Genomic DNA, 72,089 nt, shown 5'->3' on the forward strand with positions numbered 1-72,089 from the left:
TCCACTGAAAGTCACTCATGACCAAGTTGTCTGATCCACCACCAGTGTTCTAGACTGACCCCTTTGGCTTATGAAAAAGTTCTACGGTGTCACGTGTACCTTATACCAGTGGCAGATCACAGGCTGTTTCAGGTAGCAAGAGCATCCAGATTTACTCCATTGCTACACCCATCAGCTGACAAAATAAGCAGTGTTCAGATGAACAGCCTCCTGTGTCGATGGAGGAATGAGATCGCATCTAGTGACTACACCAGCCATACTGGTGACTACACAGAGCACTGGCACACACACCAGGTGTGCCCCCCACCAGCCCTGCCTGCAGCCAGCATCTGTGAAGCACACCGGCCTTTACACATGCAGTACCGCTATGTAAGGACTGCTGTTGGACCGACTGGGATTCCTCTCATGTTGAATGCTGCTTCTCACACTGGTCCAATTCATGCCTGGAGAGAATGGCTTGCGTGTGTCGCCCTACTCATGCATGTTCCTATGGACACCCATAACTTGGATCTGCTTCAAAATCACCAATAAGTGTTGAAAAATGTCTCCATTTCTTTAGATCTCTGAAATCAGGAAAATGTCTCTGAAACAAAAAAAGGTCTCCATTTCTATAGCTCTCCTCCCAACCAAATTATACTATTGTAAAGACTACAAAATAGTAATTCTACATGACATTTTTATTACCTGCTTAACATGTCAAGTGAAACATTTTATTGGATTTGGTGTTATTTAAACACTTACCCTGTACTCTTCAGTCCCATGATTTCAAATGTGTATTCTGGCTATATTAAGCAAACATTGAAGATAGAGCTGGAGTATGTGTTGGTTCTTTCCGTTTTAAGTGTTTAATCTGTAATAAACATTCAGTATGCTGGAAATGCAGTTCATATATATTATTTTATGTCTTAAATACTGAGTGTATTTTTTAATTCCCTTACTTTGGTTGGTCAGGCTTTCCATTACAAACTTTCAATTTTCAGTTTTTAACTTTCCCTCATGAAAAAAGTCTTGGCATATAATTTACTTGCCCAGAAGTAGTTGAATGTTAAGAAAAGATTGTTTCACCTTCCTACCCATTTTTCCTTTGCAGATTAGAAAAGAAAAGCTTAACAGTCTGTATCTGCTTTAAAAATGGATTATGAGGAATTGTTTAATTTTAGGCAGAGAGGTACAATTGACATTTCAAAAGGAGGAACTGGCCCCAATATATTGAGGGTCACATTTGCTAAAGAAGGTTCATTAGTATAAGGCAAAGTCAGAGCAAAGTCTAAGAGTTTAGAACGTATGGTTTGGCCCAAAATTTGGTCCCTCAGAAAACTGCCCCCGCCTCAGTACAAAGCACCCACTAACCATTGGGATTTTTTTAAAAAATCATTTAACAGAAGTGACTAAAATTTGCAGGCACGCTAAGCCCCTAAAGAATGAATAAAGCCAAATTATAGATGAATAGGTTCAGGAAATTAAGCAATAGTGCTAGTGTATAAAACACATAAAAGAACAAATGGCATAGTTACAGCACAAAACCTTTTAAATAAAAGGCTTTAGTCAGGTCAACAGTAGAAAAGAAGGCTCTCTAGGAAGCCTGAATTCTTTACTGGCAAAGCCTGGACTTTAGTATCATCTACCCCAGTGCCATCTACCCCAGAAACCAACTGGAGAATCCTGGGCCAAATTCTTCCCCAAGATCTATCATCTCCTTCCTGGTTTCCATAGTATATGGAGATGGAATCATACCTGGCCCAGAGAAGTAATAATAGGGGCTTTGTCTTCTTCCTTGTTTCTTCCCACAAGGTGCTGCTCATCTGCTCATGGCTCAGAAATATGTCGGAGGCCTGTTACTTGAGATCCTGCCAGAGAATGAATGAAATTTTACATATTTTACATAATGAACAGATCTGCATGCAAATATTTGCACAGACAGCTTAATTTTTTAAAATTTTATATGATAGGGTTTTGGTTATATATATTTTTCTGTGCCACATGTCTATAGTGCCATCTTTCGGCCTCACTCTTGTTTTTTGCCATGGCTTTCTGCTCAGTCTCCTCTTCTTTCATTGTAGCTTTAAAGGCCACCCAATTAAAAATGAATCATACAAGTACAGCTTTCAAAACATGCAGGGAGAAATGACAGATCAGCAGCTGGTGGGAGGTAGTGGCAGTAATTTCACAGAGTCTAATTTCAGACTTTTGATCTATGTGCTCATGTAGGGGGTGAAACTTGCAAGGCCTCCTCAAATGTCCAGTCTGAAACCATATTTTTTTTAAGGCTGGTTCAATATCATTCCCTTGCATTTCAAACACAAGTTTGGCATCTTATTGTTTTACATAATCTAATGTTGTACTACACACACACACACACACACACACACACACACACACACGCACAAAATTTTTAAAGCTTACATGGCATATATTAAAAAACAATGACCTAACTCCCTCGTTCAAAATATACTTTAATTCAGTTAAAATTATATGCATCATTTTGTAGTCAAAGTTTTAGAGATACAGAAAAAGCATCTGATGACTTCCACTTTTTTATTGGTATGTTAAATATTTCTGTGGAAGATATACTAGAGGGGAGGTAAAATAGTAGGTTTCCATGACCATTTTACAGGGACAAATATCCAACAGCTGTTTATTTCCCTGAAGTTCTGATAGAATCTAAACCAGGAAAAACTGGAAATATGGCATGGGTGTGCAAAAAATGGACACAAGCACATGAAGACTCCACTTCAGAGATTGTTGTTGTTGTTGTTGTTGTTGTTGTTGTTGTTGTTAAGTGCTGAATCTCTGCTGTTCTTTCTTTATGTAGCTTTATAGCTTTCACTCTGCAGAGCCTTTGCCCATGCTTGTCTTGCTGCCTCTAGCAATGCCCCAACCCACACATGAAGGTGTGAAGGGGGTTCTAAATGCGCTTGCTTGAATCTTCTTATGAACATCTTTGAATCATGACGAGGGCTTGAAAGTGAGATTGTAAAATTATAAAGAAATATTGGGAAATGATTTATAATGAAAGGAAGAAGATGTTTAAAATAACCTTTGTTAAAAAACCCAGAAGCTTTTCCTATTAGGCATTAAAGGAGGGGACATACCAAAATCACAAAAAACTTGTTTATGTATGCAACTATGGCTGCATGAACATTACTAGCACAACACTGGAAAGAAGGAGTCCCAGCTAAAGAAGATTGGCAAGTTAAACTAATGGAATATGCTGAAATGGCAAAACTGACAATGAAACTAAGAGGAAGAGACGACAACGAATTCAAGGAAGAATGGAAGGTGTTTTGTTGGCATATTTACAGAAGCATTGCAGAATTACTTGTAAGTTTGTTATGACTGGATAATAAGTAATTTAAATAAGATTGTAAACTGAGCAATGACATGCAGTACATTGATAAATAATGGAACCAAGGAAGACACTAGAGGGAAGTCAATCTGTTTTGTTTTGTTGTTTTTATTTTGTGTTATCTTTGGAAAATTAGTAAACTGTTATTTAAAAATAATAATAAAGAATGTGTTTTCAGGCAGTCACACTTCTCAGTTCTTCTTTGGCCTTTATGCTATACAGTGGTACCTCGGGTTACATACGCTTCAGGTTACAGACTCCCCTAACCCAGAAATAGTACCTTGGGTTAAGAACTTTGCTTCAGGATGAGAACAGAAATCGTGCTTCGATGGTACGGCGGCAGCAGGAGGCCCCATTAGTTAAAGTGGTGCTTCAGGTTAAGAACAGTTTCAGGTTAAGAACAGACCTCTGGAACGAATTAAGTGTAGCCGGGTCAGCTGGAACCCATGAACCCTCATTTTTTGCCCGAATGTGTCCTGGTGGAATGCCTGAAGAATGCCTGGTTTCCAGCTGCTCCTGGCTCTGTTACAGTAATCCCTGCTGAGCTGGAATTGGGTTGGGTTGGGTGAAGCTGCCTTCCAGCTTCCCAGATGCATTTGGCCGCTGGCTACTGCTGGAAGCAGAATTTGGGGCCAAACAGACCATCATCCTGATCTTCTTACATACTTATCATGGAAATCACGCAGCAACGTATGAAGGCCAAGCAAATTGTGTCTCGTTGTGACATTGTCGACAACAGGCCCACAGATTCCCAAAGTGCTTGTGTTATCAAGAAGGTACTCTTGCAAAGAGGAAATAACACAAAATGTATATCCAAGAAAGGACCTCTTCTCACATTATTTGACGCACTGGAGAGGTAAAGCTTGCAAATGATTAGGCTTCACATTTTGTAACGATTTGTAACAAAATCCTTGTTTATGAAAAGTCCGGCCTTTGGTGGTTAAACCATTACTAATTCTTTGCAAGCCACAATTATAGTTCGGGCAAGAACAACATTGACTCCCGTCCTACAGACTTACATATTGATGTTTTTGTGGAGAAAATAGATATTTAACAGCAAAATATTCCCCTTTTCCTCATTCATTTTTTACATCTCTGAGGCCTGTTACTGAAGCATGTCTAATGGCTGGAGTCTGAGGAGATGAGGTGTTGAATTTCATGAAACACAAATATTTGCTTTTATGCTTCCCTGGAAAAAATGCACCAAACTGTTTTCGGTGTGAAACATTTAGGAAACCGACGGAAATTTAGAAGGGATGTGCAGGGTAATAAGGGCCTCTTAGAGAATCATGTTGTGTTCTTTAACTTTCTGTTTGATAAACAAATAACGTACTATTTTTGGACATGGTTCCAAACTGTGAATTTTTTTAATGTATTAACAATGTATAAAATAAATGATGTATTAGGGTATTCCAGCTTCCAAAATGCAAGTTGTATTCAAAACCTGCCAGGCTTTTATGAGGGAGCACCTTCTCTTCTTGCTTCTCACATTCCCCCAGTGGTTCTTTGTTCAGTTGAGAACTTGATCTTCAAAAGATGCCACATGTATTGCTACATGTAGGCACAACATGTCTTAAGAACTGTTGGTTTCATAGAGAAGAGTGTGCATGTTTGTGTGTATCATATCATGATGGTTAGAGACAATATTTATTTTTCTTGGAGTTCTTTTCCTGAGGGCTGGTTTGTACTTCCCAACCACAGGCCCATGAAGACATGGGTGTGTTCAAAACAGAATTTGGAAGCTCTGCTTTTATTATCAAGGGAATGTAGTAGAGATGAATGTGCCTACATTATGGCGGTCTATAGATAAAGTAGTATAAAATTGATATACCGTATTTTTCGCTCTATAAGACTCACTTTTCCCCTCCTAAAAATTAAGGGGAAATGTGTGTGCGTCTTATGGAGTGAATGCAGGCTGCACATCTATCCCAGAAGCCAGAACAGCAAGAGGGATTGCTACTTTCACTGCACAGCAATCCCTCTTGCTGTTCTGGCTTCTGAGATTCAGATTTTTTTCTTTCTTCTTTTCCTCCTCCAAAAACTAGGTGCGTCTTATAGAGTGAAAAATACAGTATATTTCCTCAGTAGACAGGTCCACTGCCAGCTTGAACCCCATAGCTACATAGCCAAGTTTCATGGGACACTGAGCCTCAGCAGGTCCTAAAGAAACAAGTCACCAACATTAGCTATTCCCCATGGATGTTGGGAACATTGTAGAAACCTGGCCCTGGATGTCAAGAACAATACAACCAGTTCCCCACACCCAGTAGAATTTTACCCCATGCTGCCCCCAAATGCTGAAAAGTTGATGGGAATTTCAAAATCAGTTTGTGGTATGCTATTGGAAGAGCTGGGCTGTTCTTTGTTCATTATCAGACTCTTTTGGAACTCATGGTGACTTGAGCTTGATATATTCCAGATTATTTTGATTTTTAAAATTAATATTTATTACATTTTAAAACACATAAAAATGAAACAGCATTATACATGTCAAAGAAACAAACTGACACAACATAAGATTGGCAGATAATAAAGTACTAAAGAAAGGGAGAAAAGGTAACTAAAACAACAGTAGATAATTATTTAAAACCAAAATCAATAAATCAAGAGCTCTGTAATATATGCCTTATCCAAAACATAGCCACCGTGCAGGTAAGTTTGGTATTTATTTCTCTTTGAATGGATGAATTCAAAATAAATTAGAAAGTTTATACATAAAAATTCGAACTTTTTTTGCTATTTTCAATACATCATGTGAGAAGGAAAGAAAAAGCCTATATCAATCAAACCTGGAAAAGGGGATTGTTCATGCTCTTCAATATTAGTAAATATTATAAAATCAGACCACACCATTGTAAGTCTAGCTTTCCTAGTCTGACTTTGTGCAATGCTCAACTTATTTGTTAATTTTTCTAATAATACAATTTCCCATTCTAGTTTGTACCAGTTTTACAGATTAACACCAGAAAGTTCTTTCCATGCCTAACTAGAACAGTCCTTGCTCCTTGGAGCATACGTCCAGCCATTTTTGTGTTTTGTTTTGGAGATGATAGTAAAGGTTGTGATCCAGATGTATTTTTAGATATTTTTTACTATACATGAATTTAGTTTATTTATTTGGACATTTCTTGCCTGTCTTGTGGTCAGTACATAATATGATACAATGATGAATGACATAAATGGGCAGCAGACTGCAGAAATGTCAAATAAGGCTCTTCTGTTCAAAAAGTTAACCCACAGGGTGTGCCCTTTGCTTCCCAGTTTAACAAAGCATGGGGCTCCACGAACAAGTGCATCTACTTGGCAGCTTTCTTCTTTGTGTCTCTCTGTGTGACCTGTTTTATCATGATAAAATGCTTTTTTGCTATTTGTTTTCATCTAGTCCACAAGTCCACTAGACTCTAGCAGTGATAGTTACCAGAATAATTCTCCACACTCATGTTCACTGTAAATGGGCTCCTGTGCCTTACTGTGAAAAATTACCTTTGGACCAGAAGCTAGACAATCTTTTTTGATTATTTATTTAAAGCTAAAAGCAGGAAATGATTCATTTGATTTCTGCCAATACTGGAGTGTTGCCACTTTTAGCTCAGGAAGGGCAGGCTTCCCTTGGCAGTCTTGGCTTAGGTGATGATGAATGAACTTCTATGTTTAGTGCTAGCTAGAATGTTAGAGAGTCAAAAAAAGCAATCTTTCTAAGATGCTGTAGGAGAAATGGCTGTTGCAAGATTTTTAACTGGTGTCAGAGCAATGCACTTGTGTTTACAGACATACAGTTTCCAAAAAGTTACGAAATACACGAATATTTTCTGTTTATCATAATTTGTGCCGAGCTCCTCGCACACTGTTGATTTCATTTTTGCTTTTGCCCAAAGTTGTGTGGGGTGAAGTTTACTTACATTTCATGGCTTAAAAAACACCATTTGTTTATTTTTGTTGAATTCACTGCACTGTCTGCCAGTAGCACATTGACACCATATATAAAACTAGAATGGTGTTGTATGTGCTTCAGATTGCCTTGCATGCTAGTCTGGCCCACAGGTAGGGAGACCACAAAAAAGGATAAATATCAAAAAAAGAAGGGGGAAAAGAGAAGAAACTCATCACCAAAATGAGGTCAAAAGATGACACAGATTGGCAGGTGCTAACTTATATGTACAGATCCGAATTTAGAAACAATCACTATACAGTGGTACCTCGGGTTAAGTACTTAATTCGTTCCGGAGGTCTGATCTTAACCTGAAACTGTTCTTAACCTGAAGCACCACTTTAGCTAATGGGGCCTCCTGCTGCTGCTGCGCTGCTGGAGCACAATTTCTGTTCTCATCCTGAAACAAAGTTCTTAACCTGAAGCGTATGTAACCTGAGGTACCACTGTAATTTAAATGCATATACAGTACGTCTCATGGTACATGGGGTGTTATGAGAGGGATAGTACCTCTGGGTGGGGGGCACATTGTGCTCTTTCTGGGGTAGTTTGTCTACCTTTGGTCACTACCCTGGACTCAGCTCTCCTAGAAGCTGTCAGCATGCAACAGCGGCCACACTCTGGGAAACAGCTTTGATTGGCCAACTAAACCAGGTGAGGGTAGCCGATAGGTCTCAAACCCTCACTGAGTTAGGGGCTTCGCCTGCATACAAAGAGAGCAATAGTGGGTCCAACAGTCAAGAAGGCGGTTTCTGCATGTGCTATAGAGGGAGATGTAATTTGGACGTGTGTGTGCTGTAAGCTCCTTTCCATTCTACTCTGGATTGAGCAGTGATGAACCAAAAGAGATCCATTTCTGATCAGCCCAGACTCTGATGAGAGATCAGTGCCTGATCCAAAATGGATCTGGAAGGCAGATCCCATAAATCCAATATCCAACAACCAGCGCTTTTTTCTGGGGCTACTCAGGGTACACAGCACCGGCACCTTTTCTTTCCAAATGTTAAACATGCAGCACTTACTGCAACAACTTCATGGTGAGTAGTAGCACATTTTTTTCTTTTAAAAACATGGAACAACACTATACTGTATTGCCCTTTGCTGCAGGTGGAAGAGAGTAGTGGAACAGTGACTTGTGAAGATGGACAAATGGACAAATGTGCCCCCCCCCCCACATTTTGGACTTTGCAACGCTTGCGCATGTGCAGGGAAATTTGACGAAGTGTATCCACAAACACTGCATCAACCTCCTTTTCCTTCAAAACATTTCTGAAGAACCACCTATTCCCTTAAGCATTCCAGCTATGAAAACCAGAGCCCCTCTTTATATATTTGCTCTCCTTAGCACTGTGGCTGTGAAGAGGGAACTATTTTGAGCAAGGTATGCTAGGCTGGGTACATTTAACTGTGTAAAGTATGTGGCACAGTTGAAAAACATGCTGCCCATTTCCAATTACCTGCGCATTCCACAAAACCAAGCGTGTATTTCCAGTGTGCAGAGATGAAGGAACGTTAATTCAGTTTAAAAGGCAGTCTTTATTAAATATAAAGAATGTAAAACTGCCACAAGCACCCCCTCCTGCTTTAACAGCAACGGTAAAATTGTTAAGGCTTAAAAGTATCTTCCTGACACAGTTACGTCTTACTTATTATCTTTTCCAGATACAATCTGTTCTGGAGCTATGTGGGCCTCGCAGTAAAATTGCTGGCAAATGTGCCTGTGTTGTAAACAAAAAGAGAGAGAAAGCGTTACAGACACTTTCCTTCAAATATTGTTGCACTGTCTTGCTGTGTATCTGCTGGGTTAATCTGCACTGTTTTAATAAAAGAATTCTATCCCATAGATTTTCCCAGATGCACAGAGGGGATTTTGAGATGCCTCTAGAGAAATCATACTAAAAACATAAAGATAGGCAAATGGGGAAAGCCAAACATTATTACTACTGAATCCAGAAAGTCTGACAGAAACTGAAGAACAATAAACCACTCAGTTCATAAAGAGCTAAAGGAGACAGAGCAGGAGCTGGAAGGAAAGAGGGGGACACAAAATATTTGGCAAGAAGATCCATTTGTCACCAGACAAGCTCTTTTTGGATAGGACTCCAGTCCTTGTTCTGGAAAATTATGGGAAGTCCATGGTATCCATGGGACAAAAGGTGAAAGATCAGCCAGAGCCTTTCCTTGTATTTTCATGTGTGTTGTGCGCATTCAGGACGTCAATAATTTCCCTGCTCCCTCATTTTACCTCCCTCCTGCCACGCTTTGTTCAAATTTCTCTGTGTCGCAAAGGAAGTGTTCTGTCTGGGAGAAATAGAATCACATTGTAGTATAATTGATGGAGGTGTAGATTGCACACTGCACAAATAAAGACCAATAGCTTAATGCAATCCATAACCAGTGAATATCTCATTTGTAATTTGTTATTAATGCACAGGGTACATGAATCCCATGTGCAAGACCACATATACTGTCAACCACTTAGAACTTGTTTCTTATGGGAAATAACTCATGGTGATAATAATAAAATGTGCTCTTCCTAGCTGTGTTTTCACTTAAAACGGATAGGGCACAAAAATGTTAATACAGGCAACTCTCAATTTCCGCACTTTCAATGCACATGTGACCGTCTTTGGCACTGGAAGAGGGTGAAACAGGGGCGGAATGGGGCGGCCTTATGCACCCTCCACTGATGTGTGCAATGACCTGGAGTTTAACCCTCACATAAATAGGGGGTTGCCTGTAGCCCAAAACTATTATGGGAGATGGCAGCTCTTTTTCGAAAAGCTTTTGAAGTCACAGAAGCCCTATGGGCAATATTTGGCAAGCCTGCTATGCCACAAAACAGCAGGGCTTTGTGGCTTTTAGGAGACCCTGAGCCAGGTTACCTTTAGGAGGGCACTGGGCAAGGCATCTTATTCACCTGGCACAACTTCACTTACCGTATGCATTCCATGTGAATAATGCCCCTTGCTTTCAAGAGTAGTGAAAGAAAAGTGCTGGGGAATTTTATGACCCAGGTGCCATGCGATTCAAATAGTCATTGCGGATACAAGGAATTCACAGGAAGGTGAGGAGGGGGGCAGGAGACCAGCCACTGATTTACCATGTAGTTGGCATAACCAGACCATACATGCACAGGGCAAACTGCTTGCCTGTGCTCTATGTGGACAACAGGGGTTCCTGCTTCTCATGATGATGTTAACAAGCCAGTGTGCGCGAACACTTTCTGTACATATGTAGGGCCTGTTGCCACAGCCAACTGAACACATGTAGAGCAGAGCAGGGCCAGCTCTTGTAATCCTACTCTCCCCCCCCCCCCAGTATGTACATTCATTGAACCCAGACGAAGGGCTGCTTGAGTCTCCTGGCTGTCCCTCCCCCTCAGCAAGAAGTTAAAAACGGGGGTGGGTAACTGGACCGTTCATAAGGGTGATCAAAGGAAACATTTAAAAAGCAGGTTCTGGGCACTCATGAAAACATTAAAAGTCAACACACAGAAAATGGGTGAAATAATGTAAGCTTCATTTTCATTTGCTGGGCAGTATGGCACTCTGGAAAATAGGATCGGCACAAGAGCTTTACGTTCTTCTTTGTATTTCCCATTCATTTTAAAGGAGTTCTCACAGGAGATCTTTCTGCTGCCCATAGAAAATAAAAAGTTATTTTTCAAACAAGTCCGTTTCCCCCCTCCACATCTGATATCCCATCACACAAACACACACACAGTTGCATTCAATGCTAGTCACACTGAGAACAGATCCATAGAAATTAATAGACAAGAATAGCTTGGGTCCATGCATTTCAGTGGATCTACTCAGAGTAGCTCTTAGCTGGAGACAACTCCTACACTTCAAACATTCCTGCCCATGTAACTTATATTTCATAGTAGTCACTATGGAGTCTTTGCAGTTTGAATTGTTGCTTTTACACAAGGGTTCTGCTGAACGTTCACTGTTATTGTTGCTGAGTGTGCTTTACTGTGGTTTTATGACTGTTCCATCAAAAGAAAAGTTAATATGTCACAAAGGTTGCTATTTATTTTTTATTGCTTGTAGATATATTCTGTCATCCCTGTCGTGTTAGGACTAGGCAAACTGCCTAAAACACAACTTACCATTGTTATTAAGCTGCTAACTTCTGCGTTTTCTTTGGCATTCTGAAAACACAGCACATGGAGAAGCAGAACCAGATGGTAAGCAGAGTGCAACCTGCAAAACCATTTTGGGAAAGAGAGCGGCCATGAGATCATGCACCTCTGCAGAGAGCAGATGTTCCAGCAAGCCTGTGTAAGCTTTGGAGCTATCATGTCCATAAGGAATTTCCATATTAGTTAAAATGCTCTTGCAGAGGTCTCATTCATTTTAATGGGCTTTGTGCAGGAGAACTTCCAAGTGGATTGCATATTTGGAAAATTTAAGTTCCTAACAACTAACTAGTAATTAAAATAATAAAAGCAATCTATAGCAATAGCTTCACTTAAAATGTAGTTTCAGCATCTAGGATGACATCTTAATAATTATTTATTATGCTGGAATAGTGCAGAAATAGTCTGATATGGATGTACAGACTGTTTTATCATGCACTGATGAAGATGTTAATTATTATCAGCAGGCCTTTCCTATTTTATTGAGTTTGCCATTTGAAACATCAACACAATACAAGGTGGATTTTTTCTCTTGATACATACCATATATACATTTCCAACATCTTTAATGGATCTTCAGAGCAATAGCAAATATATTTGTGTTAAGATAATTGTTTGAGAACTCTCCTTTTTAAAATAATTTTTTATTGGGTTTTTGATAATTTTATACATATAAAACATAACCATTTCAAACATTAAAATACAAGGTTATTTTGAACCTTTGGACCACCCTCCTTCCCTCCATGGGTTCCATATTTAAGTTTGTATTTCCTGCATCTTTTATTTGCTGCATCTTTTACCATTATCCATCTATTATATAGCCATAATTACCATAAATACCAGTAATTCCACATTACAAGTGCCATTACATCCCTGCCAAAGATTTTAACTGTTTACAGTGGTCTTTTAAATAAATTACAAATTTACTCCAGTCTTCAGAAAATACTTGATCTTCCTGTTTCAGATCTTCTCCATCAGTTTCGCCATCTCTGCTTACTCCATCAGTTTCATCTGCCATTCTTCTTTTCTCCTTCCTTCCATCTCATTCTTGCTGCCGTTGTTTGAGAACTCTCCTAACATATCACAATGCAGCCTTCCCCTCTGGGATTTTATCCTTCTCTCACAAATCCTATTCTCTCATGGCATAACCTGAGAGAGTGAATGTTTGTGTGGATTATTGCAGGAGCTGCTATTTGCATGTTCTCGTTCTCTCACTCTCTCTATACGCAATAGGCAAGGGGAGTGCTAACGTTTCTGTGTGAATGTATGTGTAGGAAAGAAGTCCAGAAGCGGATGTTCTCCCGAAGAAGCAGTAAGGAGGAGTCTCCTGGAAGGTGAAAGTGGAAACTTCCCAGAAGGAACTGCATGGCCAAGCTGGGTCATGTGCAGAAGGCTGAGTGCAAGGACTGGGAAGAGAGAAAGACTCTGTTTGTTTGAATGCTGAAGGAAGAAGCTGAAATCTTCAAGTAAGAAAAAAAACTAAGCCCATGCTTGGATAAGCATGTGAATGTAAATACGTTGCACATAGAATCATAGAATCATAGAGTTGGAAGAGACCACAAGTGCCATCGAGTCCAACCCCCTGCCAAGCAGGAAACACCATCAGAGCACTCCTGACATATGGTTGTCAAGCCTCTGCTTAAAGACCTCCAAAGTAGGAGACTCCACCACACTCCTTGGCAGCAAATTCCACTGTCGAACAGCTCTTACTGTCAGGAAGTTCTTCCTAATGTTTAGGTGGAATCTTCTTTCTTGTAGTTTGGCTCCATTGCTCCGTGTCCGCTTCTCCGGAGCAGCAGAAAACAACCTTTCTCCCTCCTCTATGTGACATCCTTTTATATATTTGAACATGGCTATCATATCACCCCTTAACCTCCTCTTCTCCAGGCTAAACATGCCCAGCTCCCTTAGCCGTTCCTCATAAGGCATCGTTTCCAGGCCTTTGACCATTTTGGTTGCCCTCCTCTGGACACGTTCCAGTTTGTCAGTGTCCTTCTTGAATTGTGGTGCCCAGAACTGGACACAGTACTCCAGGTGTGGTCTGACCAGAGCAGAATACAGTGGCACTATTACTTCCCTTGATCTAGATGCTATACTCCTATTGATGCAGCCCAGAATTGCATTGGCTTTTTTAGCTGCCGCGTCACACTGTTGGCTCATGTCAAGTTTGTGGTCAACCAAGACTCCTAGATCCTTTTCACATGTACTGCTCTCAAGCCAGGTGTCACCCATCTTGTATTTGTGCCTCTCATTTTTTTTGCCCAAGTGCAATACTTTACATTTCTCCCTGTTAAAATTCATCTTGTTTGTTTTTGCCCAGTTCTCTAATCTGTCAAGGTCGTTTTGAAGTGTGATCCTGTCCTCTGGGGTGTTAGCCACCCCTCCCAGTTTGGTGTCATCTGCAAATTTGATCAGGATGCCCTTGAGTCCATCATCCAAGTCGTTGATAAAGATGTTGAATAAGACCGGGCCCAAGACAGAACCCTGTGGCACCCCACTAGTCACTCTTCTCCAGGATGAAGAGGAACCATTGATCAGCACCCTTTGGGTTCGGTCAGCCAGCCAGTTACAAATCCACTGAGTGGTAGCATAGTCAAGACCGCATTTTACCAGCTTCTTTACAAGAATATCATGGGGCACCTTGTCAAATGCTTTGCTGAAATCAAGGTAGGCTACATCCACTGCGTTCCCTTCATCTACCAGGCTTGTAATTCTGTCAAAAAACGAGATCAGGTTAGTCTGACATGACTTATTTTTCAGAAATCCATGCTGACTATTGGTGATCACAGCATTCCTTTCTAGGTGCTCACAGACTGTTTGCTTAATGATCTGCTCCAGAATCTTCCCTGCTATTGATGTCAGACTGACTGGGCGGTAATTATTTGGGTCCTCTCTTTTCCCCTTTTTGAAAATAGGAACAACATTTGCCCTCCTCCAGTCTGCCGGGACTTCGCCTGTTCTCCAGGAATTCTCAAAGATGACTGCCAGTGGTTCTGAGATCACATCTGCCAGTTCTTTTAATACTCTTGGATGCAGTTCATCTGGCCCTGGAGACTTGAATACATCTAATCTAGCCAAATATTCTTGTACTATCTCCTTAGTTATTCTGGGCTGTGTTTCCTTTGCTGAATCATTTGCTTCAAATTCTTCAGGTCGGGCATTGTCTTCTTTATCGGAGAAGACTGAGGCAAAGAAGGCATTGAGGAGTTCAGCCCTTTCTGTGTCCCCTGTTTGCATTTCACCATCTTCTCCTCTGAGTGACCCCACTGTTTCTTTGTTCTTCCTTTTGCTACGAACATACCCATAAAAGCCTTTTTTGTTGCTTTTAACCTCTCTAGCAAGCCTGAGTTCATTCTGTGCTTTAGCTTTTCTGACTTTGTGTCTACACGTGCTGGCTATTTGTTTGAATTCCTCTTTGGTGGTTTCCCCCCTTTTCCATTTTTTGTACACATCCTTTTTAAATCTTAATTCAGTTAAAAGTTCTTTAGATAGCCACCCTGGTTTCTTTAGGCACCTTCCATGTTTTCGTCTCATTGGTATTGCCTGACGTGCTTTTACTATCTCCGTCTTAACAAACTCCCAGCCATCATGAACTCCCTTTCCTTTTAGTATTGCTGTCCATGGGATCTCACCCAGCACTTCCCTAAGTTTTATGAAGTCGGCTTTCTTAAAGTCAAGAAATTGAGTCCTAGTATGCTTGGCTGCTACTGTCCGCTGTATAGTAAACTTCAGAAGAGCATGATCACTCGCGCCTAATGATCCTTCCACATCTACCCCACTAACCAGGTCATCAACATTGGTTAGGACCAGGTCTAAAATGGCTGTTCCTCTTGTTGCTTCTCCCACTTTCTGGACAATGAAGTTGTCTGCAAGGCCAGTGAGGAATCTGTTTGACCTTATGCTCTTGGCTGAGTTTGACGTCCAACAAATATCCGGGTAATTGAAGTCCCCCATTACTACTATCTCCCTTCCTTTTGCATGCTTGGCCATCTGTTCCAGGAAGGCATCATCTATGTCCTCCGTTTGGCTTGGGGATCTATAGTAAACTCCCACAATGAGGTCTCTGTTATTCTTCTCTCCCTTAATTTTGACCCAAATGCTCTCACTTTGGCTTTGAGGTTCTAAATCTTGGATCTCTTCACAGGTATACACACCCCTGACATATAACGCCACTCCTCCTCCTTTCTTGTCTGGTCTGTTTCTCTGAAATAGATTGTATCCCTCCATTATTACATTCCAATCGTGGGACTTATCCCACCAGGTTTCAGTGATGCCTATTATGTCATATTTAGTTTGCTGTACCAAGAGCTCAAGCTCATCTTGTTTATTTCCCATGCTTTGCGCATTAGTGTACACACTTCTACAAAGACCCCCACACTGTATATTCAAAGAACATTTTAATGTAATATTCAATAATGGTAACCAATAAAAGGTTAAAATAATATAAAGTCTAGGGTACATATTCTTCTTTAACTATAAAAAGCAAGTAAAAGCTTCTGAATATTTTAACAAGTGTTTGGACTTTGTTTTAATTTCAAGGGCCACTATTGCACTTGATTTGGCTTCCAGTTTAGCTACTCTGCCAACACTCTTGGGAGACTCAGATACATATCAAGTCCCCTTCTTTCAATAAAGAATGCAGGTCCTTGCTTGTCACAGTGACTGAAAGTACGCTATCTCACTCACCACACCAGCCGCCAGAGTCCTGTGACTTTTGGGAATTTCTTCTGGGTTTTACAGGCTGCAGCTTCCTTTAACGTTTCCCACAGGAAACCTCTGAGTGCCACAGTTCAGTACTAAGACTGCACACCCTAAGCCATTTGTAGCTCAAAAATGCAGGTTTTTTTGCAACATGGCATCATTTGTGCTCTTCCTCATCACACTGCTTTCAGTCTTCAGATGGGTGGCTGTGGTTTATTGACATGTATTTGAAAACCCTCCCTTTGATTAGAGGACACATTTGTTAGACCTTCTCTTGGTTTTGATATTTGCCCACTCACAACATAATGGACATTGCTGGGAATGCCTACATCTGTTCTCTACAGGGTAATGCAGAAGCAAATTGCAATGTGACTTTATTTTTGGAACGAAACCAGTGAAGAAGCACTTTTCAGGGGCAAAAAATATGAGGTAGTTCTAGAATGTGTGTGAACCAGGTAGAAAGAATAACTCAGTCTCCCTTGATTCTAGAATAAACTGTCCTGTGTATGCAGGCTTAGTCTGATCCCCAAGACAACAGCAGAATATTCTTCATCTTCAAAGGAAAGTGAAAAACTCCACCAATCTATGCAGCAACACGGGGGGGGGGGAGGCACCATGAAAGCTATAAAATGACTTGGAAGCTCACCATATAAACAATTGTAGCTAAGCAGCAACGCATGACATGACATTATCTGTCTTTCCTGTACAGATGTTTAGCCATACCTCAAAAAACTGTATAGCCAATGCACACATATAAAGCCAGTCAAAAACGTCAGTGTGTTGAAACCTAGAGAAGTCACTTAAAACAATGATGTAGCACCACCAAAAGCCTGTTAACAGGAGTTTGGTTGAGACATATATTTTTTTGGCATGCCTCAGTATACACTTTAACTCCAGCAGTGTCCTTCCATTCAGTAGAATGTAGTCGGTAAGTGACTGATCTCATGAAGGTGGGGCAAAGCTTGCCCTCCGTGTCAGAGGCCACTTTCAGAACCCCAGGATGAAAACCCCAGGTGTCAACCCTAAATGCTTGCACATGAGAAGAAGTGCTGCATTGTAATAGAAAGTCTGCATTTTGCTCAGTAATTCAGCTGTAAACCAATTGTGAATAAAAGGAAGAACGGGGGACTCAAGCTGATCTGGAGCAGCAGGAGTGCAAAGCTCAGGTCAGTGTATAGAGCACTTCAGCTCTGTGTTTAAAACAAGAAACAAGGACATGGGGAACGACTTCTCTTTGCCCATCAAAGCACTTCGCATATTCACACTGTGATTTACACAAATATTTGTTTAATGAAGTATTGCAGTAGCAGTTAATATTTGTTGCTCTCCAAGCGGGCGGAGGAAGCAAGGATGAAAACCAACACCTCAGGCAACGCGAGCAAACCTTTTGCCTCTAACAACCTCCATTTTAAGGTTCCCCATTGACAAGGACAGAAACTGAGAACTCTGAAGCCCATGGCAGTTTTCTTACATCTATGTAAAAAAAGGAGGAATCAGGAACAACAAAAGCACACTTCTACAAAGACCCCCACACTGTATATTCAAAGAACATTTTAATGTAATATTCAATAATGGTAACCAATAAAAGGTTAAAATAATATAAAGTCTAGGGTACTAAATTCTTATTTTCACTGGGCTTTGAGTACTGGACAATTGAAGTGAGGCATTTGGCTTGGTGGTCATCCTATTTAGTTTTAAGTTTGTTTTCTTGCCGTGCAACACTTTAGTTGAAAATGAGGTATTGCAATGAAATTTGGTACACAGAGCAGAGCACGTCTGGATTTTGAAAGTGAGGGGATACGAATGTTGACACATTAGAATGAAAGCCAATTTGCGTTTTCAATATTTCCAGTTTGAACACCAGGTTCGTCCCCTGGTATATATTTCAGTGTAGGGGAAGGAGTTGTGTAAAACGCATTGTATTGTAAGATCTCCCCTGAAGTTCGAGATATCAAAAGTGGATGTGCATCATTCATTTAGGGCATCATTCTATGAATCCTGTTCGAACCCCCATTGCAATCTGTCTGTCCATTTTAAAAGGAGCTGGGGGAAATGTGAATAAAAATTCCCTGGGTGTACACCCTAATGAAAGGGCATTGCTACCAGGAGGAACATGAATATAGTCACTACCTGTCAAGTTTCTAATGCTATAGTTCGGAAACAAGTAGCATGAAAAGTAGCCTTTGGCAACTGTGTCACATGCGCGGGGGGGGGGACACTTTTTCTAAACTGATTCTAGAGTAGGGTAACAGAGGGACACAGACTGTTCAGGTGCACCAGTGGAGTACCAGAGTGAATCCTATGGTGCACCTGGGCAGCCTTGACCTTCCTGCAACCCTGCACCCATCGTCTCCTGACTGGCTCCTGCTAACCAGTTATGGCCGCCTTCTCCTTCAAGCGCTCTGTTTAGTCAGGGCCAGCCCACCTGTGGGTGGGATGAGGCAGCCACCTTGGGCTGCAGAAGCCCAAGTGGTGGCGCCCCTTTGTGTGGCCCACCACCTGCTGCCACCAGCGAGATCTTACCAAATTCTTGCGAGATCTTGCAGAGAACACGAGATCTCACCAGAAACCACTGCTGCCTCTTTGCAAGTACCGCTGCACGACCCAGGTAAGGGACGATTCAATGGCAGTGGGATGGCATATTACCATTTTGCCTCAGGCAGTGAAATTGGATACTCCGCCCCATATTTCGTTTGATTCCTACTGCTTGATTCTGTAAACTAGACTGTAAGCCCATTGGGCAGGGCGTCTCTCCCATATCCTTTGACTGTGCATTGTATTTTCAGGCTCTTCAATAATAAAAAATATAAATATATTATATGTGTTACCTTATGCTGCAGGTAAAGGGAAGGGACGAGGGGGATTTCACTTGATCCTCATTTTTAAATGAACTCACCTAATCTGCATCTCCTGGATTGGAACATACTGTAATTATCCTTTAGATTTTGCATTTCTCTAAATTATGGAATAAAGATCTTGAATATATTTTTTTAAGTGTAAAAAAGTGCATACTTTAGGATAAAATATTTTAGAAATGTATACATTGAGATAAATTACACAAAAATGCATTAGGTAAGTATTAGGTATGTGTATAAATGCAATATTTGTGGGTCTCTCTCTCTCTCTCTCTCTCTTTTTAAATGGATTTATGAATACACATGCAAAATTGACACAGACCAGAAGCAGCATGATATGCCCTTCCCTAGTTATAGGCCTGAATTACAGTAAAAGTCTGCTTGAATGATGATTTTATATCTGAAACTGAGGGTCTGCAAACTTCATCGCTGGGCATTGATGTAAGCCTAGTTTAATGCCCACCCAAGTTATCACTTGCGTATCTAAAGCTAGTGCAAGCCTTTGGGGACTACTAAGATTTGACTGCAGGCTGACGAACAAACTGATACTTGAGCAAATTGGAAAATTAGAGACAGCTGCTTAAAATAATCTCTGGTGTTTGGCACAATATAGACTAGTCACCATAAAGCGCTTAATACCTGCTTTAACAAATTTCTCACATCTTTTGCATTGTTTCAATGCCAGCTTCAAATTAACAAACCATGTTCTTTGTGTGCTCTTGGAAGTCATCAGCATGCCATTATATTCTGCATCGCAAAACCTAACTGCCTAAACAATATCCATTTTTGCTCCAGAATTCATTGTGCAATTCTGTGCATGCATTTTTCCTTATTTGCCTAGCTCTTGTTGATGGACCAGAGGACTGCCGTGTTGATGGGAGAGTTTCTCTCCAACACGAACAGCAGCTTTGGAATTATGTTTTGTATCAGGAAAGAAAACTTTCCCTGCCTGCCTGTGATCCCAATAAAGATATGAATGAATGAATAAATAAATAATTTTCACCATAACCCCACAATTTGTCAAAATGAGTCCTGCCAATTTCAATTTCTGCTGCTGCTGCTGTTTATTTGTGTGTGTGTGTGTGTGTGTGTGTGTGTGTGTGTCCGCCCGCCTGCCTTGCATCAGTTTTTTTAATCTCCCTCTGTGACACTATAGAACTTGCTTAATACAGTATTGTATACAGTGCAGAAATTTAGGAAGACACCTTAATCTACAATGTCCACACCTAGATCCCATGGGAGAATTTGTAAGTGCTTTAACTCTTCTGTAAACCAAAGCGTTGTAAAAATATTATTTATTTAGAATATTTCCAGACCATTTTTCATTAAAAAAAGAAAATCTCAGGGGGTTTTACAGTGAACCAAAACAGTACAACAACACCCAGATTGCAGCATAAAAGTCAGTTAATTTGGGAATGTCCAGGCAAAAAGATTAGTTCTTAGTTAGACTATAATAGGGTTGCCATATTTTGAAAAGCAAAAAAAAAAAAAAAGAAAAGAAAAGAAAAGAAAAGAAAAAGGACACATTTGCCTAGAGAGGCATGAGGAACTTAAACAACAACAGCCAACCTGCATTTTAAATTCTCTTTGGCCACTTTGGAAGGTATTGCTTTGAAAGTCAGACACTCTCCGCCCCCCCTCCCCAAATATACTGGGCTTGCCTGCCGACTTTCGACCCGGGTTATGTCTAAGCCTCCCCACCTCAGCCTTCCAGAAAACCACCGCTCCCTTTAAAAAGCGAGGCTACTTGGGGAGAGGAAGCGGCATGGGGAAATTGCTGATTAAGCATTCACGATCTGATCAATGGTGCAATGGAAGGGGTGCATTCAGTGCCTGGGTATATATGGGAGTGGCGGGGTTAGTATTTATTTATTTTATTTATTTATTGAATTTATGTACCACCCTATACCTGGAGGTCTCGGCGTGCTTCACAGAACAAAATCACAATACGAAACCACAAAATATATAATCAAAATAAAAACAACCACCCAATAACCCCCCGCCCAGCAAAAAAAACACATTTTAAAAGTGTCAATAAAATCAACCAAAGGCCTGGTTAAAAAGGAACATTTTTGCCTGGCGCCTAAAGGTGTATAATGAAGGCGCCTGGTGAGTCTCCCTGAGGAGAGCATTCCACAGATGGGGAGCCACTGCAGAGAAGGCCCTGTTCTCGTGTTGCAACCTCCAGACCTCTTGAGGAGGCAGCACACGAAGAAGGGCCTCAGAAGATGATCTCAGGGTCCAGACAGGTTCATATGGAAAGAGGCGGTCCTTGACGTATTGCGGTCCTGAGCCATTTAAGGCTTTCTAGGTCAAAACCAGCACTTTGAATTGGGCCTGGAAACTAATTGGTAGCCAGCGCAGTTGGACCAGGATCGGTGTAATATGCTCAGACCGTCTTACTCCGGTGAGCAACCTGGCCTAATATAAGATTTATTCACTTCAGCTTTGCAGGAAAAGCCCGATTCCCTGAGCATGCACATGAAAAAGGGGGAGGCATGCAGGAGAGACATGCTCCCTCCTTCTTTTATTTTCCTTCAATAAAGGTAGTTTCCCAGCGATCAAGGCCTTGGACGTCTCACGCTCAATCTCAAAAGCACCATCCACCATGGTTGCTCACTTGCTCGTGGAGACTGTGGACCAGACGTACTTGGACAGCAACAAAAAAACAAACCTGGACATTTTGCATAATTTAAAAAATCCACTTTAAACCTTATAAAGAGGACGTATCTGGGGGAATGCAGACATATGGCAACCCTAGAATATAAGCCTCAATTCAGGTGCACCAAACTATCTAAAATGAACAGCTCTGATTCTTACTCTTGTGATGTAATATCATTTATATTTAAAGCACATTTGCGATGTTGCTTCCTCCTATCCTTACGCTGCCATATACTCCAGTTTTGTTTTATAGGAAGATTTTAAACTGATAAAGAAATAATGGTTATCTAATGGGAAGATTCTTAAACCTGAATGGCAAAACACTTGGCAGATTCTTTTTAGCCTGAACTGAAGACAGCACAAATGAAAAATTGACATGAGGAAAAACACAGGGATATTTATTCTCTTTTCTGAAATCCCTTTGATATTTGTGGTTTTAAAAGCTTAACTCTTTCTCTCTTGTTTCCCTGAGATATTGTATAACTCAATGCATCTATTCTCCCAGATCTCAAGGGCCTGGATTTACCCTAATCCTTAATAGAAAACGAAGTTGTTTTCATAAACCAAGGTGTACACTGACTCTTTCATGCTATACATCTTTCTACTCCTGTGGTCAACTACCTTGCAGTTATTATCGCTTATTTGTTCAAGTGGTGAGGAAATATTAAATATCACAAGTTCTCAGCAGAGACTGGACAGTAATTATCAACAGATGGCTAGCAGCAGCAGAGCAAGGGAGATGGAGGGTGGAGGAGAGAGGCCTTCTCCCTCACGGACGCACTCACTACTCATCTGGCTAAGTCAAGAGTCACGTTAACTGCTCCACTATGCCTTTGAATTTACAAGTCTTTATTTTGAGATTAAGTAAAAAAAAAAAAAAGTAGTGCTGTATTACTGGAGAAACCCAAAACTTAAGTTATAGAACAATACAGTTCCATTGTTATTGTTATTATTTTTATTTTTAATAATGGATAGAAGTTACAAGACAAGCCCTAGACAGTGAGATAAATATAAATATATAAATATACACACTGTATGTGTATCCCATATGCATGGTGTATCAATATAGTGCCTTCTGAGTGTGGGAATGTTCTGGGGTGCAGGAGAGGATATATTGACTAATTATATCCTTATCCAACTTGTGCTAACAAGTTCCCAAAATATCAGCAGAGTTTATAGACATTCCCCTTCAAGTTCGCAACGGTAACATGTGCACAGGTTCGCTAGAACCTCTATAATAATTACTCTGGTAATTTCCCCTTTGTTCCCTCTTAAAATGCAAGACACAACACAGTCTTTATAAAAGTATAAAAGAGTTTACTCACGTCCCGTTCACAATATGATCCCGGAAGGCAGGCAGGCTTAAAAAGTTACATACATTTAGAATCTATCTTGTAGCAAGATAGTCCTTATCTCCTCTCTTGGCTGGGAGCCAAGAGAGCATCCTTAGATGTTTCCTCATTGAAGAAAAATGGCAGAGAGAGAGAGATGGCTGCCTGCCCTGTGCTTTTGTCATTTACCTGCACAGGTGAGGCCACACCCACCTCTGGTCACATGTGGAGGAAGTCCGTCCCCAGGAAGTTTACCTGCTTGCTGGACAGACATCCCTCCCCATGTTCTAACATGTACACTGTGATGGCCTGGGATTCCGATTCGGAGGATGAAACAGAGGAATCCCAGCCTGCACAGGAGTCCCCGCCTCCAGGGCCGGCTGAACTGGGGCAAGGTCTAGATGCTGAGGAGCCTGCACCTGTGGCAGTGCATCAGGAGCTGGTCCCAGGTGAAGCCCTTCTGGCCCCAGAGGGGCTTGATGACTCAGTGGCCACAGGTGAGCCTCCTCCAGGGCCCAGTAACCCTTCGGCCTCTCCTGGTGTAGTGGTTAAGAGCGGTAGTCACGTAATCTGGGGAACCGGGTTTGCGTCTCCGCTCCTCCACCTGCAGCTGCTGGGTGACCTTGGGCCAGTCACACTTCTGTGAAGTCTCTCAGCCCCACTCACCTCACAGAGTGTTTGTTGTGGGGGAGGAAGGGAAAGGAGAATGTTAGCCGCTTTGAGACTCCTGAAGGGGAGTGAAAGGCGGGATATCAAATCCAAACTCTTCTTCTACTCTTCTTCCTGATCTGCAGAGGCTTAGGGCAGAGAGGCGAAGGGAACTGGTTGCCCCCAGGAGGAGTGCTCACCTTAAGGCCAGAGGAGGCGGGGCTCCTGGGGGTCGGGACCGCCCCTGACCTTAGAAGAGGATAAAAGCCCAGTCAGGCCGGTCCCAGGTTGCGGGAGCAACGTCGTTGTTGACTACGGACCTTCCTGTGTTCTTGATCCCTGCTCGGCCTCCTGTTCCTGACTATCCGGTACCCCGTCCCCTGCTCGGCCTCCTGTTCCCGACCATCCGGCGTTCCTGTTACCTGCTCAGCCTTCTGTTCCAGCGATCCTGTTCCCCGCCCGGCTCTCTGCATCGGACCTCGCCCCTCTTCGTGTGGACTCTGCTACACTCACGGTACCTTACCCCCGGGACCAGCACAGTTTGCTCCCGCCACACCCGCACTCCCCCTTCGTAGGGGTGCGTTCGGGAAGAGCCAGAGGCCATGGCTGACCAGGCGGCTGCACTGGTGACTTTGGCCCAGGAGAACCAGGCCTTGACTCACACCGTGCAGCAGCTCAGTGACGCGGTTGTGGCACTTCAGCAACGCTTGGAAGCCCTACCGGCTCCTGGGGCCGACGCCCCGGTGCCTGGCAAGTACCCAGTGGCTTTGCCTGAGAAATTTGATGGAGCCCCGGCCAGCTTTCCCATGTTCCTGGCCCAGGCCAAGCTGTATATCCAGGGGCGAGCCCGGAACTTTCCTGACGACCGCACCAAGGTGCACTTTTTGATTAGTTTGTTAAAGGACCAGGCGGCCAAGTGGGCGTTGCCGCTACTCAGGCAAGACCCCCCCTTGCTGGCAGACTATACGGGGTTTTGCAATCGTTTGGAGGCCGCGTTCGGCAACCCCCAGAAAGGGAGTCAAGCCAACCGGGCGATTCGGCGTTTGAAACAGGGCAAGTCCATGGTGGCCGCATATACCACGGAGTTTCGGCTGTTGGCACAGGACTTGACCTGGAATGATTCGGCACTGCGGGACCAGTATCTCGAAGGGCTTTCGGACGAGGTACTGGATCAGTTGGCCACAATGGAACGCCCCACCACGCTAGACACTCTCATTCAACGGAGTCTACAAATAGACGACCGGTTGGAGGATCGTCGTCAGGCCCGGGATCGCCGACACTTCCAGTTCACGGCACCAGCTTTTTCCGGCAGCCCCACGGTCACAACTGATTTAACGGAGGAGCCTATGCAGCTCGGGGCAGTGTGGCCACGCCTTTCCCCCGCAGAGAAGGCGCGGCGTCGGGAGGGAAATCTCTGTCTTTACTGTGGCGGAAGTGGACACTTCGCTCGGTCTTGCCCTGAGAAACGCCAGCCGCAGGGAAACCGCCAACCCCAGTAGCTGATGGCCCTAGCTACCGGGGGTCCCAAACCGCGCAGAATGGGCCTGCACCAATGGACTTGCAACATCTTATGGTTTCGGTGCGTTTATACCCTCCAGGTGGGCCCTGGATCCACACCCATGCTTTGGTGGATTCAGGGGCAACCCGCTCCTATATGGACGCTGCTTTTGCCGCCCATCATCAGGTGCCACTTCGGAACAAGCCAGTACCAGTCCAGGTGGAAGCGATTGACGGACGACTTCTGTGTTCAGGTGCCGTTACTCAGGAGACCCAGCCCCTGGTCCTGTGTTTCCAGCAGCACCGGGAGTTGCGAACTTTGCCTCTATGCCTCGCTTCCCCCTGGTGCTCGGGATGGACTGGCTGGAAGCCCACAACGTTCAGATTGACTGGGTCAAACGGACCGTGCACTTCCCAGACCCATGTTCCCATGCTCAATCCGGGACGCTGGCGGCCGCGCCCTCAGAGGAGGCAGCACCCACGCTCCCAGCCGTGTATCAGGACTACCAGGACGTGTTCGAGGAACGGGGGGCAGACCAGCTGCCGCCGCATCGGCCTTTTGACTGCGGCATAGACCTCCAACCCGGAGCGCCTTTACCAGTGAGTCGCTTATATTCTCTAACAGAGCCAGAGCGCGAGGCTTTGCAGGACTTCTTGCGCAAGAACTTGGAGCGTGGGTTCATTAGGCCTTCCACCTCGCCTACCGTGGCACCAGTGCTTTTCGTTAAGAAGAAATGTGGGGAACTCCGCCCTTGCCATGATTACCGAGCCCTGAACAAAATTACCGTCCCAGATCGGTACCCCTTGCCCCTTATCTCGGAGCTGCTGGAGCGGGTGCAAGGGGCACAGGTGTTCACCAAGCTGGACCTCCGGGGGGCCTACAACTTGATTCGGATACGAGCCGGGGATGAGTGGAAGACAGCGTTTGGGACCCGGTACGGGCAGTTCGAATATTTGGTTATGCCGTTCGGTTTGTGCAACGCGCCTGCTGTGTTCCAACGCTACATCAACCACGTGTTTCAGGACTTGTTAGACAAGTACGTGGTGGTGTATTTGGATGACATACTGATTTACTCCCGTGACCCGGCTCGCCATGAGGGACATGTCCGGACCGTGCTGCAACGCTTGCGTGAGCACCGTTTGTACGCAAAGCTCAGCAAGTGCGAGTTCCATCAGCGGACTGTGGACTTCCTTGGTCACCGGCTCTCTCCGGATGGGGTGCAAATGGACCCGGGGAAGGTGACAGCGGTTCAAGAATGGGCGGCACCCCGGAACCGCAAGGACCTACAACGTTTCCTGGGGTTCGCCAATTACTACCGGACCTTCATCGCTGATTATGCTCATCGCACCACCCCGTTGACCCGGCTACTGCGCCCAAAGACGCCGTTTTCTTGGGACAAGGAGGCAGAGGAGGCGTTTCAGGGGTTGAAGGCCTGTTTCCAGAGGGCACCAATCTTACAACATCCTGACCCCTCTCGACCCTTTGTGGTGGAGACCGACGCCTCCAGTACGGCTCTCGGTGCCGTCTTGTCTCAACAGATTGGTCCTGAAGCGCCACTCTTACCCTGTGCCTTCTATTCCCGCCAGCTCCTACCAGCGGAGCGTAACTATACTGTGTGGGAGCGGGAACTACTGGCCATCAAGGTAGCCTTTGAGGTCTGGCGCCATCATCTTGAGGGGGCACGACATCCAGTGGAGGTGAGAACCGACCACCGGAACCTGGAGTACCTCCAGACCACCCGCAAGCTGAACCAAAGACAGATCCGGTGGGCGTTGTTCTTTTCCCGGTTCCAGTTTCGGATCCGCTACATCCCTAGCTCTCAGAATCAGAAGGCGGATGCCCTGTCCCGGAAACCTGAAGACAACGCAGACACGGTACAGCAAGCAGAACCCACCACGATCCTACCTCCGGCTGCATTCCTGGCCACCCAGGAGGCGCAGCCACTGCAGGTTCGGGTGCGGGAACAGCAGCGGGTCGACGCTTGGGCCCAGGATCGTCTCCGGGAGCTGGCTGAAGGGTCCAGCCCACAGTATCCGGGGCTGGTCCTGCATCAGGGCCTTCTGCTGCACCACGGTCGGCTGTACGTCCCGCCAGGGCCACTACGGCTGGAGGTTCTCCGGATGGCCCATGATGCCCCAGCAGCGGGGCACTTTGGACGGTATCGGACCACCCATCTGGTCAGTCGTGAATTTTGGTGGCCCCGCCTGAAGGCTGACGTGGCTCGCTACGTTGCTGGTTGCGATGTCTGTCATCGCGCCAAGGGTCCTACCGGGCGACCCCCCGGCCTACTTCAGCCATTGCCAGTTCCACCGCGCCCTTGGCACACGGTTTCGTTGGACTTTGTAGTGGACTTACCCTCGTCTCGTGGCTGTACCTGCCTACTGGTTTTCTCCGACCATTTCACCAAGATGGTACACTGCGCTCCCTGTCCATCTGTACCCACAGCCCAGGAAACTGCTCAGCTGTACCTTCAGCATGTCTTCCGTCTGCATGGACTACCTGAGCGCGTGGTGTCCGACCGGGGAGTTCAGTTCACATCCCGGTTCTGGCGAGCATTACACCAGACCCTCGGGACAGAGGTCTGCCTCTCGTCAGCCTACCACCCACAGACCGATGGCCAGACGGAACGGGCGAACGCGGTGCTGGAGCAGTACCTCCGGTGTTACTGCAGCTACCAGCAGGATGACTGGGTCGACCACCTGGCATTGGCGGAGTTCGCCTATAACAACGCGGTGAATGCGTCCACCCAGCAAACCCCGTTCCAGGCCAGTTATGGTTATCATCCACGGCTGTTTCCAGAGGTGCTGCCGGCATCCGCGGTCCCGGCGGTGACGGAGTGGCTTCAAGAGCTCCAGTCCCAGCAACAGCTTTTGGTGGAGCAACTGCACCAGGCCAAGGAAGCGTACAAAGCCCAGGCCGACCGCCACCGCCAGGTGGGGCCGGAACTTCGCGTCGGTGACCTGGTTTGGCTCTCCACTCGCCATCTCCACCCCTCTCGACCTTCGCGGAAGTTGGACGCCCGCTTCACCGGCCCGTTCCCTATCGTGGATCAAGTCTCTCCTGTGGCATTCCGTCTCCGGTTACCCGCAACCCTGAAGGTTCACCCGGTCTTCCACAGGTCCCTTTTGAGTCCGGTGGCCCCACCCGACGAGTTCCACCCGAACCGTCCCCGACCGCAGCCAGTGTTGGTTCGGGGAGAGCCTGAGTACGAGGTGGAACGCATCCTGGACTCCCGATACCGCAGGGGAAAGCTGCAGTATCTCATTGACTGGAAGGGGTACGGACCGGAGGACCGTTCCTGGGAACCAGCGGCCAACGTCCACGCACCTGCCTGCCTCCGAGAGTTCCATGCGACGTACCCCGGCAAGCCGGGTCCGGACCCTCGGTTGAGGGGGGGGCCTGGGAGGGGGGATGGTGTGATGGCCTGGGATTCCGATTCGGAGGATGAAACAGAGGAATCCCAGCCTGCACAGGAGTCCCCGCCTCCAGGGCCGGCTGAACTGGGGCAAGGCCTAGATGCTGAGGAGCCTGCACCTGTGGCAGTGCATCAGGAGCTGGCCCCAGGTGAAGCCCTTCTGGCCCCAGAGGGGCTTGATGACTCAGTGGCCACAGGTGAGCCTCCTCCAGGGCCCAGTAACCCTTCGGCCTCTCCTGATCTGCAGAGGCTTAGGGCAGAGAGGCGAAGGGAACTGGTTGCCCCCAGGAGGAGTGCTCGCCTTAAGGGCAGAGGAGGCGGGGCTCCTGGGGGTCGGGACCGCCCCTGGCCTGACTATCCAGTACTCCTGTTCCCTGCTCGGCCTCCTGTTCCCGACCATCCGGCGTTCCTGTTACCTGCTCAGCCTTCTGTTCCAGCGATCCTGTTCCCCGCCCGGCTCTCTGCATCGGACCTCGCCCCTCTTCGTGTGGACTCTGCTACACTCACGGTACCTTACCCCCGGGACCAGCACATACACTCTAGGAATGTTGTCATTGACTGCTCCTGTGTTTACATCCCACACTGAGCCTTGAAATCCTTGAGCTGCATGAAGTATTTCAGTAATCTGCACAACAGTCCTGCAAAGTAGGTCAGTTTTAATATCTCCATAATGCAGAGGGGAAAGGAAACAGAGGGGGGGGTTTGCCTCAGGGTAATGGCTGAGATGAAATTGGAAGCACTCTGTGGTCATTTCAGTGCTTTCCATTTTGCGTGGCTTTTAAAATCTTGTAGAATTTGCTCAGCTTTGGTTCTGCTTCAGAGTTTTGTTTTATTGATTTTCATCCTTTGCTGCTTGAGTTTTAGGCGGCAATTCATTTCTTCTTTCTGTCTTGTCAGTTACATTTGAGATCTTTTACCTTTACTGTAAACCACTCATACAGGTGGCATATAAATGCTGTAATAAATAAAAACAAACAAGCAAGCAAACTGCATATTTCATAGCTCATATGACTCTGAACTAAAGCCTCCAAGATGGATGGCCATCCAACCTCTGCTGGTTCTTTCTGCCTATGTGCAGAACTTTACATTTGTCCCTACTGAAATTCATTTTGTTAGTTTGGGCCCAGTTGCCCAACCTGTTAGTCGGACCCCGAGATCATCTTCTGAGGCCCGTCTCCTTAAGAGGTCCAGAGGGTGGCAACATTAAGACTGGCCTTTTCTGCAGTGGCTCCCCATCTGTGGAATGCTCTCTCCAGGGAAGTTTGCCTGGCGCCTTCATTATATACCTTTAGGTGCCAGGAAAAAATGCTCCTTTTTAATCAGGACTTTGTTTGATTTGATTGACATCCTGTCCTATGTCCTTTTAAAATGTGGTTGGGCAGGGGAAGGGGAGGCGTTATTGGGTTGTTGTTTTTATTTTGATTATGTGTTTTGTGGTTTTATATTCAGTAAACAACAATGGTTTTTCCAAGTCATCTTTCAATGGGTTATTATTTCAAGCTTGGATGGAATTCCTCTAAAGATCAGTCATGTAAGACCAGCTTCCCTGACATGATTATTTTCACCACAACTGATCTCCTGGGACATGCAGTCATAGCAGTGTTAGGTGAAGTTGTGGGATAACCATTCTCATATAACCAACATGCTTAAATCTAATGCATGAAGGGGTTAATGCCATAGAGTAAGCCAGTGTTTCCCAACCTTTTTTGGGCAAAGGCACACTTGTTTCATGAAAAAAATCTCGAGGCACACCACCATGCCAGATGGGGAAAGGTCACTTTTTACTTACGTAAAAAAAAAATATAAAAAATAGTAACAGCATAGAAGGTAATGGTTAGGCTAGCATCCCTCTTCCAAATATGCTAGGTTTTTATTTGCAGGGACTGTTCTACATGGGAAGGGGAAAGGAAAGTTAATAGAAGGAAAGGCGGGTGGGAGAGAAAGAGAAAGAAAGAGGGAAGGAAGGGGGGAAGAGAAGTGGAAAGGAGGGAGACCGAGGCGGGGGAGAAGCATCTGGAGAGTTGCTCCAAAGTTTGGGGGGCCGCGGGGGTGGGCGCGCGTCCCAGGAGGCGGAGGCCAGCCCGGGCTGGGAGCCGCGCCGCGGCCCGGGGGCGGAAGGCGGACTGCGGCTCCTAGGATGTGGAAAGGGGACGGCGGCGCAGGGGGAGGAGACCCGCACGGCTAGGGCAGCGCGCAGGGGGAGGGGAGCGGGCCAGAGGCGGGCGAGGGGGGCCGCGATCCCGCGCGCCGCGAACATGGCCTCCTTCCCCGCGGGCCCCGCCGAGCCCCCCGGCCGGGGAGGGCGGCACGCCCCCACCGCCGGAGGAGAGCAGAGGCAGGAGGAGGAGGACAAAGGCGCTGCCGAGGAGGCGCGCCAACTTCTGCCAACTTCGGCCCCCGCCCCGTCGCCACAGGCTCCTCCCGGCCGAGAGCCAGAGGACGGCGGCGGAGCAGGAGGAGGAGGATCGGGTTTGGTGACGGCTGCTGCGTCCTCTCCAAGCGTGGGGCTGGCCTCTGCTGCGCCCGATCCTCCGCGCTCGCCGCGCTTATCGGCGGAGCAGGTCTCGTGCTTGTGCGAGGCGCTGCTGCAGGCGGGCGACCCTGGCCGGCTGGGCCGCTTCCTGTGCTCGCTGCCGCCCGACGCCGAGGCGCCGTGCCTGGAGGCGCAGGCGGGCGAGAGCCTGGCCAAGGTGCGCGCGCTGCTGGCCTTCCAGCACGGCGACTTCGCCGAGCTCTACCACCTGGTGCAGAGCCGGCGATGGGATGTGGGAGGGAGCTCGCTCGCCCGTTACAGCCCCGTGACGTCAGCGCCACGCAGGCAGCCAGCAAGAGCCCCGTGCTGGGCGGCCTCTCCTCGCTGCCGCCGCCCCGCCTCTCGCCGCCCGACTCGCTCGCCTCCCTCCCACGGCACACCACGCAACTTCTCACGGCACACTAGTGTGCCGCGGAACACCGGTTGGGAAACACTGGAGTAAGCTGTCCTGCCAGGCTTAGTTCACCTTAGGAAGGACAATCCTTCGATTCTCTCCAGTCTGAGACTACATGGCCCTTCAAGTCTTTCTTGTGATCCTATACCAATAATTTGGGAACTTTCAGCACTGTAACGAAGCCATATTTTACTGCCTGTGTCTTCTGGCTGCTGTATGGGAAAGCACATGAATCTGACTTTTGGAGAGTTTGTAAGTAAACCATTCTAAACTTCCCAAATGTGTGGTCTTTTTCTATGTTAGGGGAAGAGGGGAACTTTGGAAGGAGATTAGAAGGGCATATATTAAAGGTCTAACAGCCTATGTTTCCACACTTCACTTTGCTGCATGTTTTGTGATTTTAAATCTGTTTGTTGCATGCTGTACACAGAATACTGAGCTGCCCTTAATCCTGACATGAAGTTTCACAATTATATAAAATTGTATTAGAAATGTACATAGACACAACAAATGTAGTGTACCTGTGTGCAGTGGAAGAAATGCAATAATTATGATATTATTATTATGGCTCTTCACAGCCACCACCCCCAGTTCAACCCGTGTGGGAAAAGGGCTTTGAAGCTGAAATAGAGGAAACAAGAAGGAAACTGTGTTGCTTCGTTCCTTTTGCTAGTCAACCAGCACCATTGGCTTCACCTCTAACTTACTTTCTTTCCACTCTTCCCTTCCAACCTCATGAAAGGAGCTAGCTCTCACACTTTGAAGCCATTGTGCAGAGTGGTGTGTGATGATAGAATGGCAATAAATAAATCCGTAACCTAATAATTCCCATTTATTTCAATGGAAGAAAGGACTGAGGCATTTGGTGGCTCTGCTTAAGACAACTGGCTTCAAACCTGCTTGTGGTAAAGCCAAGTTTGTGGTAACTCTCAGCAGTTTACCACAAGCAGAAGCTGCCATTTTGCTTGTCACCATCCACTCATCATCTGGCATGTTTGTGATGCAAAAAAGAATCCAGTTTTCTCACATTGAGTGATTTAGACAGTGGCTTTTCAATGAGAATGGAGCTGAAAATATCCACCAAAAGTAAAGCAGCTTCATTATAATATTTCTGTTATAATTCAACTTCCACCCAAGTACAAGAATGCAATTATGTTCTGGATGTAGCTGCAAAGACTTTTGGAAGAGTCAAATACTCAGACTATGATATTGGTAGCAAGTATATGGGACAGAGCAGGTGATAGGCAGAACTGAATGCTTTCACAATCAAGTAACCTAGACTGAGGGAGTGCAGTAAACCTTAGAGTTTTGCAGATGGAATTACCAGATTCACAGACCAGAAGGATTCTGGTCCAGAACTTGAACATTTGTCATGGTAAAGTGGGGAATACCGAACTGGTTCGATCCCTGCTGGGCCTTGCAGGAAGCTGCACGTAGGTTTGTTTCACTCACTTGTTTCATAGAATTATAGAATCATAGAATTGTAGAGTTGGAAGGGACCTCGAGGGTCATCTAGTCCAACCCCTGTTATGCAGGAATTTCAGCTAAAGCATCCATGATCGATGGCCATCCAACCTCCAGTTCCAACCTCCAAGGAAGGAGAGTCCACAACCTCCTGAGGGAGTCTGTTCCACTGTCAAACAGCTCATGCCGTCATCAAGTTCTTCTTGATGTTTAGTAGGAATCTCCTTTCTTCTTACCTCCCTTGATTCGAACACTAGACTTCTGTTGATGCAGCCTAGAATAGCATTCACTTTTTTTGCTGCTGTATCACACTGTTGACTCACGTGAAGCTTGTGGTCTACTAAGACCCCTAGATCCTTTTCAAGCCGGGTCCCTGGTCCCCCATCTTATATTTGTGCAGCTGGTTCTTCCTGCCAAAGTGAAGAACCTTACAGTTGTCCCTATTGAAATTCATTTTGTTAGTTTTAGCCCAGTTCTCCAATGCGTCATTTTGAATCCCAATTTTGTCTTCTGTTAGCTACCCCTCCCAGTTTGGTGTCGTTTGCAAATCTTATTATTTGGAGAAGAGAAGATGGAGCTAAATGATTTGGCTGCCAGACAGGCAAGACAATTATGGTTGTCAGAATTGTATTCCTCCTTAAACTCTGAAAAGTCAGTTGTCTAACCAAAGGAAATCCATTGCCTCTCTTGTGAAAACGTAGCCTTGTGCTGGTTTTCTCTCCCCCTTCTATTCCTCCAGGCGTGGTTTAATGACTGTTGTTCGTCATAAGGAGAGAAAACCTATCTTGGGAATTTTCCAGTTTAACAAAAGTAATGCCACTTTCTAGGAACTTAGACTGCAGTATTTGATAATGGCAGATAAACTAACTGCACTGGGTCCTTTGAGGAACAAATGTATTCCGAGCTGTTCAAGAGAAACAGAGCAAAAGAGGGAGGGAGGGAGGTCTTTAAATCTGTGGCACTTTGGGAAGAAAATATTTTTTGTTTCAGGCATAAGCATCTAAATTTAATTTTCAGTGCACATGCAACAGGTCTAACACGATTCCTCATTAGCGGTACACAAAAAGGAATACAATTCCTAAGCATTTCATGCCCCAAAGAAATAGCAGGCTGTCACAATTTGTTATTATCATAACCAAAAAACATTAATCATTCTAATGGCTAATCGGCTGGAAGAAAAAGAAATACTAACTGATTACTGGTGTAAAGGAAAATAAATACCACACATACAAGGTCTGATTCCCCCCACAAAAAACTGAATCGCTTTTGTCAGGTATTTAACTTAAACCAGCAAAACAGACCGTCAAGATGGAGCATTTAAATGGATGCCTGCAGCAATGGGCCATCAAAGACCTCTTTATTTGTTAAATATGGATTATTTAAAATAAATTACAGGGCACTTTCACTGAATAAACAGAGCCTCAGTGGCTGTGGCGTGCTGTACATGCTTAATTGAGCCACAGAAATTCAAAATGTCTGTGAGGCTATGTAATCGCCTTTGACTCTGCTGATAGGGCCTGATTCTCTTCAGCAAAAGCCAAGCCATTGAGAGCTGTGAGGCAGGATCGTCGGGAGGAATGCAGGCAGTTTGAATGTGGAATATAGATTTATAATCTCTCAGAAATTACAGGGACGGAGTGTTCCAGGATGAGCATACAAAGCACATTCAGAAGAGAAGGGGCCAGTGGCCTATGGCATTTACTCCAGCTCAGTAATTTTAATGTGGGAGGTTTTCAAGCAAGATACGTTGCAGCCTTTAAAAAATCAAAAGTGTATGGCTGGGGGAGGTGTTGATGATGGGGGTGGGGGAATTCAGGAGCTTTCCCACTGCTTCATTGCAAAAGGAAGTCTGGATGAGCCCAGAATTTCACCAAAGCAACAAGCCTGAATAAATGATGCCAGTGGTTTTTACCAAGACTGGAAAGAGATATATAATATACTTTCATAAAAACTGGAAAAAGGGGACCAAAGCGACAATTTTCAGAACTTTTAACTTGTGGTATCTATGACCTTTTCTTATCTGTGGCAGTTTGAAATTTGACACCTTTGTAGGTATATTATGTATGCTAAAGTTCAAGTTATTAGCCCAACGGATGCTATTTTTAAAAGCTAAAGAGGTTTGAGGCATATATTGATGAAAGCATATTTTTGCTACTCACCTTAACTACAGGAGCAATCATGTACTCCTATAACAAAGGCGTGGGGGGGGGGCTTTTGCCAAAGTTTCTCTGAATATACTGGGAAGATTTGCCATTTTCTCTTCCATAGGATATATGGGAGTCAGTTGGCTCTTCAGCGCTGCTGCTTCGTTGTTAATTTCTCCCTCAGTTGAAAATACAGTTAGAAAATAGTTGCCAACCTGAGGTTCAGATGTCAAGACTAGTCAACAGAAAATGGCTGAGTACTTGTATACGAAATGCATAAGAAAAAGATAGTACACAAGAAAGAATATCAGCTCCTGAGGGAAGAGTTTTGCCCCCTGAGGCAATGGTTTGTAAATAAGATGTGGTTCTCTTTACTGATACTATTTCAGATCTGGCTTATAATGGGTAGACTGGGAGCACATATTTCTTTGAAGTAGATTTACGCACTTGGCTAATTATAATTGCAGGATTAGTCCCTGGTTTACCCTGGCATTAAAATATGACAAGTAAAATGGGTGCATGCAGAACAAATTCTGAATTACTATTTTAACCTTGGACATGTGGTACTCATTTTGACAGGAGCTATGACCTCAAATAATATTACTCCCATTTGTCAATATCTTGGAAAAATGGTTTGACATTGAGAGGCAGCGCCAAGGCTCTTTTAAATAACAGCAATTACTAGAAAGAATGATGTAGTCAACCACTTTAATAATGGCTGGGTACCTGGGTTTTCTCTTTGGAATTTCAACACTTAACAACTTTCTCTTTAAGTGAGCTAGAAATGTCTGGATTTGAAAAAGTCCTTTCTGCACAATATGACAATGAATTGCCTCAGGAGGCCATTCTGTCATTTTGTATACGAAACAGAGGTGTGAATGTCATAAATTGCAATAATTCAACAACATGTTTAAATCAGTAAGTTATTAGTTCACAATAATTCAGCACAGGTAAGAAATTACAAATGAATATGAGGAAAGAATTGCCTTGGACGGATACTAGAGGGGTTTGCAGTGGCTGGAAGATTCCATTCAGATCCCACTTCGCTGCTTCAGAAAACAGCCCACGCAAAAGGCTCTCCAGTTCAGCTCACGGTCTGAGCCTCTTTCAGAATAATGAAGCTTTGTTCCTCCTCCCACCCCCACTTCATAATGGGAAAAGCAAAACACCTATAACTTCTTTTTTGTTGTAACAGAAGTAGTTAAAATTTGCAGGCACAGTCGCTCCCTCAGAGTAGATAAGGCCTGGCACATTACAGGGGGATTTGCTGGGCACCTTGTTTGCTTGGTTTTGTTTTTAAAGGGAACCACCTATAACATTTCCATTTTGGGCAGAAGTGGATGAACTTTGTAGGGCTGATTTAGCTTCTTGGGTGGATAAATTCTCCCAAATTACAGAATAATAACAGCATCCCAGGGAGGTGCCAGTAAGGAAAGATCAGGAAAAGATGGGCAAATGCCTTGAGGCATCAAGGGTAGGATGAAAGGGGTGTTCTTTAGACCAGCCTGAGTTAGCTGGCTTTGAGGTGTGTGTGTGTGTGTGTGTGTGTGTGTGTGTGTGTGTGATTTAGCTGTGGCACACTGAAACTCCTCATATTCCAAACTGTGTTGTTAGGGGCAGTAAAGACTGTTTCTTGACGATTTCTGCTGTGGCTCCTGTTGTCCAAAAGCTTCTACAACTGATTAACACATAATTTCACAAGGCCAAGCTTTTACTCTGTAAAAAGAGCAGGAACAATATTTAGAGGTAGGGATGTTGCATTGATGAAAAGAAAGAAAAAAGAAAGAACGCAAACTTCATTTCCCAGGCAGACATCCTAAATACAGGTTAACAAAACATAAAACTGCAAGACATGAAATATGATATAAATGGTTGATTTACCTACATCAGGAAACAGAGTTGGACATTAAAATTCTGGGACACAGTTTATGGAAAATAGAGGTTCAAAAGGACACCAGGGGATACAGTGCTATAGGGGCAAGGAAGCCCATTAATCCCAGCGAGAGGAGAGACATGGCTATCGAACGGCTACAGGAAAGGCAACTGATCGCACAGGGAAGGAACCTGTGAAACAGTTACGAGATGCTTACTGGCCTCCAGAGGATGATGACAAAAGGAAATCAGAAAACAGATAAGGAAAGCCTGTGGAACTGGTTGGAATACATGATTATAAATTGGGAGACAGGGGAGTATCCATTTACAATGTAACAGAAAAACCATCTGTGAGATTACAGCAGAACATTGTGTGTTCCTAATTTGCAAATTACCCCAAGGCCAGTCTTGTCCCCCCCCCCCTTAATGGCAAATCATAGAAATACAGTAAGGAGAATTCTGCGGTGAAGGTCTGAAGGTCTATTACACATATGGCTGTGAGCTAAGTCCAAGAGTCTTGTGCGACCAGCTAGTTATGATTCAGAGGACTGCCCACAGTGGCCAGTCACTAGCCCTGCTACCTGCTGCCACTAGAAGATTCCTGAGCAGGTTTTATATTTTCGCTGTTAGCTGCTTGGAGGTCACTTTCTGCAACAGAGAGGCAGGATAGAAATATGTCCACATATGCACAAAGCAGAAGGCCTGCACAGCTGCTCATGGTGCTTGGTATTCTGGGGAGCTTTGGGCTATTGGGCTCTGAGCATACCTACCATTGGCACTGCAGGCTGCAAAGAAAGCTCATTTTGCAGCTTCCATGGCACCCTCCAGTAGCCAGCCACAAGAGTTATTTAGGATGGTTTAGAGCTCACCATCTTCCCCTGTGGGGGAGATACTTCAGGAGCATTTGAAGACCTGCTGTGACCAACTGGCTACATGTTTCATGGGTAAAGCCTCTCGACTTAGGGATGCTCTTGACCAGGGGTCAGCAAGGTTTTTCTTGCCTGGCCAGATCAGTCATGCGGAGATCGCTCCATGGGCCGGATTGTGTGTGCGCCTGCGATTTCCGGCATCTGCGCGTGTGTAGACGTGATTTCCGGGGCCGCGGAGGAGAGTCCCCATGCCGCAGTGCGCCGGTTTAGCGCAGCACATGAGCGGGTGGCTTGGTTTGGGGGTGGCTCGTGGGCCAGTCAAACAACCTCTACGGGCTGCTTCCAGCCCATGGGCCTCAGGTTGCTGACCCCTGCTCTTGACTCTGCACTTTTTGCAGCTCTGGCTGAAGTACTCAGTGCCAGAATCCAGGATTTCCTGTGGGACCAGTTTCAGCTCTGAGCTCCCCAGATGTGTAGAATGATCCCATCTATGGACTGGGAAACTTCCCTTGGAATCCCCACTCAGGGCTGATGTACCTGTTATGTTAATAGTGTGATTAGCATTCATAGTGTATGTACGCATACATGCGCGCGCACACAGTTAAATACCCATTGCAGGCTGGAGGCAGGGGTTGTCAACAATAATTGCACAACTAGTGATAGGAGAAAGCTCCAGTCACCCGTCACATCTTGTATTTATTTTTATTTTATTTTTTTTTTTTGGAAACTCAATCACACCATCAACATAGCACACCATTAAAAGGTAAAGGTACCCCTGCCCGTACGGGCCAGTCTTGACAGACTCTGGGGTTTGTGCGCCCATCTCACATCTATTGGCCGGGGGCCAGCGCTGTCCGCAGACACTTCCGGGTCACGTGGCCAGCGTGACAAAGCTGCATCTGGCGAGCCAGCGCAGCACACGGAACGCCGTTTACCTTCCCGCTGGTAAGCGGTACCTATTTATCTACTTGCACCCGGGGGTGCTTTCGAACTGCTAGGTTGGCAGGCGCTGGGACCGAACGACGGGAGCGCACCCCGCCGCGGGGATTCGAACTGCCGACCTTTCGATCGGCAAGACCTAGGCGCTGAGGCTTTAACCCACAGCGCCACCCGCGTCCCAGCACACCATTAGGCTCTCAGTTATGAAACTCTCTGGCTGACCTTGGCTCAGTCGCTGTCTTTACCTAATCTACCTCAGAGGATCGTTGTTGCCGTGAGTTCCTTAGAAGATGGCCAGGACGAAGATCAGAGTGATATACAGATGTTTGGAAGGAGGATCATATGCAAATGTGATAAATAACATTATTTTTTAAAGGAAAAATACGTAGAGGAACTCCTGACTCGCTTCCAAGAAACCCTGGGGCTTCTCAGCACACAGTTTGAAAATCACTCAAAGAGCCTGGGCTGGTTTCTCATTTACATTAGCAGTTTTCCTGTTCTGCACCACAACAGCTCCCTGGTCCTTCTTCATTACATTCTCAGAACCATTATCACAGATGTTCCCGTGCCCTTTATACAGCATTATCATTCGAATAACAACAGTAGCATGAGGAATTCTCTAGTCTGTATATGTACAAATGATTGCCTTGTGATCCAAGTCAGCCCTGACTCCAGGTAGCATCCTGCTTGAAACCCTCAGCGATGCAAATGAGCTGATGTTGGCTGTTTGTCATAGACTGCTCTCCAGTCATTTCCTTAATGACTTGCTAATGTCCCTCTCTATATCCTGAGCCTCACACACTGGAACTTTGCAACCTCACGCAGGCCAGCGCAATCGAGACATCAGTTGAAAGGGATATCATGTTCAATTATCAATTTATGCCAGCACTTGTTTCTCTATATATTCCCACTTAAGGTCCAATCTCTAAATCTTCAGGTTATTGACTTTGAGCAATTCAGAATTTATCAGCAGAATATATTGGCAGAAACGAAAACTATTCCCCTTACAATAAAAATTAGCCTGAGCTTTGCATTTTGACTTCCGAAAGATAACATGACTTACTGGTCAGGATTTTGCTCACGTACTCTTCCTATTATGCATTCTGACTATTCAAGTATTACGTTTACACTCACTCTCTCTCACATGAAGAAAACCCCAAGGCTTTGTTCAACATTGTGTGATTATTTCATATATAGAATATTTAAAAACCTTTCTTGGATGTTAATACTTCAACAAGTTTTCTTTAACACCTATCAATTTCAGTGGGAGAAATTTCAGAATGCACTTCATTTTCTTAGTAAACATTGGACTTAGGCTTTGTTGATTTGTGCTAAATACGGTATTATTTGTGAAATAATATAATATAATAATGTTTGCTGTTGTGTATTAAAATATTGGATATTGCAGTGAATCTTCTTACTTCTTTTCCAGCTCTCTTGACAGTAGGTGTGATGCCTAAGCTGTGTCTCAAACCTAACATATGGAATTGTGTCTTGAAAGTGCTTGCCAGCTTTCAGTCTCTTTTTTCAAACTTCAAGACAGACATTGCATTTCAATGTATGTTAATTTTTCTCCCCAGTTTTGAAAGGAGGCATGAGGATCAAACCTGCACCTGCACCTGAAATGTAAGATTGTGCTCCAGGTATGTGTACCAAGTTGTATTATTATAGGTAGCCTGCTCAGGAGAATTACCGTATTTTTCCATGTATAAGACACCCCCGGTATAAGATGCCCCCTATTTTGGGGACTCCAAATTAAGAAAACACTACCCGTGTATAAGACGAATCCCATTTTTTAAACCTAATTTTTTTGTAAAAAACCCGTCTTATACACGGAAAAATACGGTATGTTGCAAATAAAACATGGAATGTCCAAAAGTCTAGTTAAACCAAAGTCCTCGTGTCATTTTGACCAATCAATTCTTCAGCCAAAAATGTTATATTTAACAAACTTAAAAAGTTATATTTGATCCATAATGATAGATATTGGATATAATTCTCCTTATTTAAATTAATTGATGTGTAAGTACACCACTGAAATCTAGATGCAGGGCACATTCACTTCAATAGGGATTGTGTAAAAGAACTTCTGATAAATTGTTCCCATTTGATTGCCTGACAAAACTGAATGGACAGCACTGCAGAAGCGTCAACAGATACCTATAGCTTTGATGGCAGGATGTCAAACTTTCCTTCACAACCTGTATAATTTTGCCCAGGTTTTGCTTTCTCATATGGTGAAAAAGCCAGCTCAGCAGCTTCCTTGTCTTCCAAATAATTTTTCACTCTTCACAAAGGAAGCAACATGCATGGTGTGTCTAATACATTTTACCACTTGTCAAGTGCTCCTGAACTTTGAGTTGCCTCAAAATGACAACATAAGAAGATACTTTCAAGCTGAGTAAGTTTTCTCTTCCTGCATGCATTCATTTATTTTGCACTCATTTCAAAGTGGCTTTGCAGCACTTCATAGACTGCAGACAGGGAAAAACTAATATTGCTCTTAGAAGCTCTGGTCATGTCAAAGGTGAGAATAATTGTACCTGACAGACAGGAAAGCAGTAATTGGAAGGAGGCTTGATTTGAATAGCAGCTTAATTTTTATTTTCTTTACTCTACAAATTACATGTGCTATAAGGTTCATCTCCTTGATTTTTCCACAAAGCACCATCTGTGTGCCTCATAATTTATCTATTTATTTAATAAATTTATATACTGCCTCTTAAAAAGAAACTTTCTCAGAAGAATGTTGCCCCATGCAACAATGTACGGGACAAATCCGTAGATTTTTATTTATTATTTAATAAATTTATGAACTGCTTTTCCAGAGAAAATGTCCCAAAGCAAATAGAAACAATACAAAACCTATTAGAAACATTTAAAGGGGCCAAAATAAATATAATACTAATATATCAAATCACATAGTTTTGAAAACCGAAACAATAATTCAGACTCAAATATAGCAAGCTGTCAGTAAGTAAGTGTTGCACTGGCAAACAAAAGTTCTTCTCCCTGGTGGCTGTTAGCTCTCAGACATGGACAAAGAAGAAAGACCTCAGAAGGAAATCTCACAGGTGAGCCATCTGCTATAGGTGAAGGTGAAGCTAACTCTGCCCCAAACTGCTTAGGGCTTTAAAAATCAACACCATCACTTTAAACTGGTCCCAAGTATACTCTGGCTGCCAGTGCAAGTGGTACTACCAGGGCCAGATTTAGGTTTGATGAGACCCTAAGATACTGAAAGTAATGGGGCCCCTTATATGTCCAGCTGTCCTTTGGCAACAACAAATTGTCACTGTTTTTTGTGTTGAATATATGCTGGAGGAGACTCTTGAGAGTCCCATGGACTGCAAGATGAAACCTCTCCATTCTGAAGGAAATCAGCCCTGAGTGCTCACTGGAAGGACAGGTCCTGAAGCTGAGGCTCCAAGACTTTGGCCACCTCATGAGAAGAGAAGAGTCCCTGGAAAAGACCCTGATGTTGGGATAGATGGAGGGCACAAGGAGAAGGGGACGACAGAGGACGAGATGGTTGGACAGTGTTCTGGAAGCTACCAGCATGAGTTTGACCAAACTGCGGGAGGCAGTGGAAGACAGGAGTGCCTGGCGTGCTCTGGTCCATGGGGTCACAAAGAGTCGGACATGACTAAACGACTAAACAACAACATATGCTATATGGTCATTGATGGACCTAATAGGTGTCTCAAGCCATTTGCACATGTTGCCGCGCAACCAGTCCATGCAGAATGTTATATAGAAATGAGCAAACCAGTGATATTTTAGGGAGCAGGCCAGTTCTAACCTCTGTTAGCAAGATGGCGTCGTTAGCGGTAGCTCAATTTTGTGCTCCGCGTTGATATATAGATTTATTAGTACTCTTCAGCTCTTTTAAAGTTTTTTTTTTCTTCTTCTCCTCTCTTTCAACCGAGCTTAGCAGCTTTAAACTATCACTCTTTTTTATTAACTGCCAAAGGCCTATTTTTATCCGAAGGAGGCTCAGCAAGCCGCCCTATCTTCTCGAAGCTGGTAATTAGCAGACGGGGGAGGCCAACTACTCCTTCGGAAGACGCCGAGCTTTTTATCTATAAAAAAAAAAGGGAAGGAATTGAAGCTGCTATAACCCCAAGAAACACAAGGCAAGTTCAACCCGATAATTATTACAAGGGACTTTTGTTTTCTTTTTTCTGCTTCGTTATACTGCCTAGCTACCTTATTGGTTACGTCGTGAGGTTGTTGAATGAGGGAGAAAGACCTAGCTGAACTTTAAACGAAACAAGGCACAATATAGAAGCTTAAGACCAGTAATATTCTCTAACATTTCAAATGATTGATACCTCACAAGTCCCATTGTAAATAGCTGGAGAACTAAACAGGTTGGAGAGGTTGGAGAGGTTCAGGAGGCAACTTCCATAAACTTCCATAAATCGGCACCTCTGCTACTGTTTACTCCAGCTTAGAACAAAAGATAAGCCGCCGGTAAGCAAGCACCCCCCTACTATACATCCATATATACCCATATACCCACTATGGTCCTCACCAGGAAAAATTACAAGGACCAAGGAATTCTGCCTAATTCACCACAGAGGCCGATGGAACGACGAAGGAGACAAAGTAAAATTACCAGCTACTTTCCCCAAAAAGACTCGAGCAAGAGAACTCTGAATGAGAGTATCCTAGATGTAGCTATGCCTTTGCCACTTACAGTGCTGGATTGGTCAACACAGTTAAAGGACTTGCAAACAAACAACAAGTGGACAAACCATCCAACAAATCTGGCTCAAGAACTTGCCATAGCAGAGAATGCTACAAAGGCTAACACAGCCAACACATCCGATGCCAATCCTCATTTGTCACCGCTGGAACTTGGAGGTAATCTTTCATCCCACTGGGTGAAAGCCAATGACTGTGGAACAGAAATGTGGGGTGATCATCTTCAGGAGCAGATATACCAGATCTCTAAGGATCTCCTTAACGTTAAAAAATTTCTAGCGATAACAAACGGGCTGCTCCTGACCCTAGTGGATAACTTCAAACAACATGTGAGCGCTTCAGACCAAAATACAAATCCCCTAGCCAGCCTGGATCCACCACTCCCCAGTAAACCCCGGAGGAAAAAAGCTGAGCCTAAGAGGAAGAAAAGCAAAAACATGAAAAACCTAAGGCGGCTTAAGACAACTCATCGTACCTGTAAAAAATATTGGCAGAAGCTCTTTAACCTTCTTCCATCCCTTTCTACAAGTGGAAAAAACAAATCCAAGTCGAGTGCCATCAAAGAGACACGTAAAGTAGATACTCCCATAAAAGAATCCAAATCAAGTTCTGAAGAATCAACACCGAGCTGGGACAAAGGAACTGATCCATCTGCAGTCATATCGCCCCAGAGTCCTCTCATGGCCAGCACAGAATCAGTAGACAGAGGTGAGCAGGCGACCCAAACTATCGAGGGGAACCACTCCTCTCAAGTTCGACAGATGTTGTGTCCCAAAAGAGAATGGAGTTTAGTCCTAATCCCACAAAAGCTTGTCTTTGCTAATTACCCTAAACCGCCTAGATTTTACGCAGGGTTGGACCGTACAGACCACTTTTTGTCTATTATAAGTGGCATTTTACCGGGGGTAGTAAAAGCAACTGACATAGCCGCTATAGAGTATCTACATCAAGATGATTGCTCGGTACGAGCACTGATTACTTTTTTAGATCATAATCTGGCCAGTTTCATTTTTAGAGCCAAAAACCTATTCAAAAAAGAAAGAATAGTCCTGTTAAGAATATTTGAAAATAGAGCACCGGCAACCCCTCTGATAGGGCCCAAGAGCATAGGAGTGGAAGTTCACAAAAGGGAAAAAACCAACCACCAAAACCATCGAAATAGAAAGCATAAGTTCCAGCAGGATCATCCCCACCAAACAGCACCAAATGAAAAAAAGGAAGCCTCACATCCAACTGGCGTCAAGCCTCCCACGTGGGACAGTGAGGACTCCGTTTGGGAGGAAGAACTCTCGCTGATAAAGCGATTCTGGTCACTGCATTCTCCAGCTCAAACTGAGATCCTGAAAAGATTTGATTTACTTCGAAGCAGACTAGAAAAAAAGGATGATCAAGGTGAGACAATGAAGGACCCTTATGTGCAGCCTATATCTCCCAAATGTCTGGTGGATAAGAAGACAGTGGGAGGCACCTTTAAATGTGTGGACGTGGAATTACAATCAGAGCCCCCTGTGATGTACAATAAAGTAAGACCAAAGCAAGGTGTGAAACCTCAAAGCTCCTGGCACAGCTATCTTAAATTGTCTCCGAATGAATTAGCTTCCCCCCCAACTCCAAAATCTAGCCCCAAATCACCAAGAAAAGAGGATCACTACACTCTCTCCAAGCAGCCAGCCTCGAAAAGAACCAACGGGTGTGTTTTTTTAGACACCAAAGAATTGCTGGACATGGTGGTGACATAGATCCAGCCCCCCGAAGGGCCCGGGGCCTAAAAGTGCTGTCCTGGAATATCGCGGGCTGGCACGCCAAGAAAAATAATCAACAATTTTTGTGTTACCTTAAGCAATTTGACATCATCTTCTTTCAGGAGACATGGCAGAATGACCCTATATTTCTTAATGGGTATAACTGCCACTACCTGCCTGCCTCTCCATCTCAAAGGGGCGGCAGATCTAGTGGTGGCCTAGCTTGCTTCATTTCCACGGAGCTAGCGCACTCCCTAACAGCCCTACCCAGCTGCAACTCTTTAGCAACAGCCGCCCTACTTAGCTTCAAGAGAACTATTCTCTTGCTGGTCAATGTCTATATCCCCCCAGGCCAAAAAAAACCCGTTGTTAAGGCTACATGGGCTGAGCTAGAGGCGTTTTTAGAGCCACTCGAATCTATTTACCCGTCTGCCCTGACCATTGTGTGTGGAGATTTCAACGCTCGTATAGGAACAGATGACAACAGTCTACACACTCACTTCAACCAATTTTTGGACACTGAAGAACAGACGGATATTGGCGCGACACGTCTGTCCAAAGATAGTGGAAGTAATTTCCCAGGTCTCTGCTTAGTGCAGGCTGCTAGACGGAGGGAACTGCTGATATTAAACGGCAATATAGAGGGGGACCGCCCCGGGGAATATACCCATTTCTCCAAGGCTGGGGGAAGTGTTATAGACTATATCTTAATCTCAAGATTTGCTCACAGCTTTATAAGGAAGTTTCAAGTGGGCCATAATACTCTGAGTGATCACATACCTCTAATTTTAGAGCTTGCAGGCGGGCCTTTTGACTATTCTATTGCCGAGCCACAATATATACCTTCTGTAAATTTGGATATACCAGCCCCCAAAAGACTCAAATGGTCCCCAATATTGAATGAAAACCTAACCCTCCTTCTTCAGTCAGTGGAGTTAAAGCTTATTCGCTCCGCTATTGTATCAGGAAATTCAGCAGCTGCGATTATGGAACGCTTTAAATTACTCTTGGAAAGATTGAAACCCCATTTAACAACAGTGATACATAGCTCCGCTACAAAGAGGGCAAAGGACGGAGCTAGCTGGTTTGACCTGGAGTGCAGGCAAACAAGGAGACAAATGAGAACAGCCTACCGGAGATACAGGAAATCAGGGACTGCTCTCCTACTTAATGCTTATATTTATCTGAGACGGTCGTATAAACAATTATTAAGGAGAAAGAAACTGGAAGCTGAAAGAGCCGCATGGCACAGGTTGGTTAAGGCATCGCACGAGAAAGATACTACTTGCTTTTGGCGAACCATATCTGGTCTACTGGACCAGGAGCGCACTAATTCCATCTGTACAGTGGAACCAATGGAGTGGTTGCGCCATTTTCAATCTTTGTTCTATGACCAGGAAGCCCAACATTACAAACTATGCATTCAACTGGAGGACCTACCTCATTGGCCAGCAGTAACTCCGAAGGAAGTTGAGAACTTAATCGTACAATTAAAGAACAACAAGGCCCCAGGGAATGATTACATCCCTGCCGAACTTCTGAAGTCCAACATTGGCTGGTGGGCCCCCCTGCTGGCGTCTTTATTTTCTTGGATCGACTCAACGGGTTTACTCCCAGATGGTTGGACTGAGGCAATAATTATCCCAATCTACAAAAAAGGTCCCATGACAGATCCGGCGAGTTATAGACCAATCAGCCTTCTGCCTATACTCAGCAAACTATATGCCAAACATCTTTATACCAAGCTAACTAGCTGGCTGGAAACTGAAGCTATTCTAGCGGAAGAGCAAGCGGGTTTCAGGCAAGGCAGATCCACCATAGACCATTGCTTCACCCTAGCCTATTTAATTGACAAATATGCCAAAAAATCCCGTGGGGTGTTATATGCAGCCTTTATTGATCTAAAGGCTGCTTTCGATTCAATTCCACGTGTAAGACTCTGGGACAAATTGAGCACCTCTAGCATAGACAAAAGACTATTATTTCTGATCAGCTGTTTATACAAAGACACGGTGCTGCATGTAAGAACTTCGTTAAATGGCCATCTTATAGGACCAGTTCCTGTCAGTAAGGGGGTCAAGCAAGGCTGTATCCTGGCTCCAGTTCTATTCAACATCTACATCAATGATATGGTTAACTGTTTGTCATCTCCGGACTTCCACGCCCCCAAACTGGCTGACAAAGCAATATCAGTGCTTTTGTACGCTGACGATGCGATACTCCTATCCCGAACAAGAATAGGTTTAAATAGGCTTATAGATGAATTCTCAGCATACTGTAGAAGAGAGCAACTTGCAATAAACTATCAGAAAACCAAAATCATGGTTTTTGCAAGGAAACACAGACAGTACAGCTGGAGGATGGATAACCAGACAATTGAACAAGTCAAAGCCTTCAAATATCTGGGTATCGTTTTCCAGTCGACCGGGTCCTGGGATGTCCACCAAAAATGTGCCAAAGAAAAAGCTGCTCAAAGCATCAAGATGCTGTCCCGCTTCTTCTATACGAAGGGGGGCAGATACATCCCAGCAGCCCTTGAAGTTTATCAAGCAAAACCTCTGGCGCAGTTATTGTACGGGGCGCAAATCTGGACGGGGACCCATTGCTCCAGTCTTGAAACTGTCCAGTCCAAATTTCTAAGGCAAATACTCGGTGTTCCCCCCTGTGTTCCAAACGCAGCATTGCGACTCGAGGCCTGCCTTCCATCTGTGGAAACTCGGACCTGGCAGAGAACATTTAATTATTGGCTTCGTCTTAATCTGAATCCTCCTGGTCTACTGCCGCTAGTAATGCAAGACCCTCACGAAAGCAAGTGGTTTAAAACTGTGCATAAAAAACTCCTTACATGCGGTCTGCACTCACAGTCCCTACTATCAATGGGCCTCATCAAAGCAAAGAGTCTAATAGGCCAGCGCCTGAAAGACATCGAACGACAAAACAACCTGACTATCTTAAAGAAACTGTGCCCATGGTATACCTACTTTCCCCCTTCTCATTTTGACTCTCCAGCCTCATATTTGTCTAAACTAACCATCCCAAAATACAGACGTGCCTTTACATTGGCTAGATGGGATGTTCTTCCCTCTGCTGTACTCGAAGGTCGTTACCAAAAGACCCCATTTGAAAAACGACTCTGCCCATGTGGAGATGGTAACACGGAAACAGTGTCCCACGTCCTTTTTTCTTGCCCTCTTTACAAAGACCTAAGGAATGAGATTATTACTCCACTCATTCTCTCCAACCCCGGCCGTTCAACAGACATTACACTGCATTTTCTATTATCTGATACGAACAGTCAGATAACAGAGAAGGTCGCGAGGTACATCGAGAGAGCTGTGAAATTGAGGGCCACCATCTGAGTGACAGACCTGTTCACCCGACGGACCTCTTTTTGTCTGTTCTTTTCTTCCTTTTATCCCTATTCTCATTTTTAACTTTTGTACAGCTGTGGCCTGTTGGCTTTGCTAATAAAGTTTTGATTTGATTTGAATGTTATATAGAAATGAGCAAACCAGTGATATTTTAGGGAGCAGGCCAGCAGGCGGGGCCCATGACTTACATCATAGGAGCCTACACAACACAAAACACTGTTGCTGTATGTAGGTTTCATTTTATTTGTTTTTTATCTTATATTTTGGAAATGTACATCCAGGTTTTTTTCCTTTAATTTTTTTTGGGAGCCCCCAAGAGAGTGGGGCCCTAAGCTGTAGATTGCTTAGCTTAAACATAAATCCGGCACTGGTACTACACAGGTGTCACATTTTCTTATCTCTCTCCTCCCCCCATACCTGAGCCACAGTTTGCTTGCGTTGAAGCTTCAAACTTATCTTTAAAGGCAGCATTCTGAACAAGGCAGCATCAGAAAATGAGGTGAAACGGCAGAGCTGCTGTTTGCAGTGAATGACATGTGTTTAGTGTAACATCTCCCTTGGCCTTGAGAGTCAGATGCAGAACAACGACAGCTGCAAATGCAAGACACCAATATTGCCTCCACATGCTTCAGTAGCAAAATTTCTCGGAAAAATCATTTGTTTTTCATTAGTCACCAACAACACTTTGTATAAAAACCTGCACAAGATCTGCGAGCAGCACTTTAGAAATGTTAGTTTTTCTTTAGACAAAGTTCACCAGTAATTAACAGAGTACTTGTTTATGATCTTCTATAAAGATTATGTTTCTCTATGCCTTTGAAAATATAGACCTTTTAATTTTATTTTTATTTTTCTGAAAACACTAAAAATGTGAGTCACTAGCTTTTTGGATTCCCAAAGCAGGATATTTCCTAATCTGGGGCAGGGGGGAAGAGAAATAAGAAAAGAAAAAGGAAAACAACCAAAATATTATTCTGTATTTTTGTTGCCAATCCTATAAAAAGGATTTGTTTTTATATAAGGCTCCATGAGCCTGTGCTGTAAAAGCTATATATAATTTTGTCCTGGTTTTGAGTCATTTGGATACCATTTCCCAGGAAATGTAAACTCACATTTTCTTGTGTAAAAGTGTGCACTTTAAGCAATCTGTGAAACCCACCCTTTTCATATGCAAGGGGGCTAATCTGAACAGGAGAAGCCTAGAACGTTAGTCATGAGATTTACAAGCTAAGAAGTAAATTCTGTTTTTTTGTGTGCAAAAAAACTGCATGTCTGAAGAAAGATCTCTGCAAAACCATGTCTGATATCCCATTAGTTATGAAATTTTAAATAAATTCTGCTTGGGATTGTAGTTGGGACTTGTACTTTTCTTATGCAGCTATTCTCTAGGTCTATGCTTTTTAGCTGTGTTCCATGGAATTAGTGTGTCCTTTGGTAGGAATTCTCCAATTTAAATACAAAACCAGTCATGATGTCTTGCCTGAAAAGCACCTCTGCCCCCACTACTAGATTGGGGGTTATTTTGGCCAGCACTATTTTGGTAATATCCCTGTCAGGCACCACCAGCCCCTAGCTAGTCTCGTTCTGCACTCGTCTGGGCACGAACTATGGCAAATCCACCACAACTGCAAGCTGCTGGTGGGAGGGAGAGAACGATTCAGTGCAATAATTGTTAATAAGAATTTGTATGACAATCATTTGATGGTAGGATGATGCAGCAATTTTCAGGGTTAGCAAGGGTCCGCCTAATAAATAATAGGTTTGCTAGGTAAAGGTAAAGGTAAAGGTACCCCTGCCCGAATGGGCCAGTCTTGACAGACTCTGGGGTTTGTGCGCCCATCTCACATCTATAGGCCGGGGGCCAGCGCTGTCCGGAGACACTTCCGGGTCACGTGGCCAGCGTGACAAAGCTGCATCTGGCGAGCCAAAGCAGCACACGGAACGCCGTTTACCTTCCCGCTGGTAAGCGGTACCTATTTATCTACTTGCACCTGGAGGTGCTTTCGAACTGCTAGGTTGGCAGGCGCTGGGACCGAGCAGCGGGAGCGCACCCCTCCGCGGGGATTCGAACCGCCGACCTTACGATCGGCAAGCCCTAGGCACTGAGGCTTTTACCCACAGCGCCACCCGCGTCCCACAATAGCATTGAATTAAATATACTGCCCCCACATGCTAGCATTGAATTAAATATACTGCCCCCACTCCCAAAGGGATAAGCTGGAGACCGGGTGGAGCCAGAATTACGGGTCAGGGTTGGAGTCAAGAGAGCAAGTTGAAGAATTGGGGCAGAGCCTAATACGGATAGTTCAAACTGTAGGTGGTGGGAAATATATCTGACCTACGTGTGGGTAATTAATAAAAAAATTGGGTGGGCACCTAGATTCAGAACATGGGGCTTTGCACACTTTCCAGTGGGAGAGAGCCCCCAGCAGAGTTAAAAACATTCTCAGAATTGAGCAGAAGGGAGGCATGGAATATAGGTTGTTAAACTCTTATACTGTTTACCCGTCTTTAAAACTTTTTCTCTCCCCTTCTTGCAGTGAACAGACCACATGCGTTATTCCATCCAGCAGCAAGAAGAACACAGGTAGATGTGTTTTGGGTGTTTTGGGTGCAGAATACAGCATATAGTTTTAAACACGTGGTCTGAACTTGATCCAAGTTCATCCTGGTGGATTACATGGCCAGAAAAGGAAATAGAAGCAGCTTCACTTCCTCCCTCATGGAGGAGAGGGGAGTGACCCACCTGAGTCAAGGAATAGACCTCTCCCCTTCACGCACTAACTAGAGCTCATGCATAGTTATGTTTGACTTCAATTTTTCACACAAACGTTATCCAAGCACAACTTCAGTGAAGAATTTTGATGGGTTTATCTTGTCTCATTATGAAGCAAATACTAGGATTCCTATTTGTTTGTTCTGTTAGACTGGGGGTGCTACCAGATATGTGCTTATTGTGGAATGGGTACTTCATATGCCTACAAGTTCTTTGCAGCAACATCAAAACAAAGTTGTTGTCATCAAAATGCCAGCCTATAGTACCCTCCCCCCATTTAATTTATATTTACCTTTTCTGGGGGAAATCTGATAAGTCAAAAAGCCTCATTTGTGATATGTCAGCAATTGGCTTTCCCCATTTGGAAGCATACTGGCTTTGCAGACTCTGAATCTGGTTACCTACCAAGACAAAGTTCCACCAATCAGACTGGGTGAATGGCAACACAGAAGACAGAACCCTGGAGCATTTTCGTAAGGAAGTTGCTTGGCCACATTTTGCCCTGAGAGCTTTATATTTAATATTTAATTGTGCCCTGTGAGCTATATATTTAAATTGTGGTGGCAGGTGGGAGGAAGAGACAAGAGGGACTTTGGTGATTATGAAGTTCCCAGTGCCACAAACTAGCTGAAGATCTAACTAGATTATTTGCCTAAATCTCTGATAAGAAACATGATAGGACTGGACTCTACATTGGTGTTAATCCTGTTAGGAGATGTTGATAAACTATTAGATACCAAAATGCCATTTCAAATGCATACTGCAGTTATTGCCAGAGCAGCAAATGTTTTCAGAGCACTGGCTAATTCTGAGCAGATTCTTAAATGCCAGACGGTCAGTAGGTAACACCCACAATTGGGCAGGCTCAGCCTTGTTCCTTTGGAGCCTGCCAATGACGGCTAGTGGGACGGAAGGAGGATAAATAATGATCTTTACTTTGCTTTTCACTCTAACCGCAGAATGTGTTTGAGTGCTTTGTCCAATCCAGTTTTAAATCACTCCCTGAGATAGGGCTTCAACCAGAGAAACAAACCCTGTGGGTGGCTTTTCCACAGCCTAATAGATCTCACCACTAGGACATATTTTCTTCTTGCTGTTCAGCTATTCACCTCATTGCACCCCAATGTCCCCTTCTGACACTAAACGCCATTTCTCTCTCCCTCTTTTAGGTATGCACATTTTTCCCCGTGTGTAAATGTGACAATGTGTGTTTCCTGGCATGTTGATCATATAGATACTTTTATCAGGTTGCACGAAAAGGGCTGCACCTCTTTGCTGAGTGTACACTTGGTGGCAACTCTCTCTGTAATGTGGGAAACGGCCCTAAAGCTGCAATCATGTTTGGAAGTAATTCTTATTGAAATGAATCTAACTATACTTTTAAAAGAGGGACACGGGTGGCACTGTGGTCTAACCACAGAACCTAGGACTTGCTGATCAGAAGGTCGGCGGTTCAAATCCCCGCGATGGGGTGAGCTCCCGTTGCTCAGTCCCTGCTCCTGCCAACCTAGCAGTTCGAAAGCACGTCAAAGTGCAAGTAGATAAATAGGTACCGCTCCGGCGGGAAGGTAAACGCCGTTTCCGTGCGCTGCTCTGGTTCGCCAAAAGCGGCTTAGTCATGCTGGCCACATGACCCAGAAGCTGTACACCGGTTCCCTCGGCCAATAAAGCGAGATGAGCGCCGCAACCCCAGAGTCAGTCACGACTGGACCTAACGGTCAGGGGTCCCTTTACCTTTACCGTACACTTTTAAGCAGGATCATACCATTTAAAATAATAATGGCTTCCCCTGGGAACTGCAGTTTGTTAACAAGGCTGAAAGTTGTTAGGTGACACCTATTCCCCTAACAGCTGTGAAGTTCGATGTGAAGAGGGACTGTTAGACCACTCTGAGATTTGTTGCTGGGGGGGGGGTCTCCTAACAACTCTCAGCATCGTTAACAAACTGCAGTTTCCAGGATTCCCATGACTTTTTAAGGAGGCATGCTCTTGCATTAAACATGTTGTTATTTTTGTTGCTGTTATTTGTATTTATATACTGCCCTATACCCCGAGGTCTCAGGGCGGTTCACAGAATAAAATCAAAATATAAAACCACGAAATACAAAAACAACCCAATAACCCCCTCAATAACACCACATTTTAGAAGGGCATAGGTTGTCAATCAAATCAACGAAAGGCCTGGTTAAAAAGCAACATTTTTGCCTGGCGCTGTGCAGGCAGGTGGGTCTTTTCTTCTGAATAAACATGAATAAGCTTGGCCTGTGATGCTGTATCTTATGCTGTAGCTTTGTTGGTGCAGCAGCTACCTGTGTGTGAAAGATGAAGCTTTCACTTCCTTCCCTGTCTCCTGCACCTTCTCAAAACCACCTCCAGAGGAGTGGGGGACTCTCCAGAGCAGATTTTTGAGCCATGCAGGGGACAAGAGAAAGTAGAAGACAAATTGCAGCAGCAAAACGGTGTGTACAGAAGATAGGAATCAACCTCTTTACTTGCAAGCAAGTTTAACTGAAATCAGTGTAACCTTACCTTCAAGTAAACATGGTTAGGACCACACCGTAAAGGTTTGTTTGCACCAACAGTCCTCCTGTATTCTTAGAAGACTCCAAAGCATGTCTGGCATGCCAATTGCATGCAAAAAATAAAGCATTCTACAAATAGCCACTTATAAAAAAAATATCTTAATTATAAACCACAAACACACAGAGAAACTCCAGGTGTCAGTTTCTTGGTTCTGTTCTCAAACTGTCGTATCAACCGGTGTATGAAATCCTCAGGTGCAAAGGGGTTCCTTTAAATGGTTTTGTTTTCTCCACATAAATTATAATATATTAACAGTAGCAGCAAAAGAGATGAGGGAAAGTGGGGGCGGGGGAGCGAAGAGAAATTACCCCAGCAGGCCAATTGACTCAAAAGACAGGGTCACTGAATGTACCATTATTTCTGCCGGTCATGTTTCTTTCCTACCTGAGTTCCAAAGTAAGCTAACTGTGTAAGCAGGGCTGAAATACACAACCCCCTTGTGACTGGAAAGAGCAAAGCATTCTCCACTTGTGGTTTTCTTGAAATGAGCCTGCATGGAATATGTGTTTGAAAACAGTGAAACTCTCTACTTCACTTGCCTAGGCCAGCATGAAGTTTCATTTATGGTTTTTATTTTTAAAAAAGAATCCCCTCAAAATGGCTTGGACTGGCGTCTTTGTACACAAACTACAACAGAAGAAATATTTCTGGAATTATCAGTAGGATGGACAAGAGTAATAGGCAAGCAGTTTGAGGGAGGGGGGAAAGCTATGTGTGAAGTAAATTATCTTCAACCAACCACTATAATGTGAGCTTTGGGGACGTTTTCCACAAATCGCCTTACAGAATCTGTCAAAGGTCTCGACCGCCCAACCAAACATGCTACGGAAAATGAGATGTAGCAAATCTTCATTTATATGAAGTCCAGAAATACAAAATGCAGAAATAGTCATCTCCCCCCTGATTCTGCTGATTACATGGTTGGTGGCAAATAAGCCCTTAGAGACAGTGAGTTCAGGACCCAGGAAGAAGGCATCCCTATTTCCATTGGAGAAATGTTGGAGGGTGTGATATCTCTGCCTCCTGGCAGAAAATACACAGGTGCTCACAAATGGGGCGGTGAAATGGGAAGGGAATAAATATGGCTCAGCGCTAAATTTGCACAGGGTATAATTTTGCAGCAGCGTTGTTATATTATTATTATTATTATTATTATTATTATTATTATTATTATTATTCTGCCCCTCATCTGAATATCACATGATAGCTCACAACACAACATTACGACACATCGGGTGCCTGTTAATAAAAAAACCCTGAGTGGCATTGTGGGTGCTTGAATATCCAAATACTGGAGTCGTATATATGAGGCAAATTGAACTCCTATCAAGAGGAAGAGCATCTGTCCTTCACAACAAGCTTCTTCTAAGTTTTTAATTACCAGGTATTTACTGGGGGGGGGAGATAATCTTTCAAGGAGTGCATGCTTATAATATTGATTCCAATAAATGGGGTCAAATGCTTTTCTAGATGTCAGCATCTGTAGTCATTCCTCACCTCCTGCAAACATTATCAGTTAGAGATGTCCATTGCCACCAAGCCCAAAACTACTCCATACTGGTTGGAATGGTAGCAAGTTCTGAATACTGGTCCTGGATGATTTCCACCACAACCGAAGGTCTTGTAATAAATCAATCATTTCAAAGTCTTCACAGTTTAAAACAGGGGTCAGCAAACTTTTTCAGCAGGGGGCCGGTCCACTGTCCCTCAGACCTTGGGGGCGGGGGAGACGGACTATATTTTTTGGAGGTAGGGAAATGAACAAATGCCTATGCCCCCACAAATAACCCAGAGATACATTTTAAATAAAAGCGCAAATTCTACTCATGTAAAAACACCAGGCAAGCCCTACAAATAACACAGAGGTGCATTTAAAATAAAAGGACACATTCTACTCATGTAAAAGCACTCTGATTCTGGGACCATCCATGGGCCACATTTAGAAGGTGATTGGGCCAGATCCGGCCCCCGGGCCTTAGTTTGCCTACCCATGGTTTAAAACACAGGCTTTATACTTTCTGTCCCATGGCCTCATATCCTTACTATAATGTAAGTGAAATATATTTTAGCAACGAAGCTAGTCTTTCAGGCATGCATTATGTGATTTTATGTATAGATTTTTTTTCAGACAAAAGCGATAGTGAAACATTCTTCCCAGCTCCGTTATATGAAGTGCAGTTGCTTGGGATTCTCTCTGTGTGGAAGGCAACCAAGAGGATCTGGAAACAAAGCCTTACGAAGACGAGTTGAGGGATGTTTAGTCTGGAAAGGAGGGGACCAGGCAGACCAACTCAAATAAAATATTGGGGAGCAGTGATGATGCCCTGTTATGATGCATAGGGGCTGGGAGGAGCCTGGGGAAGTTGCTGAGCACGGAGGTGGGGGGGTGTGGGAGGGCGCAGGTCTTCAATGGCAGTCCCTCCATCCTTCTATATGCAGTACTCTCTTTCCACAGCTCCTTTCACCCTATCCACCTGCGAAGGAGAGGGAGAGAGACACCCTCTGCTCACACGCAGGACACGGTGGGGTTGGTGTGGCTGTTGTCCTCTAGATCCAAAGACACACAAACACACAGAACACACATAGAAGCAAGCAGCACTGCAGTCTTCGTCTTGTGGACTTGTCCTTTAAATTGTTCAAAGGCTCCTGTTTCCACAAAGGACAGGTGCGGGAGGCCCAATCTCTCCACCACTTTTAATTGTTCTTTGAGAGGTGGAGGAAAAAAGCGGGGGGGGGAGAACATAAAGGATATTTTCAAGCCCTTTCCAATACTCATGCGCCCACCTAACCACCCCAACACATGACTCTGCAGCTCATTTGATGCTCACTGGCCTGCTGTAATGTCAGGATGCTCCCAGCAGCTCCCAGCTGGTTGTCCAGGAAAGTATAAAGACAAGGAAAAGTTTCTTACCATTCTTTTTTATTTCAGTCTTTACAGAGAGAGGCTATAGATCCCAGCCTCTTGAATAATGGCGTTGTCCCGAGTGACTATCCACCCCCTTCTCTCCCACTTCCTCATCCGTCACTTCTGTGGGTGCTGCTACGTGCCCTCTGTCTTTGAGCTCTTCGCTCTCCTACTTTTAAGGCTCGCCAGGTTCTGGGAGTGGAAGGGTCTGGAAGGCTTTCTAAAGACACAAATGTCAGATGGGTGTTGTTCCAGCTCTCCCATGATTTCCCAGCTTTTCCATTCATCTGCCTCTGAGCTGTGACCTCCCTCAACCCCCAGTTGTAAATCTATACTGTCTTCCTCTTCCTCCACCTTGGAAGGGTCAGGATGGGGAGGTGGTCTCCACCATTCCTCTGCTGCCCAGTCCCTGACATACAAGGCAAGCAATGGGGCGGCAGGCATGCAGTGGAGGAAGCTGACAGGTTTGGGCTTCGTTTCCACCAGCCACCTCTCTCCACTGACTCAGCAATGGACCACGGTGTGCGCACACACTCCCTCCGCTTCACCAAGGAAAACCCCTTTTGCTCTCTCTTTCATGCACACCCCCCCCTTTGGAAAGGAGGCAGGAGGCAACATCAGGAAGAACTTTCTGACAGTAAGAGCTGTTTGACAGTGGAACGGACTCCCTTGGGTGGCTGTGGACTCTTCTTCCTTGGAGGTTGTTAAGCAGAGGTTGGATGGCCATCTATCGTTGATCCTTGAGTTGAGACTCCTGCCTCGGGGTCCTTTCAACTCTTCTATTCTATGATTCTATGAAATACTCCAAGCCCATTGCTGCTGTTAGAGCAGCAATACTGGCAAGCCAGTAGCTGGGCAGATACATAGGTGGGTGGGTGGAGGTGACTCGGTGGCACGGGACCCTGTTGTGCTCCTGATTCCATAATTGGGAGCGTGGTGATATCGGAATTAGCCTCAGAATAAACAGTCATAGTTTCTGAGTTTAGATGAAAACACTTGGATTTTCTGAGCCTCGTTCCGAGCCTTCTTGGAGGACTTTGCCCTGTCACTACAAAAGATCAGCAACATACATTCTTTAACAAAGGTCTGGTGTTCCTTCAGCAGAAGCTGTTTCATTGTGGTATGAATAACTTGTGGGTGTCTTACAAAAACAATTCTCATCAAAGCACATTCAAGACTTATCCCTCTTCTTATGCTTGTTCAGGTGCGGACTATGAATTGGACACCCAGCCCCGGCCCTGTAAGTGATGGAGAGACGATGACACAAACATTTTGCAACAATACGCAGGGGCCCCCAGGAGAAATCCTCTGAAGGGCTAAGGTGGCGCTTTGGAATGTGCTTTCAAGAAGGCTCCGGCTTTTAACGCATTCTTGGAAGCTGACAGGACTTATCCCACTAAATACATACTTGCACTACCCAAACAAACAGGTGTACAGTATGAGCTCTGAATGCAGAGGAATCTTTGCAGAGGAGGCGAATGAAGGTACAAAACAGATTATCTACAAACTTTTCTCTCTTTTTTTGGCAGGGAGAGTCTATTTAAAGATTATTTTGCTTCGCCTCATTACTGTAAATGGAAATAGAAAGAGTTTATTAGAGGCTACCTTTTCCTTTTAGCAGAAGTACTTTTCTTTCTGAAGCTGCGAGTTATCTCATACTTCTTTCAATAACTTTTCTTCAACTGTTTAGCAGCCCATATAGAATCATAGAATCATAGAATCATAGAATCATAGAGTTGGAAGAGACCACAAGGGCCATCGAGTCCAACCCCCTGCCAAGCAGGAAACACCATCAGAGCACTCCTGACATATGGTTGTCAAGCCTCTGCTTAAAGACCTCCAAAGGAGGAGACTCCACCACACTCCTTGGCAGCAAATTCCACTGTCGAACAGCTCTTACTGTCAGGAAGTTCTTCCTAATGATTAGGTGGAATCTTCTTTCTTGTAGTTTGGATCCATTGCTCCGTGTCCGCTTCTCCAGAGCAGCAGAAAACAACCTTTCTCCCTCCTCTATGTGACATCCTTTTATATATTTGAACATGGCTATCATATCACCCCTTAACCTCCTCTTCTCCAGGCTAAACATGCCCAGCTCCCTTAGCCGTTCCTCATAAGGCATCGTTTCCAGGCCCTTGACCATCTTGGTTGCCCTCCTCTGGACACGTTCCAGTTTGTCAGTGTCCTTCTTGAATTGTGGTGCCCAGAACTGGACACAGTACTCCAGGTGTGGTCTGACCAGAGCAGAATACAGTGGCACTATTACTTCCCTTGATCTAGATGCTATACTCCTATTGATGCAGCCCAGAATTGCATTGGCTTTTTTAGCTGCCGCGTCACACTGTTGGCTCATGTCAAGTTTGTGGTCAACCAAGACTCCTAGATCCTTTTCACATGTACTGCTCTCAAGCCAGGTGTCACCCATCTTGTATTTGTGCCTCTCATTTTTTTTGCCCAAGTGCAATACTTTACATTTCTCCCTGTTAAAATTCATCTTGTTTATTTTTGCCCAGTTCTCTAATCTGTCAAGGTCGTTTTGAAGTGTGATCCTGTCCTCTGGGGTGTTAGCCACCCCTCCCAGTTTGGTGTCATCTGCAAATTTGATCAGGATGCCCTTGAGTCCATCATCCAAGTCGTTGATAAAGATGTTGAATAAGACCGGGCCCAAGACAGAACCCTGTGGCACCCCACTAGTCACTCTTCTCCAGGATGAAGAGGAACCATTGATGAGCACCCTTTGGGTTCGGTCAGTCAGCCAGTTACAAATCCACTGAGTGGTAATATAGAGTGTATTAATATAAAATACTTTCAGACGCAATGCTCTTTTTATTATATTGGAGCAACATTATATCATTACAAGCAACTGTGGTATAATAGGATTAACACACTGTCCAAATGGTCAGTCATTGGGAAATTAGTGCTTGCCTTCACTTCTTTAATGGAGCTGAAGCAATGTGTGATGGGGACCCTTCCTGTTCATGTGATTTGTACTCCTGCTCCCTCCGCCCCCAAAAATGGAAGAGAGGAGATTGTGCAAACTGGCTCTTGTGCATATTGGGCTCTGCAAAAACATCCCTTTTTAACCAGGCCTTTGGTTGATTTGATTGACATCCTATGCACTTTTAAAATGGGGTTTTCTTTGAGGGGGTTATTGGGTTGCTGTTGCTTTTATTTTGGTTATGTATTTTGTGGTTTTATATTTTGATTTTATTCTGTAAACCACCCTGAGACCTGTGGGTACATGGTGGTATATATATTCAATCAATCAATCAATCAATCAATCAATCAATGTGTCAGGCCCATGTCAAATGGTCTTAGTAAAATGGGGAGGGAATTCTCCTCTGATCACACCTAACCTATATCATAGGATTGTTTGAGGCTAAAATGCTGCTCTCTACTCCTTGGAAAAATAAATGTCCATAAGACAATATGTCTCTATCTATATCAGTGAAATTTGGTTTTTGGCAACTGTAAACGATTAGTGCTTCACTCACAACTGGCTGAGACCATAATTTGACATAATCATAAATTTAATGAAAGATAATTAATTCTATGTTACTGTTGAATTCTAGAGGCTACTCATTCCAAAAAGAAAATTCAATTCACCATTTCCACAATTCATTATCTTATACTGGTGACTCCCCACTTACATGAGGGTTACATTCCGACGACCCACACACCTAAGCAAAAATTCTCTGAATGTTCCTTAAATGCCCTCTCTGCCACTCCCTCTCCAAAATACTACTCTCCAAAAATCAAAGGTATCCACACCTGGAATTGAAGATCTGGGGTGGGCAGGCATCTGGAGGATGCTTGGAAAAGCGGCTGCTGCGCTGCCACATACACCAGCTGTTAGGCGGGGAGGCTGAGCAGCTTAACCAAAGCCCAGCTGCACCTCCAATCTCTTTGGGCTCCAGAGAGAGTCTCTTCGTGAGCCATGAGGACTCTCCAGGGCTGGATCTACACTCACCTTTTAAGCGTTCTAAAACGCCAAGACATTTGGTTTCACTTTTGCTTCCTTTCTACAAGGTCTACTGGGTTTCTGAAAGGGGGTTGCTCTGCAGCTCCCTCTGGTGTCACATTTTAATAATGCATTATTAATGTTAAAAAAGAATGTCATATGGCTATATGGTTATCAGAGCCATTCCTTAACTCCAAGGCTGAGACTGAGTGACTAAGATTCCATGGACTTTCCGGATATATCCAACAACAGAGTCAGGAATGAGAGAAAATGCTTTATCTTAAAAATGTGACTGCACAGCTTGGCTAGGCCTAAGCCATCTTCTGTCACTACCTCCAACTTCCTTTTGTAGATGCTCTTCCTTCCGCTGGCTACACTCCCAGTGGCTTTCAAGGTGCACTGCAAAATCTCACCAGCATAAAACCAACACTCAGATCACTACAGTGCTCTGCCTGCTCTGTTCTAATCCTGAGACAGGGAATGTTCCACTCTGAAGCCTCCTTTGACTTAATTATGAACTTTTCCTTCCTCTTTTAATAATGTTGCTTGGTATTCGATCATTCTCTCTCTCTCTCTCTCTCTCTCTCTCTCTCTCTCTCTCTCTCACACACACACACACACACACACACACACACACACACACCTCCTTATGCAGTAGTTAGTAGCCAGCAATACGAAACAGTCCTAGCGTATGCCCCTTAGTTTTGATATGTACTGGGTTGGAGGCGTTAAGCAGCATAGGTGAGAGAAGAGTAGAATGTTAAGGCCCCTGGACGCAGCCCTTTTCTATAAGAATTTGCAAAGAGAAGATAAACTAGAAGAAGAAGAGGAGGAGGAGGGAGAGGAAGAGGAGGAGGAGGAGGAGGAAGAAATAATCACTTAGCCAATGTATTAAAAAAATAATTAAAATCCCCAAAGCTTGTGTTGGCCAATTGGTTTGGGGCCAAATAAACTTCACTTGATTTCTGTGAGAATTGCTTCCAATTATGACTCTTTGGGATTGGAGAATTTCCCTACAACTTGGTGAATAAGATTTTTGATTCAGCTTTGTTGCTTGCCCAGATGCTATGTTAGTGTTTGTGGAAAAGCCAGTTTGCCGTCTAATTATATTACAGCCCACAATTACTTTGGCTACGGTTTTTGTGTTTCTTTCAAAAAAGACTAGGCTTCTATTCCACCACAGAAAGATAAACAGCCCAGTCATAAACACATCCATTTGGAGGGAGCTGCCATTGACTTCCATGGAACAGACACACAAAGTAAGTGTGGTTAGGATCAAGTTGAAAACCTGAAATATCAGAGTATGCAGCAAGTTTGTAAAAAAGTAGACACAAATGTCACTGCAGAATATGCCACTATGGAAGCATTTCAAAGGCAGAATGAATAAGTCCTAAAATATTAATATTTTATTCCATTAATATTTTGCGGTTGTAACACCTCATCTTTAGCACAAGGCGGCAAGTCAGTCTGCCCGCTGCACTTTGGTCTGCCCTGTTCACACAATAATTCAGCATTCAATAAACACATTGGGGAAGGAGATTCATGCCTGGTGCTGTTTTGCTGAATCTAGAACTGTTTTGTGACCAGGACTTCAGCTAAGGATGGTGCTTTCTGGCATTTTGCAGCCCACCTTCTGAGTTCCAGCTGGAGAAATTCCTCCTGCTTTTACTCACCGTGGTGATGCAGGGCCCATGTGGGTGATTTCCCCAGAAAAACAAAATATCTTATTATCTTTGGAAGGGTGATGAGGACTTATCATAAGCCGTGATGGAAGCAGCTCCTCCCATCTTTTCTTAAAACCAGGGGCATAGTGGGGGGAGGACTGGGCATACTCTCTATGCCCTGCTCAGCGGATTTTGTTCACCCTCCACACCCAGCCTTTGGTCCCACCTGGTGCATGCGCATGTACCCCAGGCACCAACAAAGAACGCAATGCCACTGCTTAAAACTCTCTCTCTCTCCTCCCTACATTATTGTGGTCAGGTTTTCACCTGAACACACCAAGAGTTAAGCTGTGGGTGGGTCAGGGGTGCACATTCAAGCATTAGATGTTTGCACCAATGGCTTCTAAGGACATTCAGCTGAAGATACTGAGAAACCTCCCCACAAACAGGGGTCATCAGGGTCACAAAGACAGTTTCTAAGTGTGTTCAACCAAAGAAACTTAACAAAAACCATTCCGGCATCCACACTAACAGTACAACAATCTCAAAAGTAGTGTGAGTGCCCAGGGACATTGGAGGCGAGTTTTGTGTGCATGCCCCACCCCATTCACAGGTTCATATGTTCAGAGAGAATATTCGGGGAGAAAAGCCTTTGCCTGGCATTTTTGCTTGTTAGGTTGCTGTAATGAATGTGGGTTGCTCGTGCGTAAGTTGCCGCCTCTCCTGGCTTTGTTGCCTTGTTAAACCTTTCAGTCTGGACAGCCCTTCACTTCGTGGCTGCCTCAGTCGCTAGCAGAATCCGTCAGTCGGCGTTTCTTAAAGCTTTTCCAACATAAAAGTTGTTTGACACCCAGTCTCCTCCTACGCTCTCTGCGCAGAAGTCTTCTGCGCAGGGTGGGCGTGGGTAGCGGAGGATCCGTGCTCTCCCCGCTGGTGTCTGGTGAAGAGTCCTGGAGCCCTCTCGCCGATTCCCCCATCTGCCCCCCTTTATTCCTGGTGTTGCGCTGAATTGCTTCCCCATCTGCGGAGCTGCCTCTCTCCCTGCTGGGCCCGTCTCCAGCATCATTTGAGAGCCTTCCCTCCGCCTCTAGCTCCGATGTCAGTTCCCTGACAGTTGCCTTCCTGCCTGCTGGCTTGTAATCATGTGTGCCAGTCTGGATATCTTTCATGATTTATTCCTGTAGATCATGGCATCAGTGCAGCTGGCATAACATTATATCCCCCTCCCCACATGAGCTGAATTTGACCCTGGTATTAGTCTTTATCTTAAATATTCAGACCTCTTAATACTTAATGTAAAGATCAGCTTTGCAACACACCACTTTCGTGTTAGCAGCAAAGTTTGTTTATCACCTCCTGTAAGAAAGAGTTGGGTTCCAGATAGCCGATATAATTTTTTTCCAAAGATAAACTCATGATCCAGGAAACTTGCAGATAAAGAGTTATTTCTCACTAGAGTTATGTCCTTTCAGCTTCAAACTTTGAAGTAAATGTAGTAGGAAACAGACGGGAACCTGCAGAGAACAAACCATGGTAGAGAGGAACAAAGGTATTATAACATTCATAAAGGAAGTTCCCTCTCCATAATGAGTAGTTAACTGTTTGGTTTCCCAATGCCTGGACCCCCCCAAATTCCTAATTATGAAGCTGGACACTGTCACCTGTGCCTATACAACAGTTGGTCTCAAATGTACACACCTCAGCTTTATTTTTATTTATTATATATATTGAATTTATATACTGCCCTATACCCAGAGGTCTCAGGGTGGTTCACAAAAATTGCAAATTAAGGTTTTGGAAATCATGAGGGTGCAAAGAGGATTAGCTAAAAGCAAAACATATGGCAAAAAGTTTTGACCAGTTCACAGGACTAGGTTTTCACTAGGAGAATATTGAAGGAGAGTTGACTGGACACTTAAAGACCAAGGCTTGGAACCTATATCATACCTGCAACACTTCTCTGATGAAAATAGGGACATCCCATTCCATAATGATAATTTTACTATTTATACCCCACACATCTTACTGGGTTGCCCCAGCCACTCTGGGCAGCTTCCAACACATATAACAACATAATAAAACATTAAACAGGATTGCCTTCAGATGGCTTGGGGGTTGGATAACTCCATACCCTCCAACATTTCTCCAATGAAAATAGATCCTAAGGAAAAGTGGGACATTCCAGGATCAAATCAGAAACTGGGACGGCTTCTCTAAGTCAGGGACGTCCCTGGAAAATAGGGACACTTGGAGGGTCTGCGTATACTTACCCTATCAGTATCCAACCCAGTATCCTGGGTTGAGTTGAGAGCTGGGCCGCTGGTGAAAAAATGTCACTACTTTCACATGTTAGACTCTGTACAGATCCACTCACACCTCATGTTTATTCCTTATAGATCAAGCTATGTGAACTTGTCCTGGCATCTTGCATTGCAGGACAAGGCATTGGACTTCCCATACCCCAACCCATATAAATAGGAGACCAATCAGACTGGGTTTGGGGTAAAAACAGGCCACAACTTTATTGAATACAGATGAAAGAGGTTTGACATGGGCATGGGGCAATCTAAATACTTCCAGCCCCCCCGCCGGAAGTGATGCAATCCAGGCGAGGGTTCCTAAGACTTACATCAAATAGGGTGACCCCCACAGGGACTGGTGTCTGGGGGAGTGCCTTTGGGCCTGGCCCCCCTGGGCACACGGACATGGCCACTCCCCCGGATTCCTTTAATGGGATACCCCCACGTTTGGAGGGGCAGGCGGGGGCTACAACCTCCCCTCCGTCCCAAACAAGGGATTGCCCCAATGCTCAACCAGTTGTGACGAATTGCTACGAGGTAGGCAAAACCACCGGGTCAGTGCCAATTAGCCAGGTGGGCAAATTCCTACCCAGCCCGTAAAGAACAGTGACCACTGTAACCACAGCAAAGTCATTGCCTATCAGTGTAAACCATGGGTAGGTGGGATGGGAGGGGAACCCAACGCAGGAACAAACAGGCTGTGCCCAGGTGCGGGCTGCCTAAACGGGCAGGGGCGGAGATGAGGGAAGCTCACCGTGGCCCCATTGGCTCCGCCCCTGGCTCTGCCCACATCCCAGCCTGCACCTTCATTCGCCAATGCAGGGTGCAGGCTAAGATCCAGCTCCAGATAGGAAGCTCCTGATCTTAGAAAGGGCTTTGCCGTTTGAATTCCACCGTTGGGGCCCCAGTGAAGCCTCTTCCATCCAGCAACGCAGCCGCACCAAGAGAAGTGAGCGGACTTAGCGTTTCTGCTTCCAAACATTGTCCACTGTGACTGCTTGGAAATATCACTATTTTACAAACTTGATTCAGTCTCGGGGATTGAGCAGTTAGGATTTCCAGTAGCAGCTTGAGACATGGATATATGCCTGCGATATATATGTGCCAATTTTACTACTAAACCATAAAGAGGTAAACAATTTCTTGCCAAGAGTTCTTTTTTATTTTGGACCAAAGACAACGCCAAGAACTCATGGTCCTAAAATTATGCCTGTCTGTCAGAGGATACGGCTTCTTTGCTGCTTAATCTGCCTGCCCTGACAAAATTTTATTCCTGACTGAACCAAATCTCCCTGTGATGGAAAGTTCTATTTAAGTTAACATTTTCTCCCGTTAAGTTCTCTGGGTGGTGAATAGTCGGCTTCAGAGGCCCGAGGTACTGACACTTCTCAAATAGGTAGCGGAAGAGATTTATGAGATCTCTTTAAATGGGCTAGTGTGGTCTCACTGTCCACTAGAGCTGTCAATCTCCCAGAAGCAGCAAAAGGTGCTTAAATATTTGGGCCTCTCCTAGAGGGTATGAGAGGAAACGCTATCCAGAACGTTGCTCTGATTGATGGGGTGAATAGCAGAGCAAACATTTAACTTTTCATTCCATCTCTTCTGGATGTTTGGTTAATGCCCTTGAATATGGAATATTTATCAGACAAACAATGACAGTAATATTTTCAGGGCAAAGAAAGATGGAAAATTCACTCACGTGTCTGGTTTTCATGCACACTTAACTTACAGTAGGCCTCCACTGCATTTTATTCATTGCTCACTGGCATTTGCTTCTTAGAACAGCTCTGTGTACACGAACATTTTATAAAGTAGTGTTTTTTTTAAAAAAGGGCGCATTCAACAACACAACTCAGCTAAAACTAACTAGCATGCAATAGTTGGTTAACTTTAAAAGAAATATCATCTAACTATTTGGGTGGTTGCTCATGCTATGGTAAATTATGTATGTTTATTTCTGAAGTGCAATCTACTGAACATATACAGAGAAGCATGTATTACTGCATTCATGATGTGGTCGGCGTATTCAACATTTATTGCAAAACACAGTTGTGACATGTGAACTATCGCTGGTTTGATAATGAGCACAACGCACCAGGGACGCAGCCGTATTTCCAATGGCCTTGAGGAACATTTCCTCTTTCCATCTCATGACACACTTTAACAGAGCATGCAGAAAGTGAAAAAGAAAGAAAGAATATCTGTGTTTGTTACCTAATACCCTGTCAATGGTAAAGGTCCATATTCCTGGGCATAGTAATGTTTCTCAGGGCAATAATAATAATTTAGGGCAAAATTCTGCCATCGTTAAGTAATCAGAACTTTCACTGCATTATTTTGCTCAACAGTATTGATAGGATTGAACTTCATGAAAACTTTACATACTGATGAAGTGGCAGCAGATTCAGATTTTTTGTAGTTGAAGCTCTACTGTGGCCCTTGGGTTTCCAGAAAACAACTATATGAAATATGCAACATTTAAAATCAGTGAACAATACTGGATACTAAGAAATGCTTCACAATCCTAGCTTTGTTCTTATTACAAGCTGCCTTAAATGACTTTCCTGTAAGGAAGGGGGCGGGGAAAGGTTTCCTGTGCAGAACACCAAGCACATTACAAGAAGGCACAGTGTGGAATTGATACGATTATTTTCACTCATATGTGATAATAGCATATGAAAACATGGAAAAATTATTTCCTCAACAGTGCAATATTACCCTCTAGTGGCCCTCAGAAAGCAATAGCCACAGTACTTTGTCCATCATCGTGACTGATATTTTGTCGGTCAAATTCAGTTCAGTCCTTTTTTCGCCTACAAGACATTACACACTTACCTGCATCTATGAACTCAGTGGGACTTATTCCTGAGCAGACATGTCTAGCTGTGTGCTCGTCTTTCAGTTTTTAAGCCCCTTGTCAATGCAGAATATCCACATGTTAAACATATGAAAAGCTACTATATACTGAGTTGAAACAATGACCCATCTACCCCAGTATTTTCTAGTATTTTTCCAGTGTACTGGAAGAAGCAAAGATCACCAGTGTCAAAGCAATGATTCTTCAACATCAACTTCGTTGGACTGGTCATGTTGTGTGGATGCCTGATTATCGTCTTCCAAAGCAACTACTCTTTTCTGAACTTAAAAATGGAAAGCGTAAGGCCAACAAAAGAGGTTTAAAGACTCTCTCAAGACAAATCTAAAAAAATGTAGTATAAACACCAACAGCTGGGAAACACTGGCCTGCAAGCGCTTCAATTGGAGAACAGCCTTTCCCAAAGGTGTCATGGGCTTCGAAGACACTAAATTCAGGACGAAAGGGAAAACGTGCTAGAAGGAAGGCACATTTGGCAAACTCTCACCATGATCAACTCCTGCCCAGAAACCTGTGTCCCCACTGTGGAAGGACATGTGGATCCAGAATTGGCCTCCACAGTCACGGCCTCACTGTTAAGACCGTGTTCACGGAAGACAATCTTACTTGGCTACGAGAGATTGCCAAAGAAGAAGAAGAAGAGTATTTTCTTGTGTTACTGGCAGCAGTTCTCCAAGATGTGAGGCAGAGTATATTTATTTTGCTGCCCTGTCACCTGAGGGCCTTATTTGGAACTGCACCTAGGATTTTATTCATGCAAAATATGTGAACCTACATGTCAGGTCTGTTGTGGGGCCCATTGCAACACCTTGTATCTCTGGCTATGGCTCCTCAGGAAATCACATAGCAGCCAAAAGGTGCCTTCACTCAACCTCTGAACTGAGGTATGTTTTCTACCACTTTGCTTCCTTGTGTTCTAAAATTTAACAGAATAAAATCAGTAAACATATATTCAGTTTCTAGTGTTTTCTGGTTCACCCTTGTTTAAAAACCTGTCCTTTTATTAGATGTTCAAGTAATACTTCATAAATTGGACCAGCTTAGAAGCTAGCCTGTGTTGTTGTTTTCTCTTGGTTGCTTGGTTTGCTTCACTTATTTTTATTACTAAGAATGTAATGTTTGCAGAAAATAAGAATGAGAAAATAAAGGAAGTCGGATGTTATTTCCATAGGATCTTGGTGCCCACAAGTAAGCAGGGAAGCAGTCCTTCCAAAGGCTTTTAGAAATAGCTTTTAGAAATAGTTGTTGTCATCCAGTATTTTGTGGTCTTTGAAGATGTAATTCACCTCCAAGGGCATTTGTCTCTATACCTTTGGGATTGCAGAAGTGCTTCCTGACAGCATTTGGTATCAACAGCTCTCTGAGGGGTCTCAGTGACCCATATAACCTGTGCTCAAGTGGACAGCCAGTCAAATGGCTCTTTACATTCTCAACTTTTGTTTTTCTCCTGTGTTACATGCACAGCAGTGCCACATTTCATTTTACTTAAGGGAATCCATGGTTTTGTTCATGAACCAATTCCCCCCAGTGTCGAGAAATTCACCTCTGCTTGCCTTGGGTAGCAAACTCTTACCAATAAGCAAAAGATAATATGTGTTGCCGAAAGATATAAGCACATCAACTAAAGTTAAAGCTCGTGTAGTATACAACCGCAACAGAGAATACATGTGCACAAATTGTGCCCTTTAAAATGAGAGTGTCATAAAATCTATAAATATTTAAAAAATAGATATTTTGACTTCTATTGTCTTCCCATTAATAATTGCGATTTTGTTTTGATGACAGCAATGAACTTGGCTATATCTTCTATAAACTTAGGGTCAAAATGTGACAATAAAATTGAGGCATAGGATTCATCTGATTTTCGTATAGGAGGATAAAAACAAGGATCTTATACTTTTATAAAAATTACTGTACAGGAGAATATGGGTACAAGGACAAACCCTCGAGTGCTAAGACAACCTGATAAATGGACCTTCCATAACTGCTGATGGCAAAGCATTGAACCTATTTAAGGTAAGAGTACTAAGGATTTTATTTACTCTGCAATTTGGAGTGTGCTTTCCTGGTCTGTACCTCCTAACAAATAGATATGTGGATTAGACTATGAACAGTTTGAGGGTTCGGCTAGATACATCTTTATGAAGTGGCTCCATGGCTGACTTGAAAACGTTTTCCTTTCTTTAAAAAACAATAGTCTCTTTTCATTTTTAAAAAATTACATTTTATTAAAAGTGTGCGGGTTTTTTAAGAAAAGGATTTCCCCTTAGAAACTTGCATGAAAATGGGACAAAACTGATGTGGCAGTCAACATGTGTGAAAGGCACGGAAACCTGACCAAGAAACCTACATACAAAAGACAATTACCACAATTCAGCAATCCATCCAATGCAATTAATTTAAGGTTGAATTCTGTGTACAGGTGGGTATAATTGTGCCTGTAAGCACAGTGTATTTACGATATGTTTATTAATGAGAACCCCTGTGTGGTGCAGTGGATCAAATAGTGGGTCAAAGGCCTGGAAATGATGCTTTATGAGGAACGGTTAAGGGAGCTGGGCATGTTTAGCCTGGAGAAGAGGAGGTTAAGGGGTGATATGATAGCCATGTTCAAATATATAAAAGGATGTCACATAGAGGAGGGAGAAAGGTTGTTTTCTGCTGCTCCAGAGAAGCGGACACGGAGCAATGGATCCAAACTACAAGAAAGAAGATTCCACCTAAACATTAGGAAGAACTTCCTGACAGTAAGAGCTGTTCGAGAGTGGAATTTGCTGCCAAGGAGTGTGGTGGAGTCTCCTCCTTTGGAGGTCTTTAAGCAGAGGCTTGACAACCATATGTCAGGAGTGCTCTGATGGTGTTTCCTGCTTGGCAGGGGGTTGGACTCGATGGCCCTTGTGGTCTCTTCCAACTCTATGATTCTATGAAATAGCTCTGACCCTTGGAGGCCTGACTTAAAATTCCTTGTTTTCGCTGGGTGGCCTTGAAAAAGCCCCATCTGTAAGTAGAGATAACAGTGGTCTGCCTAACAGGTTTGTTGTAGAATTTCAGGATATGCTGATACCAGATACCAGGAAAAGATGGTCTATGAATACATTTATTATTTGAAAGTTAAGGTGAAGCATTATCAAGAGAAATCAACCTGACGTAGAAGGGTTTGGATTTGGCTGGATCTTGCCTGAAACTCTGCTTGATTTTGGAGAAAGAGAGTCAAGCAATTGCCTGACTGGAATTCATGGAACTTAAAATGCATTTAATGTGGCTTAATTTTTGCTCCAGCATTCGAAACTTATAAGCAGTCTTTTTCAACAATCCGGAGGGCCTTTTTAAATAACTCTGTTGGGATTTTTGTAGCAGCGAATGCCACATATCTACTTTCTTGTAGCAGACTGTGTATATGTAGCACTTGAGAAATACATTCGGCCAAGAATAAAGCTTAGTCATAATATATTACGGCTTTAATATAATTGTGGAAAGCCAGATTGGAGGAAATCACAAAAGTACCCTCGAACACATAGGAATGTTACTTACTGTGGAGCAGTTGTGAATGGGGTGCTCCCTTGACCTCCCATCCATAGCATTGCTGCTGCTTGCAACGAGGTCAGCACAGTGCAGATGGGAACCATAATAATAATAATAATAATAATAATAATAATAAGAATAATAAGAATAAGAATATTTTTTTTGTATCCCACCCTCCCCAGCCAAAGCCGGGCTCAGAGCGGCTAACAAGTGAAAATAGCACAGTGTACATAAAATCACAGTCAATTAATACATTCTAAAATCAATTCAGAATCAAATTAATGGCAACCATTGGGTTAGAGTTCTATGAGGATTAGGATTACAGAAGGTTTTAAAAAATGGCAGAAAGAGATTTCAAAATTTATTGGGGGGGGGCAAAAGGCAGGTTTGCCCTCACAGACCTTAAATTGTATTATGAATCTGCTTGTTTGGTATGGATCAGGGACTGGATGAGACTGGATAAGCAAGAGGCATTAGAACTAGAAGGACATGATAACAGATTCGGCTGGCACACATACTTATGGTACGGGAAAGGGAAGGTTCATAGAAGTTTTTACAACCATATAATCAGGAAATCACTAATGAGAGTATGTCAGAGATACAAAGACTTATTGGAGCGAAAGACCTTGTGGTGGCTTTCACCACATGAAGCATTACTGCTCAAACCACCTGGAAAGAAAGGAAAATGGCTCACATATGTTGATTTATTAAAGGACCATGATGGAAAATGGAAATTAAGAGATTACGATGAGATCAAAGACCACTTTCAGAGTTGGTTGCATTATCGACAATTATATGAAACACATAAAGAAGATAGCAAGAAAGGATTCAGTTATACAAGATCTAGGTTTCAAACGGAAGTGATCGAAGGGAAAGTGAAATTACTGAAGGCCGCATACAGCATACTGCTAGAATGGGAGACAAAAGATGAAGAGGTAAAA

The 72,089-nt window shown here is 44.1% G+C and overlaps 1 long non-coding RNA gene across 1 annotated transcript; it reads right to left on the reverse strand.

The window, feature by feature from the left end:
* Window positions 1-10,775: 10,775 nt before the first annotated feature.
* Window positions 10,776-51,738, reverse strand: LOC309541152. The gene is made up of 3 exons (XR_014223645.1): window positions 51,634-51,738; window positions 11,389-11,482; window positions 10,776-10,912 (listed from the first exon to the last, which is right to left on the reverse strand). It is a non-coding gene; the product is annotated as an uncharacterized lncRNA (long non-coding RNA).
* Window positions 51,739-72,089: the final 20,351 nt, after the last annotated feature.

The sequence above is a fragment of the Podarcis vaucheri genome, assembly GCF_965113315.1.
Source record: "Podarcis vaucheri genome assembly, chromosome: 9".
NCBI classification, from domain to species: Eukaryota; Metazoa; Chordata; class Lepidosauria; order Squamata; family Lacertidae; genus Podarcis; species Podarcis vaucheri.